Below are 71,823 nucleotides of genomic sequence, written 5' to 3'. Positions count from 1 at the left end.
AAGCTTTCAAAGAAAGCTCCGGTCTAAAACACTAGACATGGCCAATGGCCAGCCAAGCCTTAGCAGATCACTGCTCCAACAGCAAGATTGATAGAAATCAACAAGCTCTTGTGATGATAAGTTGAAACCTCAGTCCAATAAGATTAGACATGGCTTCACAGCCAGCCAGACTTCAGCAGATCATCATGAAACTCTAGAATTCATTCTTAAAAATTCTGAAAAAAATACCTAATCTAAGCAACAAGATGAACCGTCAGTTGTCCATACTCGAACAATCCCCGGCAACGGCGCCAAAAACTTGGTGGACGAAATTGTGATCACTACAACTCAAATAATCCAAAAACTTGGTGTTCAACACCATGGCATAAACACAACTTCGCACAACTAACCAGCAAGTGTACTGGGTCATCCAAGTAATAAACCTTACGCGAGTAAGGGTCGATCCCACAGAGATTGTTGGTATGAAGCAAGCTATGGTCACCTTGTAAATCTTAGTCAGGCAAACTCAAAAGGGTATGGGTGATATACGAATAAAACATAAAGATAAGGATAGAGATACTTATGTAATTCATTGGTGGGAATTTCAGATAAGCGTATGAAGATGCTTGGTCCCTTCCGTCTCTCTGCTTTCCTACTGTCTTCATCCAATCCTTCTTACTCCTTTCCATGGCAAGCTGTATGCAAGGGTTTCACCGTTGTCAGTGGCTACCTCCCATCCTCTCAGTGGAAATGTTCAACGCACCCTGTCACGGCACGGCTATCCATCTGTCGGTTCTCAATCAGGCCGAAATAGAATCCAGTGATTCTTTTGCGTCTGTCACTAACGCCCCCACCTTCAGGAGTTTGAAGCTCATCACAGTCATTCAATGATTGAATCCTACTCAGAATACCACAGACAAGGTTTAGACCTTCCGGATTCTCTTGAATGCCGCCATCAGTTCTAGCTTATACCACGAAGATTCCGGTTAAAGAATCCAAGAGATATCCACCCAATCTAAGGTAGAACGGAGGTGGTTGTCAGGCACACGTTCATAGGTGAGAATGATGATGAGTGTCACGGATCATCACATTCATCAAGTTGAAGAACAAGTGATATCTTAGAACAAGAACAAGCGGAATTGAATAGAAGAACAATAGTAATTGCATTAATACTCGAGGTACAGCAGAGCTCCACACCTTAATCTATGGTGTGTAGAAACTCCACCGTTGAAAATACATAAGAACAAAAGTGATCATTGGCTTCGGCCCCAGAGAGGGAACCAGAAGAACCAAGATGAAAATACAATAGTAAAAGGTCCTATATATAGAGAACTAGTAGCCTAGGGTTTACAGAGATGAGTAAATGACATAAAAATCCACTTCCGGGCCCACTTGGTGTGTGCTTGGGCTGAGCATTGAAGAATTTTTGTGTAGAGACTCTTCTTGGAGTTAAACGCCAGCTTTGGTGCCAGTTTGGGCGTTTAACTCCCATTCTTGTGCCAGTTCCGGCGTTTAACGCTAGGATTTCTGATGGTGACCTTGAACGCCGGTTTGGGCCATCAAATCTTGGGCAAAGTATGAACTATCATATATTGCTGGAAAGCCCAGGATGTCTACTTTCCAATGCCGTTGAGAGAGCGCCAATTGAGCTTTTGTAGCTCTAGAAAATCCACTTCGAGTGCAGGGAGGTCAGAATCCAACAGCATCTGTAGTCCTTTTTAGCCTCTGAATCAGATTTTTGCTCAGGACCCTCAATTTCAGCCAGAAAATACCTGAAATCACAGAAAAACACACAAACTCATAGTAAAGTCCAGAAAAGTGAATTTTAACTAAAAACTAATAAAAATATACTAAAAACTAACTAGATCATACTAAAAACATACTAAAAATAATGCCAAAAAGCGTACAAATTATCCGCTCATCACTGGAGCTTTTTGTCTCATAAACAGGTATGAGACAATTCTGGGTAGGTGATAAACATTCTCTTCAATTCAGAGTTGTTTCGAGGGTTACCTGAAACTGTAGGTCGATCTCGGTTGAGATCTTCTGTGTTGGTCGGAGCCGACGTGTCCAGCAGGTGTATAGTGGCCGGAACTGGTGTGTCCAACTTGTGGGACTGAAGGTGCTGCTGATCCTTCGTCCCCAGAGGGTGGGGGGTACCTGCAAGGGACTCCGATGCTTAAGTTAGCAAGGGTATTAGGCAGGTATTCAGTAGAATCAGAGTATGAGTTATACCTAGGTGCTCAAGTGTATTTATAATGGTGAGGAGTGACCTCTCTGGAGATAAGATAGTTATCTTATCTTATTTTATCTTATCTTTGAGTGAAGTCATCTTATCTTTAGGGGAACCGCCTTTATCTTTCTGGGCTTTGGCTGCCTTTAGATTGGGCTGTGTTCCTTCGTTTTGGGCCTGCTTTGGGCTCCTTTGGCGATTTGGCCGAGCTCTTTGAGAAGAGGTCGGGCATTGGCCGAGCTCTTTGAGAAGAGGTCGGATAGTCTGACCTGAAGAGGTCGGTTGGCTTGTCGCTAAACATCCCGGGTCTGACAGCTTGACCCAGGGTATGAACAATGCCCCTGCTTGACTTCGATCTTTCCATGAGATCGTGCTTTTCAGAGCTTCGATCTCTTCAGAAGTAGTGCTCAAGCATCTGTCTTGCTTGTTTCTTCATTACTTTGCAATTTTGCAGATTTTCTAGAGGTTTGGTACTTCACAGTCCAACCTCTTTTGAGTGGTAGCGTCGGTTTTCTACCCTTGCCTTCTGGATCACGCCTTGCTTTAAGTTTGTGTTGACAACCCTCTGCTTTGGCAAAGTTGTCCTTGCGGCTTGATATCCGGACTTTTAATGATTTGTCCAATGACTTTTAAGTGTTCTTTATATAGAACCTTCTTTTAGTCTTGGATGATGTTCGTAGCCCTGTTTGAGATTGTGCTTTCTTTGAGTGGAGTTGTATCCCTTTTAGCTAAGCGCATTTGAGCCTTAAGTTGTTTCCCAACCTTTTGGCTTGTTCTTTTTTGAAGTCGTACTTGCGCCTCTTCTTTAGCTGACGTCGACCTGTATGACTTTGCCCCTGCTTGAGTTCAGACTTTTCCGTGAGATCGTGCTTTCAGAGTTTCGATCTATTCGGGAAAGTCGTGCTCAAGCATCCTGACTTTGGTCGATCTTTGAGTAGTTTCTCCTTGTGCGAGTCTGGTATTGCCCCTTTTACTTTATTGAGGGGACTTTTCAACCTTCTTCTGACTTGTTTGTCTTCGCTGTTTGGGCTTTTTAGTCATAATCCAACAACTTTTTAGGTAGTGTTCTGATGGGGAACCTTTTTATAGTTTGTTTGGATGACTTTTTAGCTCTGTCTTTGAGGCTGTGCTTTTCGCTTTTTAAGTAGTGTCTTTTTTCAAGACTTCGTACCTTTTAGCAAAATATTCCTGGCCTTCCTCTAGCCGTTTGTGAGATGTCTTTGTCCGTTTTTGTGGATCTTTGTAGAGTGTCGGTACTTTGTTGTCCGACCTCTTTTGATCATTTCTGATTTTGTCCACTTTCTGCTTGGTCGAGGTGGTCCTTGGGGCTAATTTGTCTGACGACCTTTTAGTGTTTTCGTAGAACACTTTTTAGTCATTCTGAACGATTTTGATAGCCTTGTCGTGGAGCCGTGGCTTTTTGGGCAGAGCTATGTCCGTTTTAGCACACGTTTTTCGTTGGTCCGACTTCTTCTCGGTCCAAGCTGTAACTTTCGTTGGTTTGACTTCTTCTTGTCGGTTCAAGCTGTAGCTTTTGTTGGTCCGACTTCTTCTTATCGGTCCAAGCTGTAGCTTTCGTTGGTCCGACTTCTTCTTGTCGGTCCAAGCTGTTGCTTTCATTGGTCCGACTTCTTCTTGTCGGTCCATCTGTAGCTTTCGTTTGGTCCGACTTCTTCTTGTCGGTCTCTTCTGAGTTATGTCTGTAATCCTCTTTCTTGGACCTTGTTCAAGTCTCTTTCAGGGATTACTTTTATAACTTTTGTCGCTTGGGCCGACTTTGTCATGTCGGGTCCTCCTAAGTTATTTCTATAATCCTCTTTCTTGGATCTTGTTCAAGTCTCTTTCAGGAATTACTTTTATAACTTTTGTCGTTTGGGCCGACTTTCATCGTGTCGAGGCTCTCCTAAGTTATTTCTGTAATCCTCTTTCTTGGACCTTGTTCAAGTCTCTTTCAGGGATTACTTTTATAACTCTTTTGTAGGAAACCAACTTCGTTAGGTCGATCTATTCTAAGTTATTTTTGTAATCCTCTTTCTTGGACCTTTGTTAGGTCTCTTTCAGGGATTACTTTTATAACTTGTTTTGTAGGAAACCGACTTCGTTAGGTCGATCTCTAAGTTATAACAATTCCTCTTTAATAGGGTTGGCCAGACCTCTTTCCATGGATTTGCTGATATCTTGGGTTGACTTGGCCCGACTTTTTAGTGTCGGCCAGTCTTTTTAAGTTATTATATAGCAATCCATAAGACCTCGTCAGGTTCTTTTTGGGATCACTTTCGATAACTTCTTGCATTATTCTGTGTTCATCTTTGCCGATTTGTAGATGGTGGTTTCTGTCCCGGTTTGATCGTCCTTTAGGTGAATTGCGTTTTCACCTTTGTCGGACAATCATTCCTATCGAGATCGTACAGTGAATCTGTTCTTCACTTTCTATCGATCTGTTGCTTTATAATCGGACGATGAATGCTTCAGATTAATGCGTTTTGATTGAGCAGTGAATTTGGTTTTCACTTTGTCGACCTTTGTCGAAATCAAACGATGAATTCGGTTTTCATCGTGGTCGGGAGGTGAAGTTGGTTTTCACCTTGCCGACCTGTCACTTTGTAATCGGACGATGAATTTGGCTTTCATCTTGCCGACTTTGTCGTGATGGGGTGGTGAATTTGGTTTTCACTGTGCCGACCTTTGTCGTGATCGGGCGGTGAATTTGGTTTTCACCTTGCCGACCTATCGTAATCGGAAGTCTTGGTAGGAAACTTTTTAGGGAATCTACGAACTTTTAAACAATAAAATGAGGATATCAATAAGAGTGTGTACATGTTAGTGCTTACCCTTCAGGCAATCTTTTGGATCTCGGCCTGGCGCCTTTTGCAGGCATACCATGACCTTGGTAGCTCTCACCCCTCGAGGTGGACACTTTGTGGTGACCTTTCCCCAGTACTTCCGTGACTTGGCAGGGTCCTTTCCAATTAGCTGCTAGCTTTCCCTCTCCCGGTCGACTTGTTTCGATATCATTTAGGATGAGCTTTTTCGTTGTAGAGGATCGTTTTGGAAGATCCTTCTTCGACTTCTACCGGTATCATTGCCTCCATTCCATAAGCCAATCGGATAGGTGATTTCTTTGTGGTGGGATGTGGAGTTGTCCGATATGCCCATAGGACTTGTGGGAGCTCTTTAGCCTAAGCTCCCTTTGTGTCCTATAGCCTCCGTTTTAACCCGACTAGTATGACCTTATTGGCAGCTTCTGCTTGTCCATTAGCATGTGGGTGTTCTACGGGTGTGAATTGGTGCTTTATTTTCAAGTTAGCTACCAACTTTCTAAAGCCTGCGTCTGTGAATTGAGTATCATTATCTGTGGTGATAGAGTAAGGAACCCCACACCTTGTAACAATGTTTCTGTACAAGAATTTCTGACTTCTTTGAGCAGTGGCATTAGCTAAGGGCTCTACTTCAATCTATTTTGTGAAGTAATCCATCCCTACAATGAGGAACATGACTTGTCCCAATCCTTGGGGAAGGGGTCCGATGAGGTCGAGTCCCCATTCTGCGAATGACCAAGGTGATGTTACTTTGATGAGCTCCTTTGGTGGGGCAATGTAGAAGCTAACATGCTTTTGATGTAAAGCTTTAGACTTTGTATTTGGGTTTTTGCTCTCTTGTTGCCTCCAAAGGGTGCCCCTGGACTTTCGTGTGAATCCTGGGGTTTCCCTTTTACTGTTGTGTCTGACACTTGATGTTTTGTTGTTATTGTCTGAGTTATTTCCTTATTTGTCTGAGTTGTTTGGTAATAACCCCATGGTTGACCTATGTCTTCTTGAAAAAATATTGCTGAGATGTCTACTAAGATCCCGGACGGCATGTCTGATTGACTGGATTCCATAGTTTTAATGCGTGTTACTGTGGCTGACCCTAAGTATTGTGTGCGACTTAGGACGTTCCGTAGAATGAGTTGGTGTCACCGGACTCTGAGGAGAGGGTTTGTTTTCCTTCCTTGTTGTGGTCTTGTAATGTAGCCTGGATGAGGCTTCTATTATTGCCCCCTGTTTGGTGTTGGCTGATTTTAAAAGTGCATCAGCTCGGGCATTCTGCTCCCGAGGTATGTGTCGGACTTCATATTCCGCGAATTGTCCGAGCTGTTGATACTGGCTGATTTTGAAAGTGCATCAGCTCGGGCATTCTGCTCCCGAGGTATGTGTCGGACTTCATATTCCCCGAAATGTCTGAGCTATTTTCTGTTTTTGTCCAGGGTCCCCCGAATTGTCCGAGCTGTTCTCTAGTTTTGTCCAGGGTCCCGCGAATTACCCGAGGTATTTTTTCATGGTGGGATCCTCAGCTTGGTTGCTCCCTTCAATTTGTGAGGTGACTACTTGTGAATCACTGGACATGGTAAGCTCCTACTTTCTTAGCTAGCCTTAAACCAACGAGAAGTGCCTTGTATTCAGCTTAGTCATTTAGCTTGATTTGGCTTCCCTGATCGCTTTATATAATTACGCCTGCACCACTCCTGGTTTTGTTTGAAGAGTCGTCCATGTAGAGTTTCCATTTTGTAGGATTTCCCGGGGTGTCAGTGTACTCTGTAATAAAGTCGGCCAGATACTGTGATTTGATGGCTGTCTGAGCTTTATGTCGAAGATCAATTTCGGATAACTTGACTGCCCACTGTAGAATTCTTCCTACTAAGTCTATTTTCTGTAGGATGCCTTCTATGGGCTGGTTGGTCCGAACTCTGATAGTGTGAGCTTGAAAGTATGGGTGGAGTTATTGAGAGGTGAGTATGAGGGCGTAGGCGAACTGCTCTATCTCTTGATAGTTTAGTTCGGCCCCTTGTAAAGCCTTGATGATGAAGTAGACGGGTTGTTGCCCACTTTTGTCTTCTTTAACTAGTGATGAGGCTATTGTCAGACTTCCCACTACGAGGTATAATATGAGGTTTTCACTTTCCCTTGGTTGGGTAAGAATGGGTGGTTGCCCCAAGAATTTTCAAAATCTCGGAAGGCTTGTTTGCACCCCGTAGTCCTATTCAAACCTCTCTCCCTTCCTTAATATACCTCTTTGAGGTGTCCTTTGCGAGATGATTTAGAGATCCTTCCTCCTGCGAATCCTCCATAAACATGTCTCTCAGAGGTGTGAGGTGGACGTTCAACTCGTTCGACCTCTTTGGTGTGAGACGTTCGACTTGTCCGACCTCTTTGGTGTGAGGTTGACCTTTAACTTGTCCGACCACTTTGGTGTGAGATGGACCTTCAACTTTGTCCGACCTCTTTGGTGTGAGGTGGACCTTCAACTCATCCGACCACTTTGGTGTGAGGTGGACCTTCAACTTTGTCCGACCTCTTTGGTGTGAGGTAGACCTTCAACTTTGTCCGACCTATTTGGTGTGAGGTGGCCTTCAACGCGTCCGACTTCTTTGGTGTGAGGTGGACCTTCAACTTGTCCGACCTCTTTGGTGTGAGGTAGACTTTCAATGCGTCCGACCTCTTTGGTGTGAGGTGGACCTTCAACGCGTCTGACCTCTTTTGTTTTTGATTGGGCGAGTTGATGGGATCTTCTCAATGTTGCATATTTCTCGGTAGACATCCACAAGAGACACCCGAAGAGGGTGTAATTATGGTATTTTCTAGGCTTCTCTCCATGTTGATCTTCTTTTTTCTTGGACTCTTTATCCTTATCCCGAGAGGAGTAGGAATGTTCAGTTTTTGAGATCTCTCCTAGTCGAGAGTTTTCCTCCATGTTGATGTACTTCTCTGCTCGTTCTTGTACCTCGTTTAGAGACGTTTGGGTGCTTCCTGGATATTGAGTGGCTAAAAGGTCCTTCTCGTAGACCATTGATGAGGCCCCTGATAGCTGCTTCTGTTGGCAGACTTTGTATGCCCATACATGTTTTGTTGAATTTTTCCATGTTGTTGCGAAGGCTCTCTCGATCTCCTTGCTTGATCCCTAATAGGCTCGATGCGTGTTTGGCTTTGTCCTTCTAGATGGAGAATAACGGATTGCATTTGAGGCCTCCGTGAAATACATCCTGCTTCTGAAATTGCTAAGATGATGGCTTGGATCTGATGTGCCGTCGTACGGGGTTATGTCTGGAGCTTTGAAGTCCTTTGGGACCTTTAGCTTTCATGATCTCTTTGGTGAATGGATCTTGGTCCTTGCAGGAGCTATCCTCATGAGATGATCGATTAGCTTTGGCCTTGAGATCGGCTTCGAGTTTTAGGAGTTTGTCCTCCAATTCCCGGCGTCACTTTATCTCCCTTTGTAGGTCTTTCTCAGCCTCTCGTTGATGTAGGGCTTCTTCTTCCAGTTGTTTTAAACGGTCTTGAAGCACCTCCATGGCTCCTGCATTTGGAGAATCCTTTTTATTGTTAAGTTGAGGAGTATCCTTTGGTGTAGTGTCTGCGTTTTTGTGCGGCGTTCTATCCTCTAGATCTAAATCGTGGTCGTTGTCATGGTTGTCCGCCATGGTGGTGGGATGACTTCCAGGTTCCCCGGCAACGGCGCCAATGTTCTGAGGGTTACCTGAAACTGTAGGTCGATCTCGGTCGAGATCTTCTCTGTTGGTCGGAGCCAACGTGTCCGGCAGATGTATAGTGGCCAGAACTGGTGTGTCCAACTTGTGGGACTGAAAGTGTTGTTGATCCTTCATCCCCGGAGGGTGGGGGTATCTGCAAGGGACTCCGATGCTTAAGTTAGCAAGGGTATTAGGCAGGTATTGAGTAGAATCAGAGTATGAGTTATACCTGGGTGCTCCAGTGTATTTATAATGGTGAGGAGTGACCTCTCTGGAGATAAGATAGTTATCTTATCTTATCTTATCTTTGAGTGAAGTCATCTTATCTTTAGGGGAACCGCCTTTATCTTTCTGGGCTTTGGCTGCCTTTAGATTGGGCTGTGTTCCTTCGTTTTGGGCCTGCTTTGGGCCCCTTTGGCGATTTGGCCGAGCTCTTTGAGAAGAGGTCGGGCATTGGCCGAGCTCTTTGAGAAGAGGTTGGATAGTCTGACCTGAAGAGGTCGGTCGGCTTGTCGCTAAACATCCCAGGTTGGACAGCTTGACCCAAGGTATGAACAAGAGTGTTCTGGGTTTTTTTCAAAAGAAAGATAATCTGGGCCAACCTCAAAATTAGATCTAGAGTGGTCCAATGTGTTTCCTTAAATCCAACTATCTCTGGGCCCATATATGAATGTTACATTTGTTTTTGTTGATGGGCTGTGTATTTTTTTTTTGAAAATAATTTTTCATTTAATGTTTATAATCCAAAAAGATTTTTCAGTTTAATTTTTGGTTTTTCAAAATTTAAAATTCATTTCCTGTTTTATTTTCAAATCAAATCAAGTCTTTATTTTATGAGGTCAAGTCTTTTCATGTCATTTCAAAAGGTGATGCAGTTGCATGGTTTTGGAAATCCTCTTTTGGGTACGGTTACCAACACTCCCTCTCTTCCCTCCATAACTTCTCCTCAAACCCTTTGGTTTCTTCTCTCTCACTCCACTGTCTCTTTTCCATCAAAAGTCCCAATCTAACCAAAATGGGGAAGAAAGTTATTGCTAAAAGAGTACCGCGTGAGAAAATCCATAAACATTCAGGATATCCTAGACCATCAACTCGTTCTCAAGACACCACTTTTACTCCTTCACCCTCTCCTCCTCGCACTACTCCCATGGCACGAACCAAGACTACACCAAGGTACCCTGCCCCTGCCAAGCCGACACCACCACCGAAGGCCACAACTTCCAAGCCAGGCTCCTCAAAACCTGGGTCTACAAAGCCTAGCTCATCCAAAGGCAAACGTCCAGCGACTGAAGAACCCATTCTCGAAACAACACAACCCAAATCCAGGTCGGTTCTAGTGTGCTCACAAAGAGGTAACCCTCATCACCCTCTCAAATCTGTTAGAGAACCAGACATTGATCCTTTTGCTCACAAATCACACTTCATGACATCTCACTCAGACTATAACCCCCATCGTTTCAAATCTGCCATGAACCATGATTTTTATGAGGGAGTTATTCAGTATCGTACTCTATGTCCCTCTTTTCTTAGTGATTTACCAGATTTGAAAAAGAAAGGTTTTTCTTTTGTTGAAAATTTGAAATTTTTAGACTGGAATCACCTTTTCAAAATCAAAAAACCTGTATATCCTCAGTTAGTCAAAGAATTTTATGCAAACATGACTTATCATGAAGGAAGTGTGCATTCTTATGTTAAGGGCAGAGACATTATCTTGAATAATGAAACTATCAGTGAATCCTTGAAGTACACTGATGTTGGGCCGTGTGCTTATGCATCTGTGAAGTGGGATGAAGGTGTTGGTATCTCTTACCATGATGCTCTGGCTCACATTTGTGAACATGTTTCCTTAATTGATGGCATCACACCCACTCACAAAGCCCTAGGATATGAACGTGCTCAGTTGCATCGTATTGTCAACCACATCTTAATTCCGCAAAGCGGTTCATATCAAAGGGTTTCTTACACAGACACACTTGTTTTGTATGCCCTAATCACTAAAACAGAAATCTCTTTTGCCTATTTGATGGCTAGATACATGTTATTCTGTTAGAAGTGTGAAAGATAAAGCACTACCTTATGGCATGTTTTTGACTTGCATATTTGAGACTTTTGGTGTTGACCTGTCAAATGAGGATTATGAAAATAAATATTCATACCTAAAAGGGGGTGGTTCAGTGAAACAGCAAAAAGGACCAACTCGATCTGAGAGAGTGGTTCTAGATGATGATGATGAAGAGTACATCCCAGATGACTCTCCTCCTCCTTCCACTGAGGGTACTTCCGTTTCTACTGGGAAGAAATCAGCTCTGCTGAATATGGTCAAGGATGTCGCTCAAGAGTTTTTTTCATTTAAGAAAAGTGAAGGATTTATGGGACATTCATAACTTTAAGGCATAGACACTAGACACTAATGATCATGTAGTAAAGACACAAAACATAGTCAAACATAAAGCTCAAAACCGAAAACAGAAAAATAAATAGACAAGGAGATTAAGGAACGGGTCCACCTTAGTGAGGGTGGCGTCTTCTTCCTCTTGAAAAACCAATGGTGCTCTTGAGCTCCTCTATGTCACTTCCTTGCCTTTGTTGCTCCTTGGTGCACGAAATTGTGATCATCAATGGCGCCATCAACATGGTACGCTCATTGCAATCTCAACTCTTTATCACAACTTTGCACAACTAACCAGTAAGTGCACTGGGTTGTCCAAGTAATAAACCTTACGCGAGTAAGGGTCGATCCCACGAAAATTGTTGGTATAAAGCAAGCTATGGTCATCTTGTAAATCTCAATCAGGCAGATTCAAATGGTTATGGAGGATAACATAAAACATAAAATAAGGATAGAGATACTTATGTAATTCATTGGTGAGAATTTCAGATAAGCGTATGGAGATGCTTTGTCCCTTTCGTCTCTCTGCTTTCCTACTGTCTTCATCCAATCCTTCTTACTCCTTTCCATGGCAAGCTGTATGTTGGGCATTACCGTTGTCAATGGCTACAGTCTCGTCCTCTCAGTGAAAATGTTCAACGCGCTCTCTCACAGCACGACTATTCAGCTGTCGGTTCTCGATCATGTCGGAATAGAATCCAGTAATTCTTTTGCGTCTGTCACTAACGCCCCACAATCGCGAGTTTGAAGCTCGTCACAGTCATTCAATCCTCGAATCCTACTCAGAATACCACAGACAAGGTTTAGACCTTTCGGATTCTCTTGAATGCCGCCATCAATTCTAGCTTATACCACAAAGATTCTGATTAAGGAATCCAAGAGATATCCACTCAATCTAAGGTAGAACGGAGGTGGTTGTCAGGCACACGTTCATAGGTGAGAATGATGATGAGTGTCACGGATCATCACATTCATCAAGTTGAGGAAAAAGTGATATCTTAGAACAAGAATAAGCTGAATTGAATAGAAGAACAATAGTAATTGCATTAATACTCGAGGTACAGCAGAGCTCCACACCTTAATCTATGGTGTGTAGAAACTCCACCGTTGAAAATACATAAGAACAAGGTCTAGGCATGGCCAAATGGCCAGCCTCCCAAAGAGGGTTCAATCATAAAAACATGATCAAAAGATCTAAAGTGATCAAAAGATGAAAATACAATAGCAAAAGGTCCTATTTGTAGAGAACTAGTAGCTTAGGGTTTACAAAGATGAGTAAATGACGTAAAAATCCACTTCCGAGCCCACTTGGTGTGTGCTTGGGCTGAGCATTGAAGAATTTTCGTGTAGAGACTTTTCTTGGAGTTAAACGCCAGCTTTTGTGCCAGTTTGGGCGTTTAACTCCCATTCTTGTGCCAGTTCCGGCATTTTATGCCAGAATTCTTGAGCTGACTTGAAATGCCTGTTTGGGCCATCAAATCTCAGGCAAAGTATAGACTATTATATATTACTGGAAAGCCCAGAATGTCTACTTTCCAACGCAATTAAGAGCGCACCAATTAGGCTTCTGTAGCTCCAGAAAATCTACTTCGAGTGCAGGGAGGTCAGAATCCAACAGCATCTGCAGTCCTTTTTAGCCTCTGAATCAGATTTTTGCTCAGGTCCCTCAATTTCAGCCAGAAAATACCTGAAATCACAGAAAAACACAAAAACTCATAGTAAAGTCCAGAAAAGTGAATTTTAAATAAAAACTAATAAAAACTAACTAAAACATACTAAAAACATGCTAAAAACAATGCCAAAAAGCGTATAAATTATCCACTCATCACTCCTCCCTCATGGCTTTTTGATATGCAGTCAAATGATCTACCACTGGACTATGGACCCTTGAGATGAACCTCTCCATCTCTCATGACTCGTGGGTGGAAGCAACTGCCTTCCTTTTCCTCTTTCTAGAGGTTTCTCCGGCCTTAGGTGCCATAAATGGTTATAAAAAAACAGAAAGCAACGCTTTTTTCCACACCAAACTTAAAAGGTTTGCTCGTCCTCAAGCAAAAGAAGAAAGAAGGGAGTAGAAGGAGAAGTGGAGGAGATGGAGGTTTGTGAATGGGTGGGTTTGGGAGGGGAATGGTTTGAATTTGAATGGTGAGGTAGGTGGGGATCCTGTGGGGTCCACAGATCCTGAGGGGTCAAGGACTTCTCATCCCTGCTCCATTTAGGCGTTCAAAACGTCCTTAGAGTGCAATTCTGGCATTAAACGCCAGGTTACAGCCTATTTCTGGCGTTTAACGCCAACTTAGTACTCTGTTTTGGCGTTAAACGCCAGCTTGTTACTTTTTTATGGCGTTAAACGCCCGGAATGGTGCCAGACTGGGCATTTAATGACCATTTGCTACTCTTACTGGCGTTTAAACGCCAGTAAGTCTGTCCTCCAGGGTGTGCTATTTTTTATGCTGGTTTTGATTCTGCTTTAATTGTGCAGCTATTTTTATGACTCCACATGATCATCAATCTAAAGAAAACATAAAATAACAATGGAAAATGAAATGAGAAAGTAATTAACATAGATAAATAAGATGGGGTTGCCTCTCAATAAGCGTTTCTTTACTATCAATAGCTTGACATTTCTGAGCCTTATAGTTTGCAATGTCTGCAAACCACGGAGCTTCCTAAATGGCAAACAATTGCTCATCCGAAAAGGTATCAGAGATCTCAGTAGAAGGGAGGGACGCTCCTGCTACTGGTTCTAACCGGGACAGGTGATCAGCTACTTGGTTCTCTATCCCTTTTCTTTCTCTTATTTCTATATCAAACTCTTGTAGAAGTAACACCCATCTTATGAGCCTGGGCTTTAAATCCTGCTTTGTGAGTAGATATTTAAGAGCAGTATGGTCAGTGTACACAATCACTTTTGATCTTACTAAATAGGATCTGAACTTGTCAATGGCGTAGACCACTGCAAGCAACTCATTTTCTGTGGTTGTGTAATTCTTTTGTGCGTAATTTAAAACACGACTGGCATAATAAATGACATGCAGAAGCTTGTCATGCCTCTGTCCCAATACTGCACCAATGGCATGGTCACTGGCATCACACATTAGTTCAAATGGTAATGTCCAGTCTGGTGCAGAAATGACTTGTGCTGTGACCAGCTTAGCTTTCAGAGTCTCAAACGCCTGCAAACAATATGTGTCAAAGACAAATGGCGTGTCAGCAGCTAGCAGATTACTTAGAGGTTTCGTAATTTTTGAAAAATCCTTTATAAACCTCCTATAGAATCCGGCATGCCCCAAAAAAGCTTCTGATTGCCTTAACATTGGCAGGTGGTGATAATTTTTCAATTACTTCTACCTTAACTTGATCCACCTCTATTCCCTTGTTCGAAATTTTGTGCCCAAGGACAATTCCTTCGGTCACCATAAAGTGACATTTCTCCCAGTTTAAAACCAGGTTAGTCTCTTGGCACCTTTTCAGAACAAGTGCTAGATGGTCAAGACAGGAGCTAAATGAGTCTCCAAATACTGAGAAGTCATCCATGAAGACTTCCAAAAATTTTTCTACCATATCATAGAAGATAGAGAGCATGCACCTCTAAAAGGTTGCAGGTGCATTGCACAGACCAAAAGGCATCCTTCTGTAGGCAAATACTCCAGATGGACATGTGAATGATGTTTTCTCTTGATCCTGAGGATCTACTGCAATTTGGTTATAGCCTGAATAGCCATTCAAAAAGCAGTAATAGTCATGATCTGCTAGTCTTTCTAGCATCTGGTCTATGAATGGTAAAGGAAAATGATCCTTTCTGGAGGTTGTATTGAGCCTTCTGCAGTCAATACACATACGCCACCCTGTAACTGTTCTTGTAGGAACCAGTTCATTCTTTTCATTATGAACCAATGTCATGCCTCCCTTTTTGGGTACAACTTGGACAGGGCTCACCCAAGGATTATCAGAGATAGGATAAATAATCCCAGTCTCTAGTAAATTAGTGACCTCTTTCTACACCACCCCCTTCATGGCTGGATTCAGCCACCTCTGTGGTTGAACCACTGGCTTAGCATTATCCTCCAATAGGATCTTGTGCATGCATCTGGCTGGGCTAATGCCCTTAAGATCACTTATGGACCACCCAAGAGCTGTCTTGTGTGTCCTTAGCACCTGAATTAGTGCTTTCTCTTCCTGTGGCTCTAAAGCAGAGCTTATAATTACAGGAAAAGTGTCACCTTCTCCCAGAAATGCATATTTCAGTGATGGTGGTAGTGGTTTGAGCTCGGGTTTAGGAGGTTTCTCCTCTTCCTGAGGAGTTTTCAGAGGTTCTTTTATTTCCTCTGGTTCCTCCAGATCAGGCTGAACATCTTTAAAGATATCCTCTAACTCTGATTCGAGACTCTCAGCCTTGTTGATCTCCTCTACAAGGGAGTCAATAATATCAATGCTCATGCAGTCTTTTGATGTGTCTGGATGCTGCATAGCTTTGATAACATTCAACTTAAACTCGTGCTCATTGACTCTTAGGGTTAATTTCCCTTTTTGGATGTCAATGAGAGTTCGTCCAATTGCTAGGAAAGGTCTTCTTAGAATGAGAGTTGCACTCTTGTACTCCTCCATTTCCAGCACTACAAAGTTAGTGAGAAAGAAAAATGGCCCAACCTTGACAATCATGTCCTCAATTACGCCTGATGGATATTTAATTGAGCCATCAGCAAGTTGAAAACAGATCCATGTTGGTTTGACCTCTTCAGTCAAGCCAAGCTTTCTGATAGTGGATGCAGGAATTAGGTTGATACTTGTCCCAATATCACATAGAGCTGTCTTGGTACAAGTACTCTCTAATGTGCATGGAATCGTAAAGCTTCCAGGATCCTTAATCTTCTCTGGTAAGCTTTTTCAGAATGACTGCACTGCATTCTTCAGTGAGGAAAACTTTTTCAGTTTCTCTTCAATCCTTCTTATGACTTAAGATCTCTTTCATGAACTTAGCATAAGAAGGTATTTGCTCAAGTGCCTCTGCAAACGGAATCTTGATTTCATGAGTCCTGAGATAGTCTGTAAAGCGGGCAAATTATTTATCCTGTTCCGCTTAGCAGAGTTTCTGAGGATAAGGCATTTTAGCTTTGTATTCTTCAACCTTGGTTGCTGCAGGTTTATTTCTTACATAGGCAGGTTGAGAAGCCTTCTTAAGGGAGTTATTATCAGCACTTGTGGGTGTCTGATCCCTCATTGGCGTTTGAACGCCAGGATGGGAGGAGGAATGGGTGTTTAACGCCAAATTCCTACCTTTTTTATTGCGTTTGAACGCTAGAATTGGACATGGGTTGGGCGTTTAACGCCAACTTTTTATCCTTTTTCTGGCATTTAAATGCCAGAATTATTCCTCTCTATACTCTTACTGTCCTCAGAGGGATTTTGGGTAGCAGTTTGCTCATCCTCTGTCAGTTGTTCTTTTCTTGGCTTTCTGGTGCTTTGAGTTGAGGTATTTAATGTTTTCCCACTCCTTAATTGAACTGTTTGGCATTCCTCTGTTATCTATTTTGATAACTGCTGTTTTGTCTGATTCAATTGTGCTTCCATATCCTTATTAGCATTCTTGGTTTCTTGTAGTATCTCCTTAAATTTTGCTAACTGTTTTGTTATAGAAGATAGCTGTTGATTGAGTTCAGCAACTTGTTCTTGAGGACTAAAGTCAGTGGATACTGCCTTAGCTTCTTCTTTCATGGAGGACTCACTATTTAAGTACAGATGCTGATTTCTAGCAACCGTATCTATAAGCTCTTGAGCTTCTTCAATTATTTTTCTCATGTGTATAGATCCACCAGCTGAGTGGTCTAGAGATATCTGGGCTTTTGCTGTAAGCCCATAGTAGAAGATGTCTAACTACACCCATTCTGAAAATATTTCAGAGGGGCACTTCCTTAGCATCTCTCTGTACCTCTCCCAGGCATCATAAAGAGATTCATTATTCTCTTGTTTAAACTCTTGGATGTCCAGCCTTAGCTGTGTCATCCTTTTTTGATGGAAATATTGATTCAGGAATTTTTCTGACAGCTGTTTCCATGTCTTTATGCTTGCTGTGGGTTGGTTATTTAACCACCTCTTAGCTTGATCTTTTACAGCAAATGGAAACAGTAATAGTCTGTAGACATCCTGATCTACTTCCTTATCACGTACTATGTCAGCAATTTGTAAGAATTGAGCTAGAAACTCAGTAGGTTCTTCCTGTGGAAGACTGGAATACTGGCAATTTTCCTGCACCATGATAATGAGTTGAGGATTTAGCTCAAAATTACTAGCTTTAATAGGGGGTATACAGATACTACTCCCATATGAAGTAGTAGTCGGATTAGCATATGACCCCAGAGTCCTTCTGGATTGTTCATTTCTACTTAGGTCTATGATGGAGTAAGGGAGATGATGTGGATAAAAATTTTATTTTATATTTATTTATTTATTTATATATTTTTTTCGAAATAATAAAATAAAAAAAGATTTAAAAGTTTTTTTATGAGGATTTTTGAAAAAGTGAGGAGAGAGAAAGTGGTTAGGAAGTTTTTGAAAAAGATATGATTTTAAAAATTAGAGATATTTGTAAGAAAAATAAATAAAAGAGAAGATTTGAAAAAGATATGATTTTTGAAAACTTGACAACTAAGATATGATAAGATAAAATTTTGAAATTGAAATCTGAAATTTTTATTAAAATTTTCGAAATTTTTGCTTAAAATTAGTTAGAGAAGATATTTTTTTTTTAATTTTATGATGAAAGATAAAATTATACAAAAGACACAAGACTTAAAATTTTTAGATGTAATGCTCCTTGTTTTTGAAAATTTGGAGGGAAAATATCAAGGAACACCAAACTTAAAAATTTTAAGATCAAAACACAAAGAAGACTCAAGAATACTTTGAAGATTTACAAGAACAACAAGAACAAAATTCAAAGATTCAAAGAACTGAAGAACATAAAGAAAGAACACCAAACTTAAAATTTTTAGAAAACCAAAATAAAATTTTCGAAAACTAAAGAAAAACTAACAAGAGAACACCAAACTTAAAATTTGACACAAGATTTAATCAAAGAAAAATTATTTTTGAAAAGAAGATACCAAAAACATAAGCCAACGCTCTAACCAACTGAGTTATGAAAGAAAAAGTATTTTCTTGAAAAATCGTTTTGAACTTTTCGAAAATCACAAGAAAAACAAGGAAAGACAAAAAACAAGAAAAACTAAAGATCAACAAAAAAAATAAACAAGAACAAGTAATGAAAATTATGAAGAAAAAATAAGACCATGCAATTCAAAAATTATAAAGGAAATTAAAAATATGCAATTGACACCAAACTTAAAATATGAAACTAGACTCAAACAAAAGACTCAAAGAAAAATTAAAAATTAATAAAGAAAAATAATATTTTTGAAAGATTTTTGAAAGGAATAATATAAGATGCAATCCTAGTGACTCTAAACCAAAAAGATAAATTTTTCCTAATCTAAGTAACAAGATACACTGTCAATTGTCCAAACTTGAACAATTCCCAACAACGGCGCCAAAAACTTGGTACACAAAATCGTGATACACAACTTTGTGCAGCTGACCAGCAAGTGCACTGGGTCGTCCAAGTAATACCTTACGTGAGTAAGGGTCGATCCCACGGAGATTGTCGGCTTGAAGCAAGCTATGGTTATCTTGTAACTCTTAGTCAGGAGATTAATGATAAAAATGATTTTGTTTATAGAGAGTAAATAACATGGAATAAAAAGTACTTGTGATTCAGTAATGAGGAACAGGTTGAGGTTTTGGAGATGCTCTGTCTTCTGAATATCTACTTTTCTACTGTTGTCTTCTTCACGCACGCAAGGTTCCTTCCATGGCAAGCTGTATGTTGGTGGATTACCGTTGTCAATGGCTATCATCCGTCCTCTCAGTGGAAAAGGTCCTCTACGGTTTCCCGCATAGCTGATCATCTATCTATTCTCACTCGTGTTAGAATAGAATCCATTGATCCTTTTGCACACTGTCACTACGCCCGGCATTTGTGAGTTTGAAACTCGTCACAGTCACCCCTTTCCAGATCCTAATCGGAATACCACAGACAAGGTTTATACTTTCCGGATCTCAAGAGTGCCGCTAATTAATTCTAGTTTATACCACGAAGACTCTGATTTCACGGATATGAACACTTTGTTGTCAGGAGAAGCAATCAAACTCGTGAACCAGGACCTAAGAGATACACACTCAATCTAAGGTAGAACGGAGGTGGTTGTCAGGCACGCGTTCATAAGTTGAGAATGGTGATGAGTGCCATGGATCATCACATTCATCATGTTGAAGTGCGAATGAATATCTTAGAATCAAAACAAGCGTGATTGAATAGAAAACAGAAGTAATTGCATTAATTCATCGAGACACAGCAGAGCTCCTCACCTCCAACCATGGGGTTTAGAGACTCATGCCATCAAAGATACAAATTCAGATGTAAAATGTCATGAGGTGCTGAATGAATCTCTAAAAGTAGTTTTTATACTCACTAGCAACCTAGGTTTACAGAAAATGGGTAAACTAAGATAAATAGTGCAAAAATCCACTTCTTGGGCCCACTTGGTGTGTGCTTGTGCTGAGCATTGAAGCTTCCTTGTGTAGAGACTTTTCTTGGAGTTAAACGCCAGGTTGCTACCTGTTTCTGATGTTTAACTCCAGTTTTTATGTCAGCTCTGGCGTTTAACTCCATAATAGGGTAGAAAGCTGGCGTTAAACGCCAGTTTGCATGATCTCATCTCAAGCAAAGTATGGATTATTATATATTTCTAGAAAGCCCTGGATGTCTACTTTCCAACGCAATTGAGAGCGTGCCAATTGGGCTTTTGTAACTCCAGAAAATTTATTTCGAGTGCAGGGAGGTCAGAATTCAACAGCATCTGCAGTCCTTTTTCAGCCTCTGAATCAGATTTTTGCTCAGGTCCCTTAATTTCAGCCAGAAAATACCTGAAATCACAGAAAAACACACAAACTCATAGTAAAGTCCAGAAATATGATTTTTTGCATAAAAAATAATGAAAACATAATAGAAAGTGAATAAAATATATTAAAAACTATCTAAAAACAATGCCAAAAAGCGTATAAATTATCCGCTCTTTAGTATGCAGCCTTTTTATAGTAGTCAGCAACATAGCTATCCATGTTGAAGCACATTTTTCTTATACAAGTCATTGCATGTGCACTGTGCATAACAGACAATTGGAACTTCCTACATGAGCATTCGTGATGCCTAAGATCAACAACAAATTTTTCCTTCCCTCCCTGGATGCTAACGACCTCATATTTATCACGTCCAGCATACACACTCACCCAATTCCCACTTAGTTCATCCTGTTTTTCTACCTTAATTCTAATTTGGGGTAACACCTCTCTGTTATAAGGCACTATCCTGTCTCTATTGTCAGCACAACATTTCATTATGTATACCCAGATATCCTCTAGCATAGTGACTATTGGCTTCTAACCTTGTCTGTGGTATTCTGAGTAGGATTCAATGATTGAATGACTGTGACGAGCTTCAAACTCCTGAGGGCGGGGCGTTATGACAGACGCAAAAGAATCACTGGATTCTATTCCGGCCTGATTGAGAACCGACAGATGGATAGCCGTGCCGTGACAGGGTGCGTTGAACATTTCCACTAAGAGGATGGGAGGTAGCCACTGACAACGGTGAAACCCTTGCATAAGCTTGCCATGGAAAGGAGTAAGAAGGATTGGATGAAGACAGTAGGAAAGCAGAGAGACGGAAGGGACCAAGCATCTTCATACGCTTATCTGAAATTCCCACCAATGAATTACATAAGTATCTCTATCTTTATCTTTATGTTTTATTCGTATATCACCCATATCCATTTGAGTTTGCCTGACTAAGATTTACAAGGTGACCATAGCTTGCTTCATACCAACAATCTCTGTGGGATCGACCCTTACTCGCGTAAGGTTTATTACTTGGACGACCCAGTACACTTGCTGGTTAGTTGTGCGAAGTTGTGTTTATGCCATGGTATTGAACACCAAGTTTTTTTGGATTCATTACCGGGGATTATTTGAGTTGTGAAAAGTATTGATCACAATTTCGCATATCAAGTTTTTGGCGCCGTTGCCGGGGATTGTTCGAGCATGGACAACTGACGGTTCATCTTGTTGCTTAGATTAGGTATTTTTTTTTTCAGAATTTTTGAAGATGAATTCTAGAGTTTCATGATGATTTGTTGAAGTCTGGCTGGCTGTGAAGCCATGTCTAATTCTATTGGACCAAGGTTTCAACTTATCATCACAAGAGCTTGTTGATTTCTATCAATCTTGTTGTTGGAGCAGTGATCTGCTAAGGCTTGGCTGGCCATTGGCCATGTCTAGTGTTTTGGACCGAAGCTTTCTTTGAAAGCTTAGCTGGCTGTGAAGCCATGTCTAATTCCTGGACCGGAGTCTTAGACTAAAAATTGCATGATTCCTGGAATTCTCACTAAGAATTTTGATATCTTTTTCCACTTAATTTTCGAAAAAGCACAAAAAAAAAATTTACAAAATCATAAAAATAAAAAATATTTTATGTTTCTTGTTGAGTCTAGAGTCTAATATTAAGTTTGGTGTCAATTGCATGTTTTGTTCTTCTTGCACTCATTCATGTGTCTTAAGTGATTTTCAAGTTATTCTTGATGATTTACTTGCTCTGATCTTTGAATTCTCTTGACTTGAGTGTTTTATGTGCCTCATATGCATTCTCATTTTGTTAGTAGTATACAAACTGCTAAGTTTGGTGTCTTGCATGCATTGTTATTTGATTTTAGTTGCACTTGATTATTCCCTATTATTAAAAACCCAAAAATATTTTTTATTTGTGTCTTTTCAAGTCAATAATACAGAGAATTGAAGATTCAGAACATACTGCAGAGGAATCACACAGAAAAAGCTGGGCATTCAAAAATTCCCAGTGAAGAAGACAGACTGCCGTTTAAACGCCAGCCAGGGTGTCTGGCTGGGCGTTTAACGCCCAAAAGGGTAGCATTTTGGGCGTTAAACGCCAGAATGTGCACCATTCTGGGCGTTTAACGCCAGGATGGCACAAGAGGGAAGATTTTGTTTTCAAATCAAATTTTTTTTAGTTTTTAAAATCCTTTCAAAATCAAATCTTTTTCAAATCATATCTTTTCAATCACATGTTTTCAAAATTGATTTTCAAAGATACTTGCCATCAATTAATGATTTGATTCAACATTTCAAGTATGTTGCCTTTTCTGTTGAGAAAGGTTTAATGTTTGAATCATATCTTTTCTTGATAGCCAAGTCATTAATTTCAAAATCAAATCTTTTTAAAATGTTTATCAAATCATATCTTCTCAATCACATTTTCTTAAAATCAATCATATCTTCTTAACCACATCTTTTTCAAAATAGTTTTCAATCAAATCTTTTTGATATCCAATTTCAAAATCTTTTTCAAAAATCACTTGATCTCTTTTCTATTCTTGATTTTCGAAAATCAATTTGTGTTTTTCAAAATGTTTTTAAAATCTTTTACTTAATTTTTGAAAATTTCTTCCCCTCTTCTCACATCCTTCTATTTATGGACTAACACTACTCCTTAATACACAATTCGAACTACATCTTTCTTGATAAGTTCAAATTTTCTACCTCTATCTTCCATTTTTCTTTTCCTCTGACTCCTCAAGGAATCTCTATACTGTGACTTAGAGGATTCCATATTTCCTTGTTTTCTTCTCTTTCATATGAGCAGGAACAAAGACAAAAGCATTCTTGTTGAGGCTGATCCTGAACCTGAAAGGACCTTGAAGCGAAAGCTAAGAGAAGCTAAGGCACAACTCTCTGTAGAAGACTTAACAGAAATCTTCAAAGAAGAAGAACACATGGCAGCCGAAAACAACAACAATGCCAACAATGCAAGGAAGGTGCTGGGTGACTTTACTGCACCTACTCCCGACTTCTATGGGAGAAGCATCTCTATCCCTGCCATTGGAGCAAACAACTTTGAGCTTAAGCCTTAATTAGTTTCTCTAATGCAACAGAATTGCAAGTTTCATGGACTTCCATTAGAAGATCCTCATCAGTTCTTAGCTGAGTTCTTGCAAATCTGTAACACTGTCAAGACTAATGGGGTTAACCCTGAGGTCTATAGACTTATGCTATTCCCTTTTGCTGTAAGAGACAGAGCTAGGACATGGTTGGACTCTCAACCTAAAAAAAGCCTGAACTCTTGGGAAAAGCTAGTCAATGCCTTCTTGGCAAAGTTCTTTCCACCTCAAAAATTGAGTAAGCTTAGAGTGGAAGTCCAAACCTTCAGACAGAAGGAAGGAGAATCCCTCTATGAAGCTTGGGAAAGATACAAACAATTAATCAGAAAGTGTCCCTCTGACATGCTTTCTGAATGGAGCATCATAGGTATTTTCTATGATGGTCTCTCTGAACTATCCAAGATGTCTTTGGATAGCTCTGCTGGAGGATCTCTTCATCTGAAGAAGACGCCTACAGAAGCTCAAGAACTAATTGAAATGGTTGCAAATAACCAATTCATGTATACTTCTGAAAGGAATCCTGTGAACAATGGGACTAATCAGAAGAAAGGAGTTCTTGAAATTGATACTCTGAATGCCATATTGGCTCAGAACAAAATATTGACTCAGCAAGTCAATATGATTTCTCAAAGTTTGTCTGGAATGCAAAATGCACCAAGCAGTACTAAGGAAGCTTCATTTGAAGAAGAAGCTTATAATCCTTAGAACCCTTCAATGGAAGAGGTGAATTACATGGGAGAACCCTATGGAAACACCTATAATCCTTCATGGAGAAATCATCCAAATCTCTCATGGAAGGGTCAACAGAGACCTCAACAAGGTTTCAACAACAATAATGGTGGAAGAAACAGGTTTGGCAATAGCAAGCCTTTTCCATCATCTTCTCAGCAACAGACAGAGAGCTCTAAGCAGAGTAACTCTGACTTAGCAACCATGGTCTCTGATCTAATCAAAACCACTCAAAGTTTCATGACTGAAACAATGTCCTCCATTAGAAATTTGGAGGCACAAGTGGGTCAGCTGAGCAAGAAAGTTACTGAACTCCCTCCTAGTACTCTTCCAAGCAATACAGAAGAAAATCTAAAAGGAGAGTGCAAGGCCATCAACATGGCCGAATTTGGAGAGGAGGGAGAGGCAGTGAATGCCACTGAGGAAGACCTCAATGGACGTCCACTGGCCTCCAATGAGTTCCCCAATGAGGAACTATGGGAATCTGAGGCTCCCACTGAGACCATAGAGATTCCATTGGACTTACTTCTGCCATTCATGAGCTCTAATGAGTATTCTTCCTCTGAAGAGGATGAGTATGTCACTGAAGAGCAAGTTACTAAATACCTTGGAGCAATCATGAAGCTAAATGACAAGTTATTTGGAAATGAGACTTGGGAGGATGAACCCCCTTTGCTCACCAAAGAACTAGATGACTTGTCTAGGCAGAAATTACCTCAAAAGAGACAAGATCCTGGGAAGTTCTCAATACCTTGTACCATAGGCACCATGACCTTCAAGAAGGCCTTGTGTGACCTAGGGTCAAGTGTAAACCTCATGCCTCTCTCTGTAATGGAGAAGCTAGGGATCTTTGAGGTGCAAGCTGCAAAAATCTCACTAGAGATGGCAGACAACTCAAGAAAACAAGCTTATGGACTTGTAGAGGATGTTCTGGTAAAGGTTGAAGACCATTACATCCCTGCTGATTTCATAGTCCTAGAGACTGGGAAGTGCATGGATGAATCCATCATCCTTGGCAGACCCTTCCTAGCCACAGCAAAGGCTGTGATTGATGTTGATAGAGGAGAATTGATCATTCAAGTGAATGAAAAATCCTTTGTGTTTAAGGCTCAAGGATATCCCTCTGTCATCATGGAGAGGAAGCATGAAAAGCTTCTCTCAAAACAGAGTCAAACAGAGCCCCCACAGTTAAACTCTAAGTTTGGTGTTGAACCCCCACATTCAAACTCTAAGTTTGGTGTTGGGAGGTTCCAACATTGCTCTGAGCATCTTTGAGGCTCCATGAGAGCCCTCTGTCAAGCTACTGACATTAAAGAAGCGCTTGTTGGGAGGCAACCTAATGTTATATTTTATATATTTTTCTTTGTTATTTTATGTTTTCTGTAGGTTGATGATCATGAGAAGTCATAAAATCAATTGAAAAAGCAAAAACAGAAAGAAAAATAGCATACCCTGGAGGAAGATCCTGCTGGCGTTTAAACGCTAGTAAGGTTAGCAGATGGGCGTTTAACGCCCAGTCTGGCACCATTCGGGGCGTTTAACGCCAGAAAGGGGCACCAGACTGGCGTTAAACGCCAGAAAAGGGCAAGCACTTGGCGTTAAACGCCAGAAATGGGCACAGCCCGGCGTTTAACGCCAGAATTGGCTAAAAATGCATTTTTGCGTGCCATTTGGTGCAGGGATGACTTTTCCTTGACACCTCAGGATCTGTGGACCCCACAGGATCCCCACCTACCCTACACCTCTCTCTCTTCCCCAAAAACCCTTCACCTATCAAATCCCATCTTTCTCTTCACCACTCACATCCATCCTTCATAAAATCCCACCTACCTCACCCTTCAAATTCAAACCACTTTCCCTCCCAAACCCACCCATACATGACCGAACCATGAGCCCCCCCCCCACTCCTATATAAATCCATCTTCACTCCTTCATTTTCACACAACCTAAACACCTCTTCTTCCCCTTTTTGGCCGAACACAAAGCCATTCCCTTCTTTCTCATTTCTTCTTCTTCTACTCTCTTCTTTCTTCTTTTGCTCGAGGACGAGCAAACCTTTTAAGTTTGGTGTGGTAAAAGCATTGCTTTTTGTTTTTCCATAACCATTTATGGCATCCAAGGCCGGAGAAACCTCTAGAAAGAGGAAAGGGAAGGCAAGAGCTTCCACCTCCGAGTCATGGGAGATGGAGAGATTCATCTCAAGGGTGCATCAAGACCACTTCTATGAAGTTGTGGCCTTGAAAAAGGTGATCCCCGAGGTCCCTTTCAAACTCAAAAAGGGTGAATATCCGGAGATCTGACATGAGATCCGAAGAAGAGGTTGGGAAGTTCTTACCAACCCCATTCAACAAGTCGGAATCTTAATGGTTCAAGAGTTCTATGCCAATGCATGGATCACCAAGAACCATGATCAAAGTGTGAACCCGGATCCAAAGAATTGGCTTACTATGGTTCGGGGGAAATACTTAGATTTTAGTCCGGAAAATGTAAGGTTGGCATTCAACTTGCCCATGATGCAAGGAGATGAACATCCTTACACTAGAAGGGTCAACTTTGATCAAAGGTTGGACCAAGTCCTCATAGACATTTGTGAAGAGGGCGCCCAATGGAAGAGAGATTCAAGAGGGAAGCCGGTTCAATTGAGAAGGCATGACCTCAAGCCCGTGCCTAGAGGATGGTTAGAGTTTATCCAACGCTCAATCATTCCCACTAGCAACCGGTCCGAAGTTACTATAGACCGGGCTATCATGATTCATAGCATCATGATTGGAGAAGAAATAGAAGTTCATGAGGTTATAGCTCAAGAACTTTATAAGGTGGCGGACAAGTCCTCTACCTTGGCAAGGTTAGTCTTCCCTCATCTCATTTGTCACCTCTGTTATTCGGTTGGAGTTGACATTGAGGGAGACATCCCCATTGATGAGGACAAGCCCATCACTAAGAAAAGGATGGAGCACACAAGAGATCCCACTCATCATGAGATCCCTGAGATTCCTCAAGGGATGCACTTTCCTCCACAAAACTATTGGGAGCAACTAAACACCTCCCTAGGAGAATTGAGTTCCAACATGGGACAACTAAGGGTGGAGCACCAAGAACATTCCATTCTCCTCCATGAAATTAGAGAAGATCAAAGAATCATGAGAGAGGAGCAACAAAGACAAGGAAGAGACATTGAGGAGCTCAAGCACTCCATAGGATCTTCAAGAGGAAGAACAAGCTGCCATCACTAAGGTGGACCCGTTCTTTAATTTCCTTGTTCTTTATTTTCCTGTTTTTCGAATTTTAGTGCTTATGTTTATCTATGTTTGTGTCTTGTGATCATTAGTGTCTTAGTGTCTATGCCTCAAAGTTATGAATGTCCTATGAATCCATCACCTCTCTTAAATAAAAAATGTTCTTAATTGAAAAAGATAAAAATTGCATGAATTTTGAATTTTATAACAGTTTAATTATTTTGATGTGGTGGCAATGCTTTTGTTTTCTGAATGTATGCTTAAACAGTGCATATGTCTTTTGAATTTGTGGTTCATGAATGTTGGCTCTTGAAAGAATGATGAAAAAAGAGACATGTTATTGAGGATCTGAAAAATCATAAAAATGATTCTTGAAGCAAGAAAAAGCAGTGAATACAAAAAAAAATTCGAAAAAAAAAGAGAAAGAAAAAGAAAAAGAAAAAGGAGAAAAAGAAAAAGAAAGAAATAAAGTTGTGATCCAAGGCAAAAAGAGTGTGCTTAAGAACCCTGGACACCTCTAATTGGGGACTCTAGCAAAGCTGAGTCACAATCTGAAAAGGTTCACCCAATTATGTGTCTGTGGCATGTATGTATCCGGTGGTAATACTGGAAGACAGAGTGCTTTGGGCCACAGCCAAGACTCAATAAGTAGCTGTGTTCAAGAATCATCATACTTAACTAGGAGAATCAATAACACTATCTGGATTCTGAGTTCCTAAAGAAGCCAATCATTCTGAATTTCAAAGGATAGAGTGAGATGCCAAAACTATTCAGAGGCAAAAAGCTAAAAGCCCCGCTCATCTAATCAATACTGATCTTCTTAGATGTTTTTGAAATTCATTGCATATTCTCTTCTTTTTATCTTATTTGATTTTCAGTTGCTTGAGGACAAGCAACAATTTAAGTTTGGTGTTGTGATGAGCGGATAATTTGTACGCTTTTTGGCATTGTTTTTAGTATGTTTTTAGTATGATCTAGTTAGTTTTTAGTATATTTTTATTAGTTTTTAGTTAAAATTCACTTTTCTGGACTTTACTATGAGTTTGTGTGTTTTTCTGTGATTTCAGGTATTTTCTGGCTGAAATTGAGGGACCTGAGCAAAAATCTGATTCAGAGACTAAAAAGGACTGCAGATGCTGTTGGATTCTGACCTTCCTGCACTCGAAGTGGATTTTCTGGAGCTACAGAAGCCTAATTGGTGCGCTCTTAATTGCGTTGGAAAGTAGACATTCTGGGCTTTCCAGTAATGTATAATAGTCTATACTTTGCCTGAGATTTGATGGCCCAAACAGGCATTTCAAGTCAGCTCAAGAATTCTGGCATAAAATGCCGGAACTGGCACAAGAATGGGAGTTAAACGCCCAAACTGGCACAAAAGCTGGCGTTTAACTCCAAGGGAAGTCTCTACACGAAAATGCTTCAATGCTCAGCCCAAGCACACACCAAGTGGGCCCGGAAGTGGATTTTTATGTCATTTACTCATCTCTGTAAATCCTAGGCTACTAGTTCTCTATAAGTAGGACCTTTTACTATTGTATTTTCATCTTTTGATCATGTTTTTATGATTGAACCCTCTTTGAGAGGCTGGCCATACGGCCATGCCTAGACCTTGTTCTTGTGTATTTTCAATGGTGGAGTTTCTACACACCATAGATTAAGGTGTGGAGCTCTGCTGTACCTCGAGTATTAATGCAATTCCTATTGTTCTTCTATTCAATTCCGCTTGTTCTTGTTCTAAGATATCACTTGTTCTTCAACTTGATGAATGTGATGATCCGTGACACTCATCATCATTCTCACCTATGAACGTGTGACTGACAACCACCTCCGTTCTACCTTCGATTGGGTGAATATCTCTTGGATTCCTGATACACGATGCATGGTTGATCGCCTAACAATCGAGCACTCGCCTGACAACCGAGCCAGCCATTCCGTGGGATCAGAGTCTTCGTGGTATAGGCTAGAACTGATGGCGGCATTCAAGAGAATCCGGAAGGTCTAACCTTGTCTGTGGTATTCTGAGTAGGATTCAATGATTGAATGACTGTGACGAGCTTCAAACTCCTGAGGGCGGGGCGTTAGTGACAGACGCAAAAGAATCACTGGATTCTATTCCGGCCTGATTGAGAACCGACAGATGGATAGCCGTGCCGTGACAGGGTGCGTTGAACATTTCCACTGAGAGGATGGGAGGTAGCCACTGACAACGATGAAACCCTTGCATAAGCTTGCCATGGAAAGGAGTAAGAAGGATTGGATGAAGACAGTAGGAAAGCAGAGAGACGGAAGGGACCAAACATCTTCATACGCTTATCTGAAATTCCCACCAATGAATTACATAAGTATCTCTATCTTTATCTTTATGTTTTATTCGTATATCACCCATATCCATTTGAGTTTGCCTGACTAAGATTTACAAGGTGACCATAGCTTGCTTCATACCAACAATCTCTGTGGGATCGACCCTTACTCGCGTAAGGTTTATTACTTGGACGACCCAGTACACTTGCTGGTTAGTTGTGCGAAGTTGTGTTTATGCCATGGTATTGAACACCAAGTTTTTTTGGATTCATTACCGGGGATTATTTGAGTTGTGAAAAGTATTGATCACAATTTCGCATATCAACTACCAAGAGTCTGATCTGATGCATTCCCAGATATTGAATCAGAACTCCATGAACTTTCACTCCCCTAGGTTCATAGTCATCATCATCAGAGGTCTCACTCCCTTCCTATTCTTCTTCAACAGCATCAGAACTTCCAACAACCTCACATGATCCCTCACTCATGGGCCCAACCTCTTCCACTTCAGTAGGCCCATTAGTAGCTGGCTTTGAACTAAGCCCAACACCAGGGCCTTCATACACAATAATTGGGCCAGGCCCAGCCTCATCACCTTTTTCAGCAAGAGCAGTAATTTGTCCAGGTTGCACATCTTCTCTTACTTTACTTGTCTTGTGAACAACATAAACCTCAACCATATCATCCTTCACCCCAATTCTTGCCATATCCATTTCATCTTTGTCATTTTTAAGCATGGTCAATCCTTCCTTTAACCCAACATTCACAACTTTAAACCACATCGCAGCGATATCCTTCTTCAAATATCCCTTTCTACTCACTATTTCATACACCTTAATCAACCTCCATTCCTCCTCATCACAGTAGTCTACAATGGACGTCTCCCCACCCAAATACCTAACAGCACCTTCTTCAAGCCGAAATCTCCCCTGGTGATAAATTTTTACACTAAAATAACTCATCTCTTCTGCTACTTTTTCTATTACAAGTTTCAAACATCATAAAATAATGGTAATCAATGTGCAGGACAGAAAGGGTACATAAAAACATTCTACTAACATCAACAACCCCAAACCCTAACAACAATAACATTGCAATCACAGAAACCCTATGTATTAACCTCTTTACTTGCATGAACTATTCCTTTCAAACAAAAATCAAACATAGATTGCACATACCTTTTCACTTTGTTCCGTTTCAAAGTTTTTAGTACCAAGACGGGGTAATGCTCTCATGTGTAGGGAATACCAAAACACGAACTCGCTTCAATCCGAATTCTTCCAGTGTAATCGAGCGCAAAGAACAGAGGAGAAAAACATGATAGGGTTCAGGGAGTGTGGAATATGAAGTGTTACGTTTTTCTTTCTCTCCTTTGAATGCAAGCGTTTTGTATGCTAAAAGAAAACATTACGCGTGAAGGGAGACTCGTGTCAATACACACATTTGGGGTTACCCACGTTAGGCGTTCACGTAGGCAGCTTCGTTAGTGTTCCATCAGTGGAGTTAACGGGAGGGTAACATTGAATCGGTTTTGGAATGTTGGCGATATAAATAGGACGAATGAAACGTTAGGGACAATTATAGGACTTACTCCAAACGTTGGGGACAAAAACAATACTTTACTCAATTCCTAAAATCTCTAGAAAACCCTAAGTACCCCCAAAAAATCCTAGATAACCCTAAAAACCCTAAAAAATCCTAGAAAATTCTAAAAGCCTTAGAAAACCATAAAAAATCCTAGAAAATACTAAAAATTCCTAGATAATCCTAAAAAATCTTTGAAAATTCTAAAACACCCTAGAAAATGCAAGATAACCATAGTAAATCCTAGAAAATCTTAGAAAACCCTTGAAAATCCTAAAAACCCTAAAAAGCCCATAGAAAACACTAAAAAATCTTAGCAAACCCTAGAAAACCCAAAAAAACCCCAAAAAAACTTAGAAAACCCAAACAAAACTCTAGAAAATCCTGAAAAACCCTAGAAAATCCAAAAAATCCAAGAAAACCTTAGATAACCCTAAAAAATCCTAGAGAACCCTAGAAAATCCTAAAAACCCTAAGTACCCTAAAAACCCTAGAAAACCCTAAAAGACGCTAGAAAACCCTAAAAACCTAGAAATATTTTAAAAACCCTAAAAAACTCAGGAAACCCCTAGAGAATCTTATAAACCCTAGAAAACCCTAGAAAATACTAGAACACCTAGAAAATCTTAGAAAACCCTAAAGAACGCAAGAAACCCCTGAAAAAATCCTAGAGAATTCAAGAAAACCCTAGAAAATCCCAGATAACCCTTGAAAACTCTAGATTATCCTAGATAACCCTAGAAAACCTTGGATAACCCTAGAAAACCCAAAAAAATACTAAAAATCCCTAGAAATTCCAAAAAACCCTAGAACATCTTAAAAATTCTAGAAAATTCTAGAAAATCATAGAAAATCTTAGAAAAGCCTAAAAATACCTAGAAAACCGTAAAAATCCTAGAAAATGCTAGATAACCCTAGAATACTCTAGAAAACCCAAAACAACCCTAGAAAATCCTAAAAATTCTAGAAAACCCTAGGAAATCCTAGAAAACCCTAGATAACCCTAGAAAACCCTAAAAAATCCTAGAGAACACTAGAAAACCTTAAAAACCCTAAAAAACCCTAGAAAACCCTAGAAAATTTTATAAATCCCCTAGAAAATCCTAAAAAACTATAGAAATCCTTAAAAAACCTAGAAAACCCTAAAAACCCTATAAGACCCTAGAAAACCCTAAAGAATTCAAGAAAACCTTAAAAACTTTAGAAAACCCTAGTAAACTCGCACCGAAAAAATGACAATGTTTGGTCGATCCATTTTAGAGCGCGTGCGGCTGAACCCTAAACCCTAAACTCCAAACTCCAAATCCCAAACCCTGATGACTATCGCATCTCGGTTATCAGAGGCGACCAAAGAGCGAGAACAGGTATTTAGTGGCAAGGGACGTTGAAACCATGTCCGAACCATTGCTGATGCCAAGAATTTAATGAATTTTCTGTTCCGTATAACATCTTTCGTATAACATTTTTTAATATTTCACATCTTGAATACATTATAGCTTTAAGCTTGGTTTTAAGAATGTTACAGGTAATGCTTCCTCTAATAAAATGGCACATATTAAGGGGAGCTATGTGACAAAGAAAAGGGGAGGATCCAAAACCTTCAAGGGAGTACTCTTAATCCTTACCCTTTTTCAATTCATTTTTAATAATATTTGTCATCAAGGGGGAGATTGTTGAGTTTGAAAAACTCTAAATTATTATGATGATCAAACATTAATTAAAAAGGGATTAAAATACATAATTGGTAACTTAATTGTATTGTGATGATAAATTGGTTGATTAACAATTTTGGTGTATGCAGATTTTGTGACTGGGTCAAAAATTAAACAAGCCCAATGTGATGATAATATTCAACTTTGTGCAAAAATGCCAAAAATGGTTGCAATCTGTTTCAGCCAGAGAGGAAGATCTGTTAGGTGAAGCTCGTTTCTACTTTTTCTTCATCCATCACAGAAGGTAGCTACTGTAACTACGTGGAGGAGGAAGCAGAAGTGTAGCAGATGGAGCTGTCAAGGATCAAGTGTTCATCAAGGGTCAGAAATCCTTCTTGGGGACCAAGTCAAGATGGAAGGCTCAGATTAATGAAGTTTGATGAGAAGGAATGAGAGAGAGGTAATTGCATGTTGGTTTTAACTTTTGGTTCCCTCTCTTCTCTCTCTGTGCGAACTGGTTTTGGTGTTGAAGAAGAAGAAGTTGGCTCGGTTGAACCGTTTTAACCTTGGAAGCTTCCCCTTCTATAATAAGGGCAAATGGCCAAGGCTTGAGACAAGGATAGAAAGCACAGAGTTCTCATAGCTTCCCAAGCTAACAGAAGATCTTCTTCTTCAATGTGTTTCATTTTGTATTTTCTTTAGTTTTGTCTGTCTGAGTCTCATGGTGAAAAAGGTAAACAGTGAAGTTTGTAAAAAAAATCCAGTGAGTGAAAAAAGGCAGACTGTACAAAATTAAAGAAAAGGCCATAGGTGTCTTAGAGGTCCTTTGGACATCTATGTGTTGTGTATCATGATTCTATGGAAATCCCTTGTAAGTTGGGTTAGCACTTAGCAGTTGAAAAGCTTGGTAGGTGACCAAGTCAAGTTTAGGATTGGGAATAGATTTTGGACTTGTCCGGGATAGGAAGGGTAGTTCCTAGGGAAGAATTGGTGTCTGTAATCAGGTTGATTATAGTGAAATTTCGTCACTGTTGTGATGAAGACTGGACGTAGGCTGTATTGCACTTAGCAGCTGAACCAGGATACTTCTTGGTGTGAATCTCTCTTTCTCTTCTACTCCATTGCTGTTTCTGTTGCATAGGAGACAAAATTAAAAAATATCTCTTCATCGATTACGAGACAAAAAGAAAAAATCTCTTAACCAGTGACGAGACAAAAAGCAGAAAAATCTCCTGAAGGTTCTCTAAAAGGTAAAAAGCGTTCTCAAACAAAAAAAAAATGGGCTAAGATTCAATCTCTCCTTCTCTTAGCCACTAATTACTATCACTTGTAAATTCTAATATGTACCTTCAAACAATTAAACCCTTTATCAAACTTTTCATTTTAAAAAATTTAAATTTAATTAGTAATTTTTTTAAGTCATACACTATTACTCACATACGCTCACTTACCCACATACACCAATTACAACCCTACCATTTTTAGGATTTGAATCTGGGTATGACTGTCTAAGAGATAACAAACTTTGTCAATGGTAATTTATTACCCAAAAGCTGGAAATAAATTCTTTTAATTGTTAAAAAAAATTGAAAGAGTAAATGTGATCTTTAATTTTTTATTATTCTTTTTCTCATTTTTTTTGTTTCATTTATAAAATTAATGATAAAAAATTATATATTACTCTTTTAATTGTTAAAAAAATTAAAAAGATTCATTTTTTCCAAAGCTCAACCACAAATTTAATGGCGTAAGAGATAATATAATCATTTATCACTTTTCAAAGCCCAACGAATAGTGATGCGATGGATGGGGACAAAATATCTAATAACAGCCCAATTTGATACAACTTTTTGGAAAGACTCTTGAGAAATACAAATATTGCAGTTTGAGACCTAATTTAGATATAACACATACACATATATATATAACCAAGATGGGTTGGTCTAGTGGTTAGTTTACTAGTCTGCTTAAGCAAGTGTTGGGGGTTCGAATCCCGCCTTGTGCATGCAGCAATCCACTGGCCAGCGACAAACCCTTAAATGGAGTTCAGTACCTTGATTTTGATAAAAAGTAAGTTTGTGTTAAAGTGATTTATGTTTGGTAATTTTTATATCAAAATTGATTATTCTAAAATAAATGTTGTTTGGTTTATACTATTCAAAATTACTTTTAGATAAAAATTACTAAAATAGACCTCAACTTAAATAATTTTTTTATATTATCCTATCATTTTAATTTAGATATTTAAATAGATTTTATTAGTTAATTTTATAATAAAATTAATATTTACTTACTAAAATAAAAATAACATATAAAAATAGATAAAAATATATTTTTAAATAAAAATAAAACAATATAAATTTTAGATATATATATATATATATATATATATATATATAAAAGAATATTTAATCAAATATGTTACATTTTTAAGTATTAACTTGTTCGTGAAGAGGACTTCCGGATGGTTCGGGTGGTTCGTTGGAGGAGATGAGAACGCTTTGATCAGGATCTCGCGGGGTTCGGAGGTGCCGGGTAGCCGAGCTCTTGTTGTGGAAAAAAGGGGGGTGCCACCTGCAAGGACACTCCGACGCTCTAGTCAGCTAGTGTGCAAGCGGGGAAATAGTTAGGTGGAAAAGTGTGACGTACCTTGGGGGAAGGGCTGTCCTTCCCCTTATATATCGTGTCAGACGTGGGCCCTGTGGGGGTAGGCCCACTTTCTCCAAGGCGTTTCCTCACAGCTACGGATGAGCTGTGCATGACGCGTGTCAGAGTCGGTTTGGGAACGCTTCGCTCAACCGTCCGGGTCGGGTAGTGCTCAAGCCGGGTCGACCCGCTAAAGTTTGGGCCAGGCCGTTACAGTGCCCCCACCGCCGACAATCGACCGTATGGGTCGTTGGAGGCGAGTTCTTTCTCTCTCTGTTGTCGCGAGGTCGATCGTTCGTGTGGGAGACGCGCTACTCGTATGCGTGCCCGTTCGCAATTCAGGGCGTTCTTTTGTCGCCTCATTTCTCGCGAGGGGCATTAAATGCTCATTAAGGATTGAAAAAACCCATGCGTGTAAAGACAGTTCTGCCCCCAGGCCTTTCGCGCTTCCACTAAAGCAGTTTTAAACAGTTTTACGTTTTGCTCTTCTTCTACTTGCTTTTCTGATCATATTGCTTCTTCCTTCTTCCTGCGCTCCCATCACTTAGAAGTTCTTCTCATTGCTCCAGCACGCTTCGTTCTTGTCTGAATTTTCTCGATCATCTAGGTAACCACTTTTTCCTTCTGCTTCAATGGTTGTTTGCATGTTTGTTATAAGCATTTTTCCTGTGCTTGCTCTTTCTTGTTGTTCATGGACGCATTTTCATAGACGCATTTTCTTTTTATCGACTATGGTGTGCCATGGGGGGATTGCGTTATTGTTCTGGTCTCGGTTTTGTTTGGTCCCCCTTGTGGTCATGGCACGTGGGGTTTCTTTGGATTTTTCCTGGCTTCCGACCTCACGGACTAACCGTGCGGTGCCCCCACTGTAGGTATGCCTCGTGTTGTTAGCTGAGCTTCTAGCTCCGCCGCGGGTTATGACCCGTATGCGTGGGTGGTTTCCGACCTCATGAACTCTCCCAATCAGATGGGTGAGGAGGAGCTCACGGAATTTCGCCAGGCCGAGTATCTTTGTGGGGGTACCGACGAGGAGGCGAACTATGACGTTTATGTCCCCGCCCCTCACGAGCGACTTTATGAGATTAATTTTAATGCCCCCCGGGTTGCCGATTGGATCTGGTTTTACAAGGCCATGTTCACTCAGGTTGGGGTTCGCATCCCCTTTTTCCCCTTTCAGATGAGCCTCCTAAATCGAATTTCGGTGGCACCATCTCAATTACATCCGAACAGCTGGGCTTCCATCCGCTGCTTCGAGATGGTGTGCGAGTACTTAGAGCTGCCGATCTCTGTCGACGTCTTCCTCTTTTTCTTTAATCTAACGAACCCTTCGAAGGAAGGGAAACACAAGAAAGGGTTCATGTCCTTTCGGTCTGCCCAAGGCCGGAGGATCTTTGGTTTGTTCGAGGACTCTTACCATGGGTTCAAGGACAAGTATTTTAAGGTCCGCCCGGTCAAGGGTCATCACCCTTTTTGGTTGTCTTTGGAAAAGGAGCGCCTCATCCCGACGTATTGGAGCTTCGGGGCGGGGTCTAATCCTTTTATCAAGGTTACTTATAAAGGGATGTCGGCTGTGGATCGGCGGATAGCCGACATATTGTGGGCGGTTCTTGGGAGAAACAATGTGAATCCTCATCTCCTCATGGGTAATCGGGAGGCCGCCCGAGATTATATCCGTGAGTTTCTCTTGTCGTGTAGTCGCTTGTTTAAATGTTCCATTGCTGCTTCCACTAACTTGTTCATTTTTCAATTTGTTGTCTGTAGTAGGACATTCTGCCGAAGTGACCAGCATGGATAACTTGTATCAAACCTTTCCTCAGGACGACGAGGGTGAGGAGACTGGAGGACAGCAGGCGACGGTTCCTCCAGAAATGCCTCCTCCCGACGTCGACGCGTCCACGAAGGCCGCCACCCCGACTTCCGCACCCCCAATTCCTCCAGAAATTCCTATTCCTGGGCACTCGTCTTCCTCACGTCGGGAGGAAAAGGAAGAGCTGTCCGTCATCCCTACTCCCAAGAGACAGAGGTCACAGTCTAGTCCCGAGGGGGTTTTGATTGTCATGGAAAGGAATTTTGACGCTGGGACGTTCATAGATGCCCACCTGCTTCCGGGCACAGAGGATCATTTCCATGGCACCGACCTCTCGGGGCAGGCTCGGTGGATGTACTGCACCCTCCTTCGCGGCGCGGCCATAGCCCGAAAGGCTGAGTTTGAACTCTCTGGTATGGCCTCGCTTCGTCGGAAGCTTGAATCTGTGGTTGATGCCAAGAACAAGTACAAAACCCAAGTTAAAACACTTCAGGATCAGTTGGTTGAAGCGGGGAATAAGCTTGACGCCGCCGAGAAAAAGACTGCTTCGGCAGAGGAGAAATTGAAAACTACCGACGCCTCTGTATCTCGTTTAACGGAGCAGGAGATGACCTTGAGGAGCCAATTGAGTGCCGCGCAAGGTCGGGTGTCCGTTCTGGAGAAAGAGCGGGACGAAGCGGTGGCAGCCGCCAAGGCTGCTCGGGAGGAGGCCGAGTTGTTCAAGCAAAAGCACAAGGAGGTTAAGGAGCAGGGCAAGAACGCAATTTTCATGACTGAAGATGCCCTCAAAGCTCTAGTGAAGATTGTTTCTCCGGATTTTGACGTGTCGGCAATTGGTGTTTTCAAGACCATCAAGGATGGGAAGATTGCTGATATGCCGAAGAAATAGTGTTTGTACTATCGAATTCTTCTTTTTGTTGAACCTTTGTACTGCGACTTTTGGTGCCCGTTAATGGGCTTATGGGATCGTTTGCCCGCACGTTTAATTTCTTGTTTTACTTGCTGTTGATTTACTCGCGTTTCCGTTTTCTCGCGTTTGCCGTTTATGGCGTTCTTTCTTGTTATGGTCGTTTATCGTGTTTTTGATCTGAGGGGCTCCCGGGGTGATCAGTCCCGAGGCCGCGTATCCTTGTTTTCATAGTGGTCGCTCAAAAAGTTAGAAATAATGAGATAACATAGGCAAATATAGCATGTGGTAATTGGACAAGTTCAATCATTGTAAGGACATTGAAGTGCTATTACAAAATAAATGGCTTAGGAATAAATCCTTCTTAAGTTATCTGCATTCCATGTCCTCGGGACCTCTTTGCCGTTGAGTCTTTCTAGCTTGTATGCTCCTCTACCAATTACCTCTTTGATTCGGTATGGTCCTTCCCAGTTCGCTGCTAGTTTGCCTTCTCCCGGGGTAGATGGGCCGACGTCGTTACGCCTCAGGACGAGGTCATTTTCTTCGAACTTTCTTTTGAGCGCTTTGGCATTGTAGCGTAAGGCCATTCTTTGTTTTAGCGCCGCTTCAACCAGATGGGCCATTTCCCTGGTTTCTTCTATCAGGTCCTTCTCGACAGTTTCCTCTACTCCCTTCAGGAGTAATCGTGGGCTCGGCTCCCCGATCTCTACGGGTATCACTGCATCTGACCCGTACGTTAGTCGGAAGGGTGTCTCTTTAGTGGAGGATTGCTCAGTTGTTCGGTAGGACCAGAGGACCGAGGCGAGCTCGTCGGCCCAAGCGCCTTTCTTGTTATCCAGCCGCTTCTTGAGCCCTAGCAGGATGATCTTATTTGCGGACTCGACCTGCCCGTTTGTCTGTGGGTGTTCCACCGAGGAGAATCTCTGCTTTATGCCCAGGCCTGTGAGGAATTCTGTGAACTTCTTGTCGGTGAACTGTGTCCCATTGTCCGAGATGACGACTTCCGGGATACCAAATCGTGTTATGACTTGTCTCCACATGAATTTCCTGCAATTGGACGAGGATATGCTGGCTAGTGGTTCGGCCTCTATCCATTTTGTGTAGTAGTCGATAGCGACTATAAGGTATTTGACTTGCCCCGGGCCGACGGGAAAAGGTCCTAAGAGGTCGACTCCCCATAGCGAGAACGGTCGAGAGGACGTTAGCAAGCTGAGCTCAGAGGCTGGCGCACGATGGAAGTTGGTGTTTTCTTGGCACTTGACACACTTCTTAACAAATTCCTTGCAGTCAGCCATCATCGATGGCCAATAATATCCGGCTCGGATTAACTTCCTCGCTAGGGCTTTGCCTCCTATATGGTGGCCGCAGCATCCTTCATGGACTTCCCTGAGGACGTAATCCGTCTGGTCGGGGTGCAAACACTTCAGTAGGGGATGATTGAATCCTTTCCTGAACAGCTGACCCTAGATGATGGCATATCTGGCGGCTTCCCTTCTTAGCCTTTTGACATCTTTTTCGTTGTCGGGGAGCTTGCCGTTTTCTAAGAAGTCGATAATGGGATCCAACCAGGAGGGGTTTAGCTTCGAGAGGTGTAGTGTGACTGCCGGCTCTTTCATCTTTCCCTGGATTAGAGATCGGTTGCCCTCTCCCGGTTTGGTGCTAGCTAATTTCGACAAGAGGTCTGCCCATGTGTTCTTTTCTCTCGGAACGTGCTGGATCGTGACTTCTTCAAACTTTCAGCTCAAGTCCTTGACTTTTTCCAAGTATTTCTGTAACAGCGAGTCCCTAGCTTGATAGCTCCCGTTCACTTGGGAGGTGACGATTTGCGAATCGCTGCATATCTCCAACCTCGTTGCCCCGACTTCTGCTGCTAAGGTTAAGCCTCCTATAAGGGCTTCGTACTCTGCTTGGTTATTTGAAACGGGGAATTTGAACTTAATTGACTGTTCATACACGACTCCAGCTGGGCTTTCCAGGATTATCCCGGCGCCCCCGAACGTTTGGTTGGAGGCTCCGTCTACGTGGAGCTTCCACCGTGTGTTCGTGTCTTCGACCGGATCCCCCGCTACTTCTACTAGAAAATCTGCCATCGCCTGCGCTTTGATGGCTTGCCGGGGTTCGTATCATACGTCATATTGGGAAAGTTCAATGGACTAGGTCATCATTCTTCCCGCCAAGTCGGGTTTTTGGAGCACTTGCCGGATCCCCTGGTCCGTTCTTACGACAATCTGGTGACTTTGGAAGTATTGCTTTAACCTCCGCGAAGAGGTCAGGAGTGCCAGAGCTAGCTTTTCCAATTTGTTATATCTCAACTCTGCCCCTTGTAGGGCCCTGCTGACAAAATAGACTGGTTATTGCACCCTCCCTTCTTCTCGTACCAAAACTGCGGCCAGGGCTTCTCCTGTTATGGCGAGGTACAGGTATAATGGCTCCCCGTACTTTGGCTTCCCGAGGACCGGGGGTGCCGCCAGGATTTCCTTAAAGTGCCGAAAGGCTTCCTCGCATGCGGGCGTCCACTCGAACGCTATTCCTTTCTTCATGAGGTTAAAGAATGGTAAGGCCTTTATTGCCGACGCTCCGAGAAATCGTGATAATGAGGCCAGCTGTCCTGCCAACCTTTGGACGTCCTTGATACTGCCTGGGCTCTTCATTTGGAGTATCGCCTGGCACTTCTCCGGGTTGGCTTCTACCCCTCTTTGAGTTATCATGAATTCGAGGAATTTTCCAGCTTCCATGGCGAAAGCACACTTGAGGGGGTTCAGCCTCATGCCATGTTGTCGAAGGGACGCGAATACACTCGCCAGATCGTTCAGGAGGTCGTCAGGTCGTGTTGTTTTCGCGAGGATGTCGTCCACGTAGACTTCAACTGTCTTCCCTATGAGGTCGTGGAATATCCTATTCATTAGCCTTTGGTAAGTTGCCCCTGCATTTTTTAGGCCGAATGGCATCACCTTATAACAGAAAGTTCCCCTCAGCGTTATGAACGCCGTCTTGTCTTCGTCTGGACGGTGCATCGGTATCTGGTTGTAACCGGAGTAGGCGTCCATGAAGCTCAGATATCGGTATCCCGCCGCAGCATCGACGAGTGCGTCTATGTTAGGGAGGGGGAAGCAATCCTTGGGACATGCTTTGTTGAGGTCAGAGTAGTCTACGCACATTCTCCACTTGCCGTTGTGCTTTTTTACCAGAACTACATTCGAGAGCCATGTCGAATAAAACCTGCTTCTAGGAGGCTAGCCGTCTGCTTGGCCACCTCCTCTGCCCTCTCCGCCGACATTTTTCTCCTCCGTTGGGCTACTGGACGTGCTTCCGCCTTGACGGCTAAATGATGCGACATAATTTTTGGGTCTATGCCCGGCATGTCGGCCGGTGTCCAGGCGAACAAGTCCCTATTGGCTCTTATCATTTCGACCAAGGGCTCCTTCAACTCGTGCGGGAGGTTCTTGTTGACGAACGTGAATCTTTCCTCCGCGTCGCCGATCATGAACTTCTCCAGATCCCCTTCTGGTTCCGGACTGGGTTTGTCGTCTACTCTGGCATCTAGGTCGGCTAGGAACACGCCGGACGCCTCCTTGGACTTCTTTCTTAGGGAGAGGCTGGCATTGTCACAAGCGACCGCCGTCTCAAGGTCTCCTCTTACGGACCCTATAGATCCGTCATCGGTAACGAACTTCATGACTAGCAGCTTTGTGTTGATTATGGCCTCGAAATCGTTGATCGTCTTCCTTCCCAAGATGATATTATAGGCGGTGGAGTCTCGGAGGATCACGAACTCGGCCATCGCCGATCTTCGGCCCTGGGATTGTCCCACTGAGATTGGCAGGGATATTACTCCGTCTGGTTTGATGAAATGGTCGCCCAACCCAATGACCCCGTGTTGGTGAGTCGTCAAATCGGCGTCCCTTAGTCCCAGTGCGTCGAATACATTGCGGAACATGATGTTCGAGTCCGCCCCAGTGTCAACAAGGATGCGTTTGACGAGACCGGTTCCCACTCTGGCCGTGATGACCATGGGTGGATTTTCCGGGGCGTCGTCGAACCATAGGTCTTCCGGGCCGAAAGAAATGAATGGAGGCTTCTTAGAGTTTCGCGTCGACGAGGAGGAGATCGACAATATCTTTGCGTCTTTCTTGTGTGCCGATATGGATCTTGGTGCGGCGTTTTTGGCCGTCACCACGTTTATCACAGTGAGGCCGTGATCTCCGTCTTCTGGTTCTTGTCGTCGCTTTGCCGAACGGCTTTTGCCTTCTTCGTCTTGGTCGCGATAACGTCTCATTGGCTCCCTGATTAAGTGGGAGAATGCTGCTAGTTTACCTTCCCTTATCGCTTGTTCTAGTGCATCTTTTAGGTCAAAACAGTCCTGCGTTAGGTGACCGTAGCCTTTGTGGTAATCGCAATAGAGGTTTTTGTTCCCTCCAGTGCGGTCCTTGAGTGGTCGGGGCTTCGGCAGGATTCCTTTCTCGGCTATTTGTTGGTAAACTTCCACGATGGGAAGAGTGAGCGGAGTGTAGTTGGTGAATTTCCCGACTCGGGGGAATGTCCTTGGCGCCTTGTTTGGCGCCTCTTCCCTGGTTCGTTCCTTTAGCCTTTCCCCGTTGCCCTGTTGCCGGGGTTGATTGTAGCTGGACTGCCGTTTGTTGGCAGCCACAACTCGGCTGACTTCCTCGTCATTTATGTACTTTTTGGCTACCGTCTGGATCTCGTGCATCATCCAAACCGATTTCGTGGTAAGATGTTTTCGGAAGTTCTCGTTGAGGAGGCCGTTCGTCAGGCAAAGACTGGCCACCGAATCGGTTAGGCCGTCGATTTCTAAGCATTCATCGTTGAACCGATCCAGGTACCTCCTGGTCGGCTCTCCTTGTCTCTGGGTTACCCCCAGAAGGTTGATCGGGTGCTTTGCCTTTGCTATTCGTGTTGTAAATTGGGCCAGGAATGCACGGCTGATGTCCGAGAAACTGTAGATGGATCCCTGCGGGAGGCCGTTAAACCACCTGATCGCGGGTCCCGCTAAGGTTACCGGGAAGGCACGGCATCTTACCTCGTCCCCTACTCCCTTCAGGTTCATCCTGGCCTCGAAGGCCGTGAGGTGTTCTAGAGGGTCTTGAGTTCCGTCGTACCTCATGTCCGTTGGTTTGTCGAAGTGTTTCGGCAACCGGACTTCGAGGATAGATCGGTGGAATGGGGTGGCGCCCATTATCACAGGTTGTCGTGTCCTCGTGGATCTCCCTTCCCCGTCTTCGCGATCTCGTGTCGCTTGGCGGGTTAACCTGCCCCGGGAGTAGATGATCGTGTCATTTCGTCTTCTCGGGATCAGAGACTCCTCGCGCGTGCTCTCCGCTTCCGTTCGGGATGCGGGGGTACGCCGCGGGCGGCTTCGGTGGGAGTCTCCCTCTTCGCTTTCAGGGGATGGGGTGTAGCTGGGATCGGTGGTTCGTCCGTCCCGCTCCTGGTTGCCCAACTGTCGCTCTAGGTTCTGGACCCTATGGCGTAGCTCCTGCATTATTATGGCACTGTCACCGCCCGTTCCCCCGAAGGGTCGTGTCCTCGTGTGCTGTTCTGTGTGTTGTCGGGGGGACCTCCGCCGCCCCCTTAGTGAGGCGACGGAGGCTGCCCCCTCCGCTCCGGCTCCTCGGGCTTGGTCTCCGGGACTCAGCGCGACTTCCATTTAAGCGTTTCCCACAGACGGCGCCAATGTTCGTGAAGAGGACTTCCGGATGGTTCGGGTGGTTCGTTGGAGGAGATGAGAACGCTTTGATCAGGATCTCGCGGGGTTCGGAGGTGCCGGGTAGCCGAGCTCTTGTTGTGGAAAAAAGGGGGGGTGCCACCTGCAAGGACACTCCGACGCTCTAGTCAGCTAGTGTGCAGGCGGGGAAATGGTTAGGTGGGAAAGTGTGACGTACCTTGGGGGAAGGGCTGTCCTTCCCCTTATATATCGTGTCAGACGTGGGCCCTGTGGGGGTAGGCCCACTTTCTCCAAGGCGTTTCCTCACAGCTGCGGATGAGCTGTGCATGACGCGTGTCAGAGTCGGTCTGGGAACGCTTCGCCCAACCGTCCGGGTTGGGTAGTGCTCAAGCCGGGTCGACCCGCTGAAGTTTGGGCCAGGCCGTTACATAACTAAAAATGTACTTTAATATTTTTTTTACATCGTATTCTTATTCTAGTACTCTCAATAATCGTATTCTTAATATTAATCCAACGTTTATAATTTTATTATTATCTACGATTAATTTTTTATTTAATTTATTTTTTTACTGGAAGCATAATCTATATTATAAAAAATTACACTAAAACATAGTATATGAGAATTACAATTATAAAAGAGAGTACTAAAAATAATTAAAAAATAAATATTTACTTTATAGTAATTGAAATAAATATAAAAATTCTTGAAGATCTTTTTATTAGTATATTTTTAGTATTTTTAGTACTCTTTTTTTAGTATGCTATAATTTTTTACTATTATTATTATTTATAGTTAAATTTTTGTTTAATTTACTTTACCTAATAGAATCAATAAATTATATTATAAAAAGATAATAACAAACATAATACACAAAAATCATAATTATAAAAGTGTATAATATCAAACAAACAGTTAAAAAAATAAAAAATAGAAAAATAGAGCTCATATAAATAGAAATAACAATTTTATAAATAATATAATAACATACATGAAGGATAAAATTGGTAAAAGATAAATACATGGTAGTATCCATGGTCAAAAGCCCGTTGGTAAAACGTAGAAGCTAAAATAGTTGCTTCTTGTAAACGTTGGTTTTGGCAGCGAAATCACTTCTGTGTTAATGGAAAAAAAGTTTGCCAAACCAAAAATTGAAGCTTTCAAGAAGTCTAAACATGCTTCTTCTCTTTTAACGAGTTTCTCAAACACACCCATAGTGTGCGAATGAATAGTGTACATGACAAGAGAAAAATTCAAAAAAAATTATTTTATATTTTATAAATCGAAAAGACTACACGATCAACGGAGATTGGTCTAAGTGATAAACGGTTTGAATTTGCTTAAACAAATCTCAAGTTCGAGATAATACATGCAAACTCATCAACCACAATCTACCACAAATATGCTTTCAGCTTTCAATTTTTAACAATTAAAGATACTTTTTAAAGTATCCATAAAAATGAATTTATACATTTTAAAAATGCCTCTGAAAACTAATTTTAAGAATCTACTTTTAAAAATACAAATTTTACTAAGCCAGAACTTAAGGCTTATGAAAAGTTGCAAACTACTATCCTTATTAGATTATATTTATAGGGCATTTAAGTGGGAATTAAAACCCAGTAAAAGACTATCTTAAAAGGAACGAAGTCTTAATTGGTTTTCTAGTGCTGCCTTCACTACTATCATCTGTAGAACCTAAAACTAAAAGGTCACTGCGTAGAACCTACTGGTGTAAGCTATACATAGGTTTGCGTTAAGATGAGGAAAAAGAAGTCAACTACAACTAGGATATAGGTAGGGCTAGCAATATATACCCTATTCGTAGGGCTGATAATATATATCTTATATATATCCGTTCGAGTAGGGTTGTCCACCCAATTCGCTGCAGGTAAGGTAGGGTGCAGTGCGAGTTTGCCTGCGAGTAAGGTAGGAGTGGATCCTCACGAATGATATCCAGTGCTTAATCTAACCATTCATTACTCTCTCTTATTTATTTCTGGTTCCAGTTATAGAATTAAAGGTGGAAAATCACACTGTATCTTGTCAAGTGTTAAAAAAATTGGAAATGATCCATTTCCGAATAAGGTAGGATATGGGTTCAGGTTATAACCCTACTCGTATCCCTAATATATTATATAATATATATTTTAAGTTATGTATATAATGAAAAAAAGTGAATGTTAAATTCACAATCTTTTTATAAAAATTTGAAATAACTACTAAACTAGTTGATGATCATATTATTTGTAATTTTATGTTAAATTTTTTTAAAATTTTATTATTTTTAATTTTAATTTAAATTTAATTTTTAATTTCTATTTTATTAATATGTATAAAATTTGGAATAGTCAAATTTTATATTTACTTGAAAAATTTTTAGAGGATCGGGTAGAATAAAATTTAGAACTTTAGAATGCAGATAAGATTAAAGTTGAGATTCTCAACCCGCATGTAAGATGGGACCCGATTAAATGCTCCTTATAACTTTTGGAGTATGAAACTCCATAAACAAAATAAATAACAAAGTTGTATTTTGTTTGTTTTTATCATTATTATTTGCATTTATTTTTGTGTTGGGCTAATGGACTAGTATACTAAAAACAAATTAATTTGAGCTAGGGGTTTTTCATAATTTTGTGCGATAAAATAAATCTGGGCCATTATTATTTTGATTTGATATTAGATTATTATAAAATTAAAAAAAAAATAAAAAGACGAATATTTTTTTAGAATTGATATGAGAAGATTAAAATATCATTTAAAAGTAACAGAAAATTTAATTTAATTTCAAAAAAAGTAAAATAAATTTGTAATAAAATTTAAAAAGACAAAAATAGTAAAATGTTTTTTTAAGATTAGAGTTATTTAATTATTTTAAAAATTAAAAATTTATATTATATTTTAAAACGATAAAAATACTCTTTTTAAAGAATAACATTAAAATTTAAAAGTCTAAAATATTTATTTAGTATTAATGGTCTTTTCAAATGGTTTAAAAATTAGAATTTGTCCTAGATATTAAAAAAATGAAAATATACTATTTAAAATTAATCTTGAAAAGACTAAATATCCTTTTAAGATTATTGTTTTTTAATTAAATTATAATATTAAAATTTAAATTTAATTTTAAAAAATTACGATACATTTTTAGATCATTTTAAAATGACAAAAATACTAGTTATATAATCAAGGCTGTTTTATTAATTTAAAAGAAGAAATTTGTATTTGGTTTTAATAGATCCAAATACATTATTTAGTATTCAGTTTAAGGTTAAATCACTTTGTCAGCTTTTATAATTTTACTAAATTTGTAGTTAAGTATTTATAGTTTAAAAGTTTTCAATTGATTTCTTACACTATTTTAAAATAGAATACCGGAATAATTAAAATAGAGACAAAATTTGAAGATAGTTTAAAAACATATCAAGAATAGAAGAATAGAAAATGATGAATGACATCTAACGTCGAACAAGACACCGGTGACAGTGGTAAACAGCGGTGATAGATTTGGTTAGAAGTGAAATTTGAAAAAGAGAGCTATGAGATAAAATAAATATAAAGAATTTTTTAATTTCAAACAGAAGAGGTAAAATAAATATAAAAAAAATAATAGAAATTTTAATTGCAAAAAACTAATTTAAAAATAAAAATATATGGAGTATTAATTTATTAAATAATTAAAAACTTTATATACTGTTGATTCACCAAATTATTAGAGAGTATTATAAACGTAATTGTACTAAAAATAATATGAGTATATTAATTTTTTAATTTATAATTAATAATTTTAAATAGTTATTTTTTTTAAATCGAATAAATATAATTAATCATATAAATATAATAATAGGAATACGTTTATTTTTATTAAATTAAAATTAAGTTATTAATTAAATTATATTTATTTAAATTTTAATTTAAAAATTTTATAATTTTAAATTTTAAATTATATGAACAAAATTATATTAAATAAAAATAAAAATATATTAGTAAGATCTACTGTAATGAGTTTATGAAATTCTAAAACAAAATAAATCTTAAAAGATAAAAATAAAAAAATTGTTATGGAAACAATAATTTTTAAATTTTATTTCAATAAACAAATTAACACTAATAAAACACTAATTTAAAAAAAATCGTTGCTCAATAAGTAAAGATGGAAGATTAATATTTTATGATTATTTTATGATTTTTATTTAAAAGTATAATTTTATGTTAGTATTAATTTTTAAAAAAAATATAATTTGTTAGCATTAATTGTTGGATGGTGTTATCAATATATAATAAAAGCTCTATTAATAGAATATGTATTAGAATACTATACTAAATACACATTACAATATTAATAATGTAAAGGAGTTTCAAAACTCCAAACATTTAGCGAGTATTGTAACATCCACTTTGTAAGATAGGATAGAGTTTTAAAAAGTTTTTTCACCCAAGAGTAGGTTAGGGTGAAAGAACAAATTACCTCACGTGGGTGTGAAGAGTTAAGTAACGAACCCTTTCGCCAAACCGGCATGTTTCCAAAATTCGAACAAACCACGCCATTTCGACAAAGTTATGTAACAATCAGGATTTCAGAGAACAGATAATTAAAAAACACAAGGAGCAAGAAAAACTTAAACAATAAGCTCAAGAAAATGATACATCATAACGACCAACTTCATAATCGAAGAAACACATACAATCTGCACCAAGCCGTATATTAGCAAAGCATTTGAGACCATAAAAACTACTTCTAGCTACAACCATCCCTACATCAGTCAAGGTTCGGAGTTAAAATCTTTACATGAAACAGAAACACCACGCACATATGTGGTACTGGTTAGTATATCTTGGACCTCAAAAGGTTAATCCATCACTACTCACTAGCCAGACATGAATGACATCGCTCTCCTGAAGTCCAACGGTGTGTGCGCGCCCTGTGGAAAAGGCTTTCCATCTGGAAGCCACAGAGCACCTTCATGGGGCATCAGCACATCTGCTTCAGCTTCACCATTTTGCTTACCTCGCGTACCTTCCTTGGATGAAACTTCATTCTTTTTCTTAACAAACTCAAAGAATTCAGCAACTTGCCGTGCATACCTGCCCCCAAAGCAAAATAAACAAATTATAACACATTAGGATCATAGACTAGTACAGTATATTCTTTTACGTAAGTCTTCTTCCTAACCATTCACCATTTGCCATAAAGAATCACAGATACCTTTCTTGGTTAACTAGGGATTCACTCTCGCAGTATATTAAAGAAAATGCAACATTCCACACACCAAAGCCACTAAAATGACCAGCGAAACTTAACGTCAAGGATTTCCAAATGAAGAATGAAGATATGTGAACAAATACAAAACCGGTAATGCAGCCAATCAAAAAGGTTGACCCATTCAAGAATGGTTCTAGAATTAGCAACATTGAACTAACAATAGTTCTATTAAAATAGTTAAACAAATAAGAATAGAAAAAAATGCAATGGTGAAACGGGTCCCAATATAATACAAGTGGTGTGACATAAGATTAGTCCATGTTACAGAAATCTAAATAAATACTAGAATAACTGAATAAGATACGATTATCTTACTGCCTCTTTGCTTCAACATCTTTGCTGAAATCAATATTGGGTTCACAGTCCAGAACCAATGCAGGAACCTGGTTGCACAGAAAACAATTAAACCAGCCTATTATAACGAATCACAAACTCAGGCATGGATTCCATTAAGTATGGTACCTTCTGAATGCTTGAGTGCATGTGATCACCCTCTAGATAGAATACACGGTCTCTAATTTCAGGGTGCAAGGAGTTATCAACATGTTGGGGAAGCTTATTGACTGATAATATTCCATGATTGCCACTTTGGAAGGGGAATAACCAGCTTTCATGCTTTTCATGTAGGTCACGGAGATAGTCCAGAGAGACTCCACCTTCCTCTGCTCTCTTCCTTAACTTCATTCTCTTATGGCAAGTATCAGGACTTGCCCTAAGATAGATAAAACCATCTGGAATAAGGCCAGGCAAGGAGGAGACAACAGGGTCAAACCATGAGTCATAGATACTGATCTCCATTTCATTCATCCAATTGGCTTCATGCACAGCTCGTACAAAAACCTTTAATTCACAGTAAGGGTAAAAATGCATAAGCCCTTAAAATCTAAAAACAGGATTACATTCTTGAATTAAACCAAATAGCTGACTTCCAAAAACTGGAAGAACACTAAAATGCATAAACCCTAAAATGCATAAGCCCTTAAAATCTAAAAACAGGATTACATTCTTGAATTAAACCAAATAGCTGACTTCCAAAAAACAGAAGAACACTAAAATACCATCAACAAAAAAAAAAAGCCTGAAAGAACAAGAAAATAAAGAGAATACTTAAAGAGGTAATGAGTACTCACCATCCTGTCACTGAAAACACTCCTCTCCATCAATCTAAGAGGCTTGATTCCACCAGATGACTCTCTTTCCTGCATGACCCTCGTAACAAATACATAGTTCTGAAAGGTGTAGGCATACCTTTGTGGCTCCGCATAAAAGGCATCCAAAATATTGAAGTGATCTGGTCCTACATCCTGCCACTTGCTAATAGGTTCAGGAACTACCTCAACAAGATCACGCAGTTCAATAGTTTCATTAGCTATTCTCTGAAGGAACGTTGTCTTGCCAACACTGATATTACCCTCAACACAGAATGTAAGGCGTTTCTTCTGCAGAGCCTGCACAGCAGCCGAGGAGGAATTGTCTTCCAACTCTTCATCAACACTCTTTTTAATGAAAGTAGTTATACTTTCAGCATGGTTCTTGTGGATTATTCCAACAGAACTCTGCAGATACTCAACCATCTTATCACTAGATTTCCCAAAAAACTGCAGCATATTACCCAAGAAAACAAAGAAAATTGTCAACATTTTCCGGGGAAGCAATTAGCCAAATTTAATGTCACAAGCATATATAACGCTTCAGTACTTAGTACAGAAACTACAAAACTTTACCATAAAGTGATTGGATTTCAGATGTATATTGCCATATGGGGATGCTCCAACCATCATAAGTACTTATTCTATACTATCATCCTCAGCGAAGCAAATTTCAAGATTGTTTTTTTACTTTTTCTAGAAGGGCCCAAATTGAATGAAATATTCTAAAGGGTACAGAAATCAGAAATTAGAAATACAAAATATCATAAGGGAGAGAAAAAGAAAAAGAAGGAAGTAGTGAAATACCTTATCTTTGTATAGTTGTTTGAGCTGAGCAACACCAGCAATGCCTTTCTGAACTAGCTTCCTCAAATTTCTGGGACCGACACCGGGAATAGCCAACAAATCAGGATTTGGCAGAATGGGTGAGGAAGAAGAATAAGCCCTCTGCCTCCGGTTGAGTCTTGGACTAACGGGCTTGTGCTCCTTTGTGTCTTCTCCCTCTCCCTCGGAGGCGGAATAGAAGGAGGCACAGCGAGGGAGCAGCCACGGAAGGCGGTGGATGGGTGCCCTAGCGGCAGTGTGTTTGTGGGTTAGAGAGAGACACCTTGGCATGGCGGATAAAAAGGAAGACGGCAGAGTGCACAGAGGGAAAGACTTGCTAGCAGAGCAAGAGGCGGAAGTGGTGGGGGGCAGGCTCACCAGTGAAGATGCAAATGAAGGCGCAGCAGTTGCCATTGCTATGTATTTGTGTGGCGACGAGGATAGAGACAGAGAGATAGAAAAAGAGAAAGGGAGAGTAGTAATGGGAGTAGAGGAGCTAGGGAGAGTCAGAGTCCCTGTGGATGTCGCCGTGCCTCCCACAGAGAGAGAGAGGATGGGGGCTGAACAATAAGTTGGGCGCAGCAGTTTCTGCATAACTCTTTCCGAGCATTTCACACTTACTGTTATGTTAACATTCTTCCTCTCTCTCTATCTACTTTCCTTTTCCTTTCCGCTTTGCTCCCAAAGACCGTGAGAAGGGAAGTCCCTGAGAATTAGTTATCAGAACTGAATCAGTAATTGACACGGTCATACAACCAGGTCACTGGGTCACTAGTTCTACCGGTGGGCCACTGATTTACCCGGTTGACCTAGTCATAATTACATAAAATTGTAAAATTATACAAATAAAATTAAAATTAAAGTTAAAACTTAAAATGCCTATCTTCACAAACATATTAATAACAATCAAGTATCAATTTTTAGACATAACTAATGATGCTAAAAGAGATAATAAATTAGTCACTAATACAAAATACTAAAATAACACAATCAGTAAATCAAATTAAAGGGGTGATCTCAAAGTCGGCATCTATATCTTCATAGGACAAATTTGAAGCTTGACCAACATTTTCTTCATTTTGATTTGCATCTATATCTACATTTGTGCATTTTTCACAAATCAATACCAAAAATAATTCATAATAGCAACTGAGTTGTGATGAAGACATTTTTTAAATTCTAGCAAAAAAAAAAAAAAAACAAACAGAGAGCATGGGAACAACAATTTAACTGAACAACTTTATTCTGAGTTGCAAAGAGCATGAACCTCATTTTCAACAACAAATTCAACTATGATCATTTTCAGCAACAAAACATTTAGCTCAAAAGATGATTTACAGATTTACAGTAACAAAAAATTTAGCTAAGTGATTATTTCAGCAAGACAACAGATTCAAGCTCCAGTGATGATAATCAGTAACAAATTCAACAAGGTGATGATTTTCAGCAACAAAAAAATTAGTTCAATGATATTTTCAGCAACAAATTCAACTTTTAGCAACAAAATCAAGGTGCAGTGATGAATTACAGGCTGTTCAACTATGATAATTTAAAGCAACAAAAAGTTTAACTCCAAAGATGATTTACAGCAACAAAAAAAAATTGGCTAAGTGATTATTTCAGCAAAACAACAACAAATACAAGATTTCGTGACGATAATCAGCAACAAATTCAGTCCAGTGATGATTCTCATCAACAACAAAAAGTAAGCTCAGTGATATTTTCAGCAACAAATTCAACTTACTGCAACAAATTTAACATATCCTAGTTCAGTCACGATTTACAACAACATTTAGATCAGCAACATGGAAAAATACACACAGAAGGGAAATCGGGAGAGGAAAGAACAAGGGAAGCAATTATGCAGGGACTCACCAACGGTCCACGGTCCACAGCGACTCGGCGACGACCCAGCGGAAGGCGACGAAGCAAGCGACAACACACGAGTTGCTTCTGCCGCCGGCGACGAGACGCCCAGGAAAGGCCGAGAGACCTTGAGACGTCGGCGACTAGACAGACGAACAACGAGACTGAGACGAGACTCGAGTGAGACAGAGGCAGAATCGAGCAGACACAACCACGGACGACGAGCAGCAACAAACACGCACAGCTCGAGCACTCACTGGCGGAGGGAGGCGCGACAGCCGAGCACAGACGGAGGAGAGCGGCAAGACGCGAGCGAGCGTGCGATTGGTGACAGTGACCCGAAGTGAGCTGAGAGTGAGAGTGAGAGTGAGAGAGAGAGAATGGGGGTGCGGTGGGTAGCTTCAGAGCCAGGGTGGTGTGCCGTTTGTGAGAGGGAGAGAGAGGGTGGTGGGAAGCTTCATGTGAAACTAGGTTATTCCAAATTAAAAAACAAACAAAAAATTACATGACCCGGCCCGGGTTTTATAAACATGTCGGGTCAAACCGTTTGTAGCCCATATCGCATATCTCTCCCTCCTCGTTTCAAAGGTTTTGAGTTTAAATCCTACTAATTGCGATAAAAAAAATTAGTAAGTGTAAGATGAATGTGTGAGTGTGTTGTATGGTATTTTTAGAGTTGGGTTGTCCAATCCAATGGAGTGCCTAAGATCGAAGGTTATCCAATCTATTGACAAAAAAAAATGAGTAACTCGATCTGACTAAATGATAAGTTTCTAGTCAAACTAGATGAGTCAAGCAAAGTTTGATAACTATGAATAAAAGAAAATTTTAACAAAATAAATTGAATTACAAATTCAAAATTTTCACTCATCATAAAATACTTGTAAAATGACAATTGACTAGTAGATAAATTTTCGAAAAAGAAACAAAGGAGGATACATATACATTAAAATATAAATTATATATTTTTGTCTATAATGTACTAAATTTCTTTGAGGTTTAATTTAAATAAACACTTTAAATAAATTTTTATTTTTATTTTTTAATAATATCAATTTTTTAACTGTATATAATTATTCAATATTTTTTGTTCGGTTGTCGGGTTCCGGACAGATCGGGTGTACGCCTTAGCTTTGATCGCGCTGGTTACGGGTTTGCCGAGTAGACGAGCACTTGTCCTGGAGAGAGGATGAGGGGGGTGCCACCTGCAAAGACACTCCGACGCTCAAGTCAGCTAGTGCGTAGGCGGGGGAAAAATGATATGGAAAGGTGACGTACCTCGGGGGAAGAGCCAATCTTCCCTTTATATACATGTCAGTAGCGGGCCCCTCATGAGGACAGGCCCATATTCTCAAGGACGCTGTCCTGCAGCCGCGCGTGGGTCACACAGGACACGTGTCCGGGTCGTTTGAAGGGCGCGGAACCGGGTCGGGTGGAGCTCGGGCCGGGTCGACCCGTCGGTTCCTTGGGCCAGACCGTAACAGTGCCCCCACGCGCCAATGGTAGTTGTGGGAGCTATCAATGGCGTGTTGTCTCGCCTCTCATTTGGGATCGTCTGGTCGGCCGTTCGTGATAAGGATATGCCCCAACGCGCGTGTCCTTTGGTTGTACAAGCAACCGTTTCGTCGCATCGTTCCCAGTGCCGAGCATTAAATGCTCATAATGGGGTGGAAAACCCTTGCTGAAAAGACCATTCTGCCCCCAGACGTTTCGCGCTTCCTGGGGGGGTAGTTTTTAAACAGGCCAGTTTTGGCACTCTTTTCTTTCTTTTGCATCTTCCTTTTTCTGCCTTCTTCTTGCTCCCAAACCTCAACATCTCTTTGTAGTGCTGTTGTGCGCCTCTCCCTTCGCATCTTTCTTTATCAACTGCTCCGTCCTCCTTCCACTAATTCAGGTAACTTTCGAATCATTCCCCCTTTTATGCATTATCTTTGCATGCTTGTTGTTTGGTTTTTTTTTTCTGCTGTTGCATAGCCTTTTAATTGCGACTAGATGTGTTAGGGGGGAAAGTACCATTCCAGGGTAGGTTTTTTTCTTGTTCTTTTCGTGCTTTAGTCTCGTTTGGCCTTAGTCGGGGAGTCGTGGGGGGTAGTGTCTGTATTCGGCCTGAGCAACCGATCTCTTAGACTGACTGGATGGTCCCCCCATGTAGGTATGGCTCGCACGGTTTCCCGGGCTTCCCCTAACCCCGCGGCGTACGATCCCTATGCTTGGGTCGTTTCCGACGTGAAGGATTCGCCTAACCAAATGGGCGAGGAGGAGCTCACCGAGTTCCGACAAGCCGAATACTTGTGCGGAGGGACCGACGAGGAAGCCAATTATGACGTTTTTGTCCCGGCTCCTCACGAGCGATTGTATGAAATCAACTTCCAACACCCCCGAGTCGCCGATTGGATTTGGTTCTACAAGTCCATGTTCACCCAAGTCGGGGTTCGTATTCCGTTCTCCGCCTTTCAAATGGCGCTTTTAAGTCGAATTTCCGTGGCGCCGTCGCAGTTGCATCCGAACAGTTGGGCCTCGATCCGCTGTTTCGAGATGGTTTGTGAGTACCTTGAGCTGCCGGTGTCCGTAGATGTTTTCCTCTTCTTTTTCACCCTCACAAACCCTTCAAAGGAGGGGAAACACAAAAAGGGGTTCATGTCCTTCCGGTCTGCCCAGGGTCGGAGGATTTTCGGTTTGTTTGAAGATTCCTACCATGGGTTTAAGGACAAATATTTCAAGGTCCGCCCTGTCAAAGGTCGTCATCTCTTTTGGTTGTCATTGGAGGGGGTACGGCTCATCCCGACCTATTGGAGTTTCGGGGCAGGGTCCAATACCTTTATTAAGGTAACCTATAGAGGCATGTCGGCGGTGGATAGGCAGATTGCCGAGGTGTTAATGGCAGTCTTTGGGAGGAATCAAGTAAATCCTCACCTCCTTATGGGTGACCGGGAGGCCGGTCGTAATTACATTTGTGAGAAACTTTTACTTTACCCTTTACCTTTTTGCTTTTACTGATATTTTGTGGCGATTAACCGACCTTCTTTGCTTTCCTGCAGTGGAGATGTCTGCGTCAGTGACGGGTCTTCCCAACTTATTCCAAACTTTCCTCTGCGCCAGTGACGACGAGAAAAATCTGCCGCCGAGAAGTCTGCAATTCCTCCGGAGGACAAAACTACTTCCGAGCAGGAAGCCACGGTTGACGGAACCGGGACCTCGGCCCAAGCTGCCCAGGTCGAGGGCGACAAAACGGTTCATGCTTCTCCCTTCCGCGAGGTGATAGGCACCGGGGGTTCGACGTCTACCCCTGATGTCGATGACGGTGTGGAAGAGGTCCCTAACCCTAAGAGGAAAAGGAAGATGTCCTCCAGTCCCGAAGGGGTCCTTACCGTCATGGAGAGGAATTTTGATGCCGGGAACTTTATAGATTCCCAGCTGATCCCTGGTACTGAGGAGTATTTCCACGAGTCTTCCCTTGCCGGGCAGGCGAGGTGGATGTACCGTACCCTTCTGCGGGGCGCCGTGATAGCCCGGAAGGCCGAGTTTGAGCTGTCCGGGATGGAGTCCCTCCGCAGAAGGTTGGAATCTAGTGGGAAGGCTAACAATGAGCTGAAGAGTGAAGTCGAGACTCTCCGGGAGCAGTTGACCCAATCGAATGAGAAACTTGACGCCGCCGAGAAGAAGGCCACTGCTGCCGAGAAGAAAACTGCCACTGCTGAGAAGAAGTTAAAGGACTCGGACGCCACGGTTTCTCGTCTTGTCGAACGTGAGATGACTTTGGAGAGCCAGGTCGGCGCAGCGCAGAAACGGGTGGCCGAGATGGAGAAGGAAAAGCAGGTCGTGGAGGCCGAATTGGCAACGTGGAAGGCTAAGTACAAAGATGTCGTGAAGCAGGGGAAGGGTGCGATTTTGGCGACCGAGGAGGCTCTTAAGGCTCAGGTCAAAGTCATTGCTCCCGAGTTTGATACGTCGGCGATTGGTGTTCTCAAAGTCATTCAGGATGGCAAAGTTGTCGACGTCCCCAAGAAATGAATCCTCTGTTTGAAGTTTTTGATTTTAGCCGTTTTGGCTTATGAACAATTTGATTTTAGCCGTTTTATTTTGGCTTGTGAACAATGACCTTTTTAGTCGTTTGCTCGTGTTGTCGTGATAAACTTTTTCTTATTCGTCTGGTCGTGTTATCGTTTCTATTAACCGTTTTTGGTTTATTGTCGTCATTTATATCAACGGCCCATGGCCTTTCGCGTAGTCATGTTACAACGGTGGTTGACGGGTTCCCGGGGTGATCATTCCCGGGGTCGCGCGTCGTCGTTGGTCGTGATGGGATGGTTTATCTGGAGAATTGAGTGACAAAACAGAAGAGAAAATTTGCACAAGTATATCTTATTCGGTAATCGTATAAGGGACTCGTAAGTTGCTATGAGAAGTTCAAAATTTAAATTTGCAAATTAACTACTTAGCTAGATTGGTCGGTTTGTCGGGCCATCCTCTAGGAGTAGAATCTTCTTAGGTTGTCCGCGTTCCATGTTCTCGGGACTTCTTTGCCGTCAAGCCTTTCTAACTTGAAGGCTCCTTTTCCCATCACTTTTCTGACTCTGAAGGGGCCTTCCCAGTTCGCCGCTAGCTTGCCTTCTCCGGGGGTCGGTAGGCCGATATCGTTTCGCCTCAGGACGAGGTCGTTCGGCTCGAATTCCCTCTTGAGCACTTTGGTGTTGTAGCGCAGAGCCATTCTTTGTTTTAGTGCTGTTTCTGTCAAATGGGCCATTTCCCTGGCTTCATCTATCAGGTCTTTTTCCACGGTTTCTTCCACTCCTTTCAAAAGTAGCCGTGGGCTCGGTTCACCGATCTCTACGGGTATTACTGCGTCCACCCCGTACGTTAGTCGGAAAGGAGTTTCCTTAGTGGAGGATTGTTCAGTTGTTCGGTAGGACCAGAGAACCGATGCTAGTTCGTCGGCCCAAGCACCCTTTTTATTGTCCAACCTCTTTTTTAGCCCTGAAAGGATAATCTTGTTGGCGGACTCCACTTGTCCGTTCGTCTGAGGGTGTTCTACCGAAGAGAACCTTTGCCTTATGCCCAGGCCGTTGAGAAATTCCGTGAACTTTTTGTCAGTAAATTGCGTGCCGTTGTCCGAGATGACGACTTCCGGTATCCCGAATCGCGTTATCACCTGCCTCCACATGAATTTCCTGCAATTGGATGAGGATATGCCAGCTAGTGGTTCGGCTTCTATCCATTTGGTGTAGTAGTCAATTGCGACTACGAGGTATTTGACTTGCCCCGGGCCGACTGGGAAGGGCCCTAAGAGGTCGACTCCCCATTGAGAGAATGGCCGGGAGGTCGTTAGCAAGCTTAACTCGGAGGCCGGCGCCCTGGCAAAGTTGGCGTTCTGTTGGCACTTTACGCATTTTTTGACAAACTCTTTGGAGTCCGCCATCATCGACGGCCAATAGTATCCGGCTCGGATTAGTTTCCTCGCTAGGGCCTTGCCTCCGATGTGGTGCCCACAGCAGCCCTCATGGACTTCCCTGAGGATGTAGTCCGTCTGGTCGGGGTGTAGGCACTTCAGTAGGGGTTGGTTGAGCCCTTTCCTGAACAACTGTCCTTGGATGACGGCGTATTTGGCCGCTTCCCTTCTCAATTTCGCCGCGTCCTTTTCATCACTAGGGAGTTTGCCGTGTTCTAGGAAGTCGGTGATGGGGTCTAGCCATGAAGAACCTAGGCTTGTCATGTGCAGTGTGATTGCTGGTTCTCTCGTCATGCCTTGGATGAGAGACCGGTTCCCTTCTCCTGGCTTTGTGCTGGCTAACTTTGATAGGAGGTCTGCCCGTGTGTTCCTTTCTCTAGGTACGTGGTGGACCGTGACCTCTTCGAACTTTTGGCTCAAGCTTTTAACCTTTTCCAAGTACTTCTGTAGCAAAGGGTCTTTGGCTTGGTAGCTGCCGTTTACTTGGGAGGTGACGACTTGGGAATCGCTGCATATTTCTAGTCTTCTTGCGCCGACTTCTGCTGCTAGGTAGGGGTGTTCGCAGTGCGGTTTGGTTCGGTTTTTGAGAGAAAAGCCATCCAATCCGATCAACTAATTAACGTGCGGTTCGGTTTGGTTCGGTTTTTTTGTCAAAGTCATCCGAACCAAACCAAACCAATTAAAATCGGTTTGGTTTGGTTCGGTTTGTTCAGTTTTTTCAATTAAATCAAAAAAAAATTCTACCATACTATTATGCAAAGTCATAACATTGAAATCGACAAACCAAAATAACACTTTTCTTATTGTATCAAAGTTTATATCATCTCTCTCAAAAAGAGGACCAACAATATTTCCAAAATTTCACAAATTTGGATAACACATATATAACTAGTTACATACTTAATGCTAAACTCTATACCAACACTAATGTTTAAATCCGAACCCAACCCATTAAAATTTGCACCATCTCTTGAAGAGAAGATTGAAAGAGGATGATGATGATCACTATGGAGAAGGGGCAGATGCTGATAAAATTTCTTAAAAGAGATTAGAAATAGGTCTTGGGGCTGCTTCTCCTGAGCTCATTAGCCCATCCATGACATGGTGAGAGTTTGTCTTGTGCTTCTCACATAGCTTTGGAAAATACACTCCTGCAAGAATTTAAATGTAAAAGGATTTAATTTATGTAATTAATATATATATTTTAAGGTGAATTTTATGGTAGTTATTATTCCAATAATTATGGACTTATGGTGATTATATATTTTGATGATAACACTTAAAAAGTATAGATAAAATTAATGTTACATTTTTTTATTTGTTTGTATTAAAGTATTACAGTACCACAATACACCTATGCTAACATGACCATACTTAATAAACATGAAAATTAAAGAAATATAAACTTGAACTCAGAAGTAAGAACTGAAGCAAAACACAATAAGGGCATTTTAAATAAGTTAAAATTAGAACCATTTTGAAAAAAGCAAACCATTTGAAGACAATTTTAAATAAGCTAAAATTAAATTCATCACTGATCCAAAAAGAATGAAAACCTGTAGAAGTTTTCAGATCTTCCTATGGCAACCAAACAATAGGCATTAGTAAGTTTAGAAAACGCTCCAATTTCACAATTATTCTGAAATTGTAAACAACCACCAATAAACCAGCAGCAATCCATCAATACCAATTACCAAGTTATCAACATTCAACAATAAATCAATAACCAGCAGCATCAAGCAATAAACTGAAAAATAAATCTATAACCAACAATCTAGCAATAACAATTAAAAAGAAAATTAAAAAGCAACCATAAACAACAATAAAACAACAAATTAAACAGCAAATTAAACAACAAATTAAACAGCAAATTAAACAGCAACCATATTGACTTGGACAATAATTCAATACACTGACCAATAATTCAATACACAGAACAATAATTCAATAACCAGCAAATTAAACAGCAATAAACAGCAACCATATTGACTTGGAATGGTTCAAATTAAACAGTAATAATAGCAAGTTAGCAACCATAAACAGCAATAAACACTAAAGAAGTAAACAGCAACCACCAGTAAACAGCAAATGGTTCATATTGACTCGGGCTCCATATTGACAAATGACAGTAAACAACCACCAATAAACAACCACTAAACAGCAACAAACAGAAAATTACCTGAATCGGTGGCTCAGGCTCCATGTTGACTTGGGGGGAAGGCTGACTGGGAGACTCGGAGGTGCTGCCGTGCTGGGAGTGGGTTGAGCTGATGAAAGTGGCGCTGAGTGGGAGAACCCAGAAACACTGCTGGTGCTGGGTGGTGGCGTCTCAACGGTGACGGCGTGGTGCTGTGCGTCAGCGAGGGCGTGGTGCTGTGCATCGGCGAGGCGTGGTGCTGTGCGTGGGCAACGGCGTCGTGCTGTGGGTGGCGTCTCCGCGAAAAGGAAGGCTTTGGCGTGGTGCTGTGGGTGGAGAAGAGAGAGCGAGATCGAAATAATGGGTGGAGATTGGAGAAGAAAGAGCGCAGCCGCATGTTAGGGATTAGGGATTTGGGAGGAGGGGCGCTCTCACATTCGCAGCGCAGCAACTTTCGTTTGGGTTGGGCCTTTGGGGGGTGGGGTTAGGCATTTTAGGGTTTTTTTAACCGGTTCGGTTCGGTTCGGTTAGGGTTTTCAGATTCAAAACCGAAAACCGAACCGAACCGCACAAAAAACAGCAAAATAGATTTTTTTCGGTTTTTTTGGTTTTCGGTTATTTCGGTTCTCGGTTATTTCGGTTCGGATCGGTTTTGAACACCCCTACTGCTAGGGTTAAGCCTCCTATAAGGGCTTCATATTCTGCCTGGTTGTTCGAGATGGGAAACTCGAATCTGACCAACTGTTCGTATACAACCCCAATCGGGCTTTCCAGGATGATCCCGGCACCTCCGAAGGTCTGGTTGGAGGCTCCGTCCACATGGAGCTTCCACCGTGTACTCACTTCTTCGCTTGGATCTCCCGTTACTTCTACTAGAAAATCCGCCATCGCCTGCGCCTTGATGGCTTGCCGGGGTTCGTATCGTATGTCATACTGGGAGAGTTCGATGGACCAAGTCATCATTCTTCCCGCCAGATCGGGTTTTTGGAGTACTTGCCGGATCCCTTGGTCCGTTCTGACGACAACTTGGTGACTCTGGAAGTACTGCTTTAACCTTCGTGAGGAAGTTAGAAGTGCTAAGGCTAGCTTTTCCAACTTGCTATACCTTAATTCTGCCCCTTGCAAGGCCTTGCTTATGAAATAGACTGGCTGTTGAGCTTTTCCGTCCTCCCATACCAGAACTGCGGCCAGGGCTTCACTCGTTATGGCGAGGTATAGGTATAGTGGTTCTCCGTCCTTTGGCTTCCCGAGGACGGGTGGTGCCGCCAAGATTTCCTTGAAGTGCCGAAAGGCCTCTTCACATGCGGGCGTCCACTCAAACGCCATCCCTTTCTTCATGAGGTTAAAGAATGGCAGGGCCTTTGTTGCCGAAGCTCCGAGAAATCGGGATAATGAGGTCAACCGCCCTGCCAACCTCTGGACGTCCTTGATGCAACCCGGGCTCTTCATCTGGAGTATTGCCTGGCATTTCTCCGGGTTAGCTTCTACCCCTCTCTGAGTTATCATAAATCCCAGGAACTTGCCGGCTTCCATGGCGAAGGCGCACTTGAGGGGATTCAGCCTCATACCGTGTTGACGGAGGGACGCGAATACACTCGCCAGGTCGTTCAATAGGTCGTCAGGTCGTGTTGTTTTTGCCAGGATGTCGTCCACGTAGACTTCAACTGTTTTCCCTATGAGGTCGTGGAATATCCTATTCATCAGCCTTTGATATGTTGCCCCCGCATTTTTCAAGCCGAATGGCGTTACCTTATAGCAGAAAGTTCCTGCTGGCGTTATGAACGCCGTCTTGTCTTCGTCAGGACGGTGCATCGGTATCTGATTGTAACCGGAGTAGGCGTCCATGAAACTTAGATACCGATATCCCGCCGCGGCATCGACGAGTGCATCTATGTTAGGGAGAGGGAAGCAATCTTTGGGGCATGCTTTGTTAAGGTCAGAATAGTCCACGCACATTCTCCACTTGCCGTTGTGTTTTCTCACCAATACCACATTCGAGAGCCATGTCGAGTAGTCCACTTCCCGTATGAAGCCTGCTTCTAGGAGGCTGGCCGTCTGCCTGGCCACCTCCTCTGCTCTTTCCGCCGACATCTTTCTCCTCCGTTGGGCCACTAGGCTTGCTTCCGCCTTGACGGCTAGATGATGTGAGATGATTTTTGGGTCTATGCCCGGCATGTCGGCTAGAGTCCAGGCGAACAAGTCCTTGTTGGCTCTTATCATTTCGATCAAAGGCTCCTTCAACTCATGTGGGAGGTTCTTGTTAACGAATGTGAACTTTTCCACGTCGTCACCGATTCTAAACTTCTCCAGATCCCCTTCTGGTTCTGGCCTCGGCTTGTCGTCCACTCTGGCATCAAGGTCGGCTAGGAACACACCGGATGCTTCCTTGGACTTCTTTCTAAGGGAGAGGCTGGCGTTGTCACAAGCGACCGCCGTCTCGAGGTCTCCCCTTATGGTCCCTATGGATCCGCCATCGGTAACGAACTTCATGACTAGCAGCTTTGTGTTGATTATGGCTTCGAAATCGTTGATTGTTTTTCTTCCCAAGATGATGTTGTAGGCAGTGGAATCTCGGAGGATTACGAACTCGGCCATCGCCGATCTTCGGCCTTGGGCTTGCCCCACCGAGATTGGTAGGGATATTACCCCGTCCGGTTTGATGAAGTGGTCGCCCAACCCGATAACCCCGTGCTGGTGAGTCGTCAGGTCGGCATCCTTTAGCCCTAGTGCGTCGAACACGTTGCGGAACATGATATTTGAATCAGCTCCTGTGTCGACAAGGATCCGTTTGACGAGGCCGGTTCCCACTCTGGCCATAATGACCATGGGGGGTTTTCCGGGGCGTCGTTGAACCATTGGTCTTCCGGGCCGAAAGAGATGGAGGGAGGCTTCTTAGAGTTTTGCACCGGCGGGGATGAGACCGTCAAAACCTTAGCGTCTTTCCTGTGTGCCGACCGGGATTTTGGCGCGGCGTTTTTGGCTGTTACCACGTTTATCACAGTGAGGCCGTGGTCTCTGTCTTCGGGTTCTTGTCGCCGTTTGGCCGAACGGGTTTTGCCTTCTTCGTCTTGATCGCGATAACGTCTTCTCGGCTCCCTGATGAGGTGGGAGAACGCGGCTAGCTTTCCTTCCCTTATCGCTTGTTCTAGTGCATCCTTCAGGTCAAAACAGTCCTGTGTTTGATGGTCATAACCCTTATGATAATCACAATAGAGGTTCTTATTTCCTCCCGTACGGTCCTTAAGTGGTCGGGGTTTCGGTAGGATTCCCTTCTCAGCTATTTGCTGATAGACTTCCACGATGGGGAGAGTGAGTGGAGTGTAGTTAGTAAATTTCCCAACCCGAGGGAAGGGTCTAGGTGCCTTGTTTGATGCCTCCTCCCTGGCTTTTTCTTTTGCTCTCTCTCCGTCACCTGGTTGCCGAGCTTGGCTGTAACCGGACTGCCGCTTATTGGCAGCCACGACTCGGCTGACTTCCTCGTCGTTTATATACTCCTTGGCTACCGTCTGGATCTCATGCATCGTCCAAACTGGTTTCGTGGTAAGGTGTTTTCGGAAGTTCCCGTTGAGGAGGCCATTTGTTAGGCAAAGACTGGCCACCGAGTCGGTTAAGCCGTCGATTTCCAAGCATTCGTCGTTGAACCGATCTAAGTACCTCCTCGTCGGTTCTCCTTGTCTCTGGGTTACCCCTAGAAGGTTGATAGGGTGCTTGGCCTTCGCGATCCGCGTTGTAAATTGGGCCAGGAATGCACGGCTGATGTCTGAGAAACTGTATATGGATCCTTGTGGGAGGCCGTTAAACCATCTGATCGCTGGCCCTGCTAGGGTTACCGGGAAGGCGCGGCATCTTACTTCGTCCCCAACTCCCTCCAGATTCATCCTGGCCTCAAAGGCCGTGAGGTGTTCTAGAGGGTCTTGAGTTCCGTCGTACCTCATGTCCGTTGGTTTGTCGAAGTGTTTCGGCAACCGGACCTCGAGGATAGATCGGTGGAACGGGGTGATGCCCATTATCACGGGTTGTCGTGTTCTCTCAGATCTCCCTTCCCCGTCTTCGCGACCTCTTGCCGCTCGGCGGGTTGGTCCGCCGCGGGAGTAGATGATCGTGTCATTTCGTCTTCTCATTATGGGTGACTCCTCCCGCGTGCTCTCCACTTCCGTCCGGGATGCGGATGTACGCCGCGGGCGGCTTCGGTGAGAGTCTTCCTCCTCGCTCCCGGGAGATGGACTATAGCTGGGATCGGTAGACCGTCCATCCCGCTCCCGGTCGGCCAGCTGTCGTTCTAGGTTCTGGACTCTGTGGCGTAGCTCCTGCATTATTATGGCGCTATCGCCGCCCGTTCCCCCGAATGGTCGTGTTCTCGTGTGTTGTTGGGGGGACCTCCGCCGCCCCCTTAGCGAGGCGACGGAGGCTGCCCCCTCCGCTCCGGCTGCTCGAGCTTGGTCGTCGGGGCCCAGCACGACTTCCATTTAGGCAGGAGTCCCCACAGACGGCGCCAATGTTCGGTTGTCGGGTTCCGGACAGATCGGGTGTACGCCTTAGCTTTGATCGCGCTGGTTGCGGGTTTGCCGAGTAGACGAGCACTTGTCCTGGAGAGAGGATGAGGGGGGTGCCACCTGCAAAGACACTCCGACGCTCAAGTCAGCTAGTGCGCAGGCGGGGGAAAAATGATATGGAAAGGTGACGTACCTCGGGGAAAGAGCCAATCTTCCCTTTATATACATGTCAGTAGCGGGCCCCTCATGAGGACAGGCCCATATTCTCAAGAACGCTGTCCTGCAGCCGCGCGTGGGTCGCACAAGACACGTGTCCGGGTCGTTTGAAGGGCGCGGAACCGGGTCGGGTGGAGCTCGGGCCGGGTCGACCCGTCGGTTCCTTGGGCCAGACCGTAACATTTTTTAATAATATTTAAGTAAATTACTCTTAAATTCGTAAAGTAAATAAATTTTGTTAAAATTAATTTTATCCTATTATTTTTGTTGTCCCCAATATTTTAATTTTATTTAAAATCATCTCAATGTTGTTCTAGTGATCACTAACAATAAGATAACATTTAGACGATTTTAAAACATTAAAAGCTTGAATATGACTATTAAATGTCAAAAATAATTTTAAAACTTATCTCAAATGTTGTAAATAAAAATGATATTTCATTCGTAAAAAAAATTAAGAATAAAATGAATATTATTCTTTAATATATTTTATATTCTTTACATATTTATGATTTGAGTGTAATTATAGTTTTCAAATTTAAATTAAGTTAGATTAATCTAGTGATTAACTCGTTAAAAAAATACTGTAAAAAACTAAAAATAAAAAATTGTCAAATTCATTCTTCTGTTGGTTGAAGTAACATTTTGGTTATTTAAATAACCATCTTTGTAGTTAATTAATAATTTAATAATGAATAGGTATTGTTTTGAGTTACTTGAAACCATATGATGATCGGGCTTGTTGGTGAGGCCCAAATGTCCAAGGAATGTGGTCTCTGACGTGTCCTACGTTAGGGAGCTGCCGTCTGAGTTGTGTGTTTGAAAAGGAGGGGGGTGGTACCTGCAAGATACTCCAATATCTAAGTCACCAAAGGGTTAAACAGGTTTAAGTGTATTGGAACTTAAAGATATATTAGGGGTGTCAGTGTATTTATAGGTAATATGCCAATAACTACCGTTGGAATAGTTCCACTTCTTATGGTGGATAACTGTCTCTTTATCTTATGGTTTGTTGAGATCTCTCTTCTAGAAGAAGGTGAAAGATTTGAGGAGGTGGTTACTTACTCGGATGGTTGGTTGAGGCCATTTTTTTTATTGGGCCTTTTAGCTTTATTGGGCTTGACTTATATTTTGGGACAAGGTATAAACAGTACACCTACTTGAATCTGATCTCTTATTTTGGGTCGGGTTCAAGTATTAGCGAAGTCGGAGACATTCAGGTCGGCTTCTTTGTCGAGTCGAAAACCGACATGATTTCAAACCGTCGCATCCATTGGCTTTTCAATTTAACATGTGGGGTGTGGTTACATTGGTAACAGCGCACTCTTTAAATGAGTGGGATTTTACTTTTTGTCCCTTATACCTTATAAATATCTTCCCCCTCTTTTTCTTTCTCCTTTTTAGTCTTCTTCTATGAGTTTCTTTCTCTCTTTCGCACTTCTTTTGTATGCTTCCTTGTTTTCTAGTGTTGGTGCCTCCAGACATTCAGTGTTTCAAGACGTTCACTTTTCCTTTGTTTAGACTTCCCTCTCTTCGTTCTTCAAAAAAAGTTAGTTTCATTCAACTTTTTCTCTGTCTTTATAATGCTCCTTATGCTTCTGTGTTCTGCTTGACGAATTAAGTGTTTGTTGAGAGATTTTATGTATCTTTACTGTCATTTTGCTGTTGCATGCATTTGAAATCTTTCAAAGTTGTCGTGCTTTATTTTTTCAGAGGATTGTTTCTTTGTGGCTGTTGGTTGAGTTTTTTCGAGAGGTTTGGAGACGGGCTCCAAACCTTGACACCAAGAAATTTCTTTTCAAAACTCCGAGTTATATCCGAACCGAGTTAGGTAGATTTTTTATTTTGATTTTTTAGCTATTTTCGATTTTTTCCGACTTTTATGCTAACGTCTTTCAATTTTTCTTTCAGAAAAAATGAAAAGTGGATCCAAGGCCTATCTCAAAGTCCAGGAGGCCAAGAGAAATGCCCGTGCCCATGCCCGAGCTGCTCAGTCATAAGAGGCGAAACATTAGCTACTCCTTCTCCTCAAAAGTCAGATTTGGGGACGTCTCCTTCTTAGCCGAGGTCGATAAACCCTATTTCTATTCCTCATTCTGCTCCTCATCTTTTTGTCCCTACTCCTCCAGTTCCTCCCTCCTCAGAGCCAGTTTAAAAAAAGTGTAAGACCTTGGAAGCCAGTGTTTTCAATATCGGAGACGTTAGTTTTAACGGGGTGAAGTTTTGTGAGAAGCACATTCTTCCCCATAGCTCTATTGCTATGGATGATGCTTCTATCAAAACTCACCTTCAGGTCTTGATCCGAGGAAGGATACGTACTGCCGGGGTTTGTACCTCTCTCCTCAAAGAACTGGAGAAGACTCCTTTGGGTGCTACCCAGCGTTCTTTGGAGGTTCTTGAGGGCCAATTGGCCATGTTTTGAGAAAATAAAAAGAGGTTAAAGGGGGAGAATGCTCAGCTTGAAGTCAAACTCTCCAAATCCCATGAGAGGGAGAGGCTGTCTATGGCATCTTGTGCCATGGCTGAGGGCTTAAAGAAAAAAGCCAAGCAGAACTATGTCAGGATATTTTCGGAGAACATAGAGCTGAAGGAGCAAATGGAGCGGATTCGGGAGGGATACTAGGACTTGGAGGAATCCGTAGCTGAAGGCACTGAGGAGGTGTTTGAGGTATTAAAACAGCAAGTCGGAGTTCTTGCTCCCGATTTGGACCTGTCACCCCTTCACCCTGAAAAAGTTGTTATTGAGGGTAAGATTGTTTTTCCTCCTCGTCCACCCACCGACTCTGAGCTAAAGACGGCTGGAGAGCGCCTGGTTGAGTCTCCTCCTCGTGAGGCTGGTTTATCTGAGAGTTTCCTGGCGAGTTCATCCGCTCAGCCTGAGGCTGCTCCCACTTCTGTTGTCGAAGAGGTTCCTCCGACCCCCTCCAACTTCTACTGCTGAGACGGCCTCCTCTCCTGCTATCGATCTGATTCCCCTTATTAGCCCTATTTGAATTTATTGTTAAGTCTCGGCTTGTGGGTTCTTTTTATAAACTCTTTTATGAATATTTTTGGTATTTGTATTGGTCTCTGACTCTTGATCCTTTAAAAAGGATTTTTAACAACTGCTACTATTTGTCTTTTTGGGGTGCTTAGTCCCTTTAATAGGACTTTTAACAAAGTAGTTATTTTTGTGAAAAAAGGTTTATTCATTTATGATTGCTAGTTCTATGCTTTATTTACGTGCTAATTAATGTTTTTGGATAGGCTTCGTAAAAGCTTTTGTGAAAGCTTTTACTTAGATAGTCCTTTTGTTTTCCATTACTTAGTGTAAATATTCAACTTAGTTTCTTATTGAATCGTTTTTATAACTTAGGTTATTTTCACGATGCATTTTGTTATGCCCAGGGGCTCTCCAACGTATAAGTCGTTTGGCCATCTTATCTCCGGGTTCTTATGATCGTCATTTATAATCCTTTTACACCGACTTGTACCTTGTCGACGGATTTTTGCACTTTTCTTAGCTTAAGTCGGTGCGTATCGTAGTAGTAATAATGAAATTTTTTAAGAAAAAGAAGCACTATTGTTAATTAAATGAAACTTTACATAGATGCTTTGGCTACTAAGGGAATAAGATTTTTTGCCCTTAGTCTCCGCTTTGATGCCTCGTTAAAACCCCCTTCAGAAAAACCCTTTTCGGGAAAAAAATCATGAAGTCAGGAAAAATAGTACATCAGACAGCGAGGTTCGCTTCTAGCTATAATATCTTTTCATATTGCAAGCGTGCCATGACCTTGGGAGCTCGACTCTATTCAGGTCGGACACTTTATAATAACCTTTTCCCAAGACTTCAACTATCTTGTAAGGTCCCTTCCAATTTGCAGCGAGCTTTCTTTCGCCTGACTTGTTCATTCCGATGTCATTTCGTATCAGGATTAAGTCGTCTGAGGCGAGGCTTCTTCGAATGACTTTTTTGTTGTATCTAGTAGTCATCCTCTGCTTTAACGCTGCTTCTCTTATCTGAGCTTGTTCTCGGACTTATGGAAGTAATTTGAGTTCTTCTTTTTGGGCTTGGATGTTTCTGACCTCATCATAAAATCTTGCCCTTGGACTCTGCTCATTGATCTCTACTGGGATCATGACTTCTATTCCATATGCAAGTCGGAAGCGTGTTTCTCCAGTGGTTGAGTGAGGTGTAGCTCGATAAGCCCGTAGCACTTGGGGGAGCTCTTTAACTCAAGCTCCTTTTGCATCTTGCTGCCGCTTTTTTAATCTTGCCAATATAACTTTATTGGCAGCCTTAGCCTGCCTATTGGCTTGAGGATGCTCCACCGAGGTGAACTGATGCTTGATCTTCATGCTGGCCAATAAATTTCTAAATGTAGAGACGATGAATTATGTACCATTATCCGTGGTAATGGAGTGAGGGACCTCAAACTGGGTAATGATATTCTTGTAGAGGAACTTCTGACTTCTTTGTGCCGTAATGGTAGCTAGTGGCTCTGCTTCTATCCACTTGGTGAAGTAATCCACTCCCACAATCAGATATTTGACTTGTCATAGATTTTGGGGAAAAGGTCCGAGTAGGTCCAATCCCTATTTCCTAAAGGGCCAGAGAGAGGTCACGCTGATAAGCTCTTCGGGGGGAGCAATGTGAAAGTTTGCATGCATCTGACAAGGTTAGCACTTTTCAACGAAGTCAGTGGCATCCTTTTGTAAAGTTGGCCAGAAGAACCCAGCTCGGATCACCTTCCTGGCTAGGGACCTCGTTTCGAGGTGATTCCCACAAATACCATTGTGCATTTCTTCCAGGACCTCATCTATCTTAGAGGTCTGGACGCACTTTAGCAATGGCGTAGATATCCCTCTTTTATAAAGGACATTTTGCATCAAAGTCTAGTTCTGCGCTTTCCTTCTAAGTTTTTGGGCTTCCTTTTGTTCCTCGGGAAGGATGTCGAATTTCAAATATTCGACTAGAGAAGTTATCCACCCGAGGTTTAGGCTTGAAATAGATAGGATGTCCAACTTGTTGTCTGTCTTTATAACGGAGGGCTCTTGGAGAGTTTCTTGTATTAGACTCCTATTATTTCCTCCAGGCTTGGTACTTGCTAACTTGGAGAAAGCATCGGCTCTGCTGTTGAGTTCTCGAGTTGTGTGCCTGACTTCGGTTTCAAGGAATTGCCTAAAATGCTCAAGTATTTTTTCCAAGTACCTTTTCATATTAGGGTCCTTTGCTTGGTATTCTCCATTAATTTGAGAAGTTACTACTTGGGAGTCACTGAAGACTGTTACCTTGGTAGCACCGACTTCTTTAGCAAGTTTTAGCCCTGCGATCAGAGATTCATATTCGTCCTGGTTGTTTGAAGCGTGGAACTCAAATTTCAAAGACACCTTTATCTGAGTACCTTCTTTATTGACCAATATTATGCATGCTCCACTTCTGACCTTATTGGAGGATCCGTCTACATAGAGTTCCCAAGTCATGGAGGTCTCCATCTAGCCTCATGTATACTCTGCAACAAAATCGGTGAGACATTGAGCTTTGATTGTTGTCCGAGTTTCATATTTCAAATCAAACTTAGATAGCTCTATAGCCCATTGAACCATTCTGTCCGCAATATCCATTTTCTGAAAGATTTGCTTCATGTACTGGTTTGTTCAGACTCTTATGGTATGAGTCTAGAAATAAGGTCGGAGCCTTCTGGATGCTACAATTAAAGCATATGCAAACTTTTCAATTTTCTGATACCTTAACTCAAGGCCTTACAACACTTTGCTGGTGAAGTTGATGGGATGCTATCCAACTTCATCTTCTCATATTAAGGCTGACGCTACAGCCTTCTTGATGACATCTAAATATAATATGAGCCCCTCTTCAACTTTTAGCCTAGTAAGGATGGAAGAATGGCTAAAAAATTTCTTGAACTCCTAAAAAGCTTCTTCGCATTTAGAAGTTCATTCAAAGTGGCATCCTTACCCTAAGCAGTGAAAAAAGGGGCAAAGATCTCAGGGCCGATCCTGCTAGGAATTTGGATAAGGTTACAAGCCGGCCATTCAACTGTTGGACTTCCTTTAGGCAGGTCGGACTCTTCATTTCTAAGATTGTTCTACACTTATCGGGTTAGCTTCGATTCCTCTTTGTGTTAGCATAAATTCCAGAAATTTTCCAGCTTCTACTGCAAATATGCACTTGGTAGCATTTAGCCTCATCTGATGCTTTCTTATGGTATCGAAGAATTGTGAGAGGTCGGTCAGGAGACTGGCCTCGTCCTTGGTTTTTACTAGCATGTCATCTACGTATACCTCCATTAGGCTTCTAAAGTGAGGTGCAAACACGTTATTCATCAACCTTTGGTATGTGGCCCTACATTTTTTAATTCAAATGGCATGACCACTTAGTAGTAGTTTGCTCTGGGCGTGATGAAAGAGGTCTTCTCCTGGTCTGACTTGTACATCGGGATTTCATTGTATCCCGCATAGGCATCCATGAATGACAAATATTGGTCTCCTGAGCTAGAATACACCAGAGCATCGATGTTGGTTAGAGGATATGGGTCCTTTGGACAGGCTTTATTGAGGTCGGTATAGTCGACGCACATCCTCCATTTTCCATTTTGCTTTTTTACCAACACCACGTTTGCTACCCACACCGGGTACTTGACTTCTCGGATGAACCCGGCTTCTAGCAATGCTTGTACTTGCTCTCCGACTACTTGAGCTCGTTCTGGTTCGA

The 71,823-nt window shown here is 41.9% G+C and overlaps 2 protein-coding genes across 3 annotated transcripts; both read right to left on the bottom strand.

Moving 5' to 3' along the window:
- Positions 1–39,769: 39,769 nt before the first annotated feature.
- On the bottom strand, positions 39,770–40,123 carry LOC140179952 (uncharacterized). Its single transcript, XM_072220269.1, has one exon. It carries the CDS (start codon positions 40,121–40,123, stop codon positions 39,770–39,772), a length of 354 nt encoding a protein of 117 aa, XP_072076370.1.
- An 8,235-nt stretch (positions 40,124–48,358) lies between these two features.
- Positions 48,359–53,320, bottom strand: LOC112798214 (uncharacterized). Of its 2 annotated transcripts, none has more exons than XM_025841437.3 (6): positions 52,829–53,320; positions 50,936–51,659; positions 50,111–50,578; positions 49,443–49,820; positions 49,296–49,363; positions 48,359–48,802 (listed from the first exon to the last, which is right to left on the bottom strand). In XM_025841437.3, exons 2-6 carry the CDS (start codon positions 51,545–51,547, stop codon positions 48,586–48,588), a joined length of 1,743 nt encoding a protein of 580 aa, XP_025697222.1. In that variant the 5' UTR covers positions 51,548–51,659; positions 52,829–53,320; the 3' UTR covers positions 48,359–48,585. The 2 variants fall into 2 exon arrangements, with proteins under 2 accessions (XP_025697222.1, XP_072094082.1); XM_072237981.1 differs by having other exon boundaries at positions 50,936–51,762; positions 52,829–53,319.
- Positions 53,321–71,823: the final 18,503 nt, after the last annotated feature.

Source organism: Arachis hypogaea, chromosome 1 (genome assembly GCF_003086295.3).
Source record: "Arachis hypogaea cultivar Tifrunner chromosome 1, arahy.Tifrunner.gnm2.J5K5, whole genome shotgun sequence".
Taxonomy (NCBI): domain Eukaryota; kingdom Viridiplantae; phylum Streptophyta; class Magnoliopsida; order Fabales; family Fabaceae; genus Arachis; species Arachis hypogaea.
The sequence above is the reverse complement of the archived record's forward strand: the minus strand, read 5'-3'. Positions and strand labels throughout refer to the sequence as shown.

Excerpts from the sequence above, each read along its gene's own strand:
- LOC140179952 (XM_072220269.1), bottom strand. The coding sequence starts at position 40,123 with ATGGCAGATTTTCTAGTAGAAGTAGCGGGGGATCCGGTCGAAGACACG.
- LOC112798214 (XM_025841437.3), bottom strand. The coding sequence starts at position 51,547 with ATGCAGAAACTGCTGCGCCCAACTTATTGTTCAGCCCCCATCCTCTCT. Across the intron at positions 50,579-50,935 it reads AACAACTATACAAAGATAAG|TTTTTTGGGAAATCTAGTGA; the intron begins GTATTTCACTAC and ends AATATGCTGCAG. Across the intron at positions 49,364-49,442 it reads TGCACTCAAGCATTCAGAAG|GTTCCTGCATTGGTTCTGGA; the intron begins GTACCATACTTA and ends CTGTGCAACCAG.